Raw genomic sequence first — 72,089 nt, 5'->3', positions numbered from 1 at the left:
GGGTCGCAGTGTGCCTGCATAATAGAGCCAGGGGAGGCTCTGGCTTGGGTCCAGGTCGCAACTTGCATGAACTCGGTCGCGACTTGACCCAATGAACCCAGCTCCCCTGCCCATTTCTCAATTCAAACCAACCAAAACATTCATCAATTCAATCCCAAAATCTCAACCAAACATTTCCACAATATAACCATAGATTTAAACAGCAAAACCTAAGCATTGAACCATTCAAAACCGCACCAAATAACCACTTCAACAATCAAAACTCTCAAACCTTAAACTATCCTTAAAACAGAGCAAAAACCAGAAACTAAGGCTGGAATCTTACCTTAAAAACAAGTTTGAATCCCCTTCAATGGCTGATCACTAGCCTAAACCCTCAAGCTTAATTCCATAGCTTGAATCCTCATTCTTGCTCCAAAAATCACAACCCGAGAGAGAGAGAGAGAGAGAAAGATGATCATGAGAGAAGAAGAAAGAAGCCATGTTTTTGTCTTAAGCCTTAACCTTCTACAGCCCTCTAAGTTTAAACATATCCCATGGTCAAAAGACCAAAATTCCCATAAGCCCATTTAATTCCTATACAACCACCCAAGGGCAAAACAATCATTTCTCGCTTATCCTGCTAATCATAATTAACGTCCTCCAATTCCCGTTATTCCCAATATTCTCAAATAATAATTAAATCATACCCCATTACTCGTTCATTCCCAGTAATATACTAAACATTAAATTACCTCCAGGCTCACCCCGAGCCCGCTAAATTACCCCATTATGACCAAACTGCCAACTTGCGTTCTAGGATCGTCTTATGCCGAATAGCTCGAACATATCCACATTATAATGTGGTCTCATCCATAAATCACCAACATGCACATAAATATATAGATATGCTCTTAACAGATTAAAATTACGAATATTCCCTTTTAATGAGGATTGGACCCACATGCATGCTATTATCATCATATATTCCACATAATCATACATTTAATCACATAATTGTGTAATAAATCAATTATGGCCCTCCTGGCCCCCTAATCCAGACATTAAACTACATTAGGGAATTTGGGACATTACAACTATCCCCTCCTTATAGAAGTTTCGTCCTTGAAATTTACCTGAACAGTTCGGGATACTGACTCTGCATATCTGACTCCAGCTCCTAGGTCGTTTCCTCGACCTTCCTGTTCCTCCATAATACCTTAACAAAGGGTATAATTTTATTCCTCAGGACCTTGTTCTTTCTGTCTATTATTTGAATTGGTTGTTCCTCATAGGAGAGATCTGCCTCAAGCTCCAGATCTTCGTAACTCAAGACATGAGTCACATTTGATACATACCTTCGAAGAGCTGAAACATGAAATACGTTATGCACGGCTGACAATGCCGATGGTAAGGCCAACCTGTAGGCCACTTGACCAATCCTCTCCAAGATCTCAAATGGACTTACAAATCTAGGGCTCAGCTTTCCCTTCTTCCCAAATCTTCTCACCCTTTTCCATGGCAAAACTCTAAGTAAAACATAGTCTCCCACCTGGAATTCTACATTTTTGTGTTGAGATATGCATAACTTTTCTGTCTACCTTGAGAAGCGAGCATCCAAGCTCTAATCTTCTCAATGGCCTCATTTCCTACCATACAACATCTCATAAGGTGCCACCCAATGGTCGACTGATAGCTGTTGTTGTAGGAAAACTCTATCAAAGGTAGATACTTACTCTAGGATCCACCAAAGTCCAGCACACATGCTCACAGCATGTCTTCTAATATCTGAATTATCCTCTCAAATTGTCCATCTGTTTGAGGATGATAAGCAGTACTGAACTTTAACTGTGTTCCCATGGTCTTCTGCAAACTTCCCCATAACTTGGAAGTAAAAGTGGGGTCCCGATCTGACACGATCAATCTCGATGCTCCATGGAGGCGCACGATCTCTCTCACATAGAGATCTGTGTAATGGTCAACTGTATAAGTAGTCCTCACTGGTAGAAAGTGAGCTCACTTGATATATCGATCCACAATAACCCATACTGATTCATGTTGACCAACAGTCTTGTGTAACCCCACCATGAAATCCATCGTCATGTCTTCCCATTTCCACTATGGGATGAATAGAGGCTACAATAACCCTAATGGCCTCTGATGCTCAGCCTTGACCTATTGACATGTCAAGCACTTAGTCACATACTCTACTACATCCCTCTTCATCCCAGGCCACCAATACAACGATCTCACATCCTGATACATCTTCGTCGTGCCTGGATGCAAAGAGTATGGTGTAGTATGAGATTCATCCAAAATCTTCCATCTCATAGCAGTGTCAATGGAACACATATCCGACCCTTGTATCTCAAAAAGCCTATCTCAGACATTGTATAATCTCTGGAAACTCCACCTAAAACATCCTCCCTGATCTTGATCAGTTGTGGATCACCTAACTAACCTTCCTTAATTCTATCCAATAGCGTAGACTGTAGTGTAATGTTGGCCAACTCACCCACCAATAACGTTATACCAGCTCTGGTCATATCCTCTGCTAATTCTCTGGATATTAGCTATAATACCCCAAAATCCTTAATGAGGTTTAATGGTTGGATTAGGAGGCTGGGAGGGCCATAATTGATTTATTATGCAATTAAATTATTATATGCATGATTATGTGAGTTATATTATTATATGATGATAAATGCATGCATGTGGGTCTATTTTTCATTATAAGGGTATTTTGGCCCGTTGAGGGCATATTTGTATATTTTCATGCATGTTGGTGATTTATGGATGAGGCCACATTATTATGTGGATATGTTCGAGCTATTCGACATGAGATGATCTTAGAATGTAAGTTAGTGGTTTTGTCATAACGGGGTTACTTATCGGGCTCGGGGTAATTTGATGCTTAGTACATTACCGAGAGTTAAAGGGTAATGGGATATGATTTAATTATTAATATTTGAGAATAATGGGAATTGGAGGACGTTAATTATGATTAACGGGATTGGATGGGAAAGGACGATTTTGCCCTTGGTGGCTGTTAAGAAAATAATTAGGTATAGGGGGACATTTTGGTATTTTGAACAAGGGATATATTCAAATTTGGATGGCTGTAGAAGAATTAGAAAGCAAAAAACAGAGCCCTTTTCCTCTCCCACGATCATCTCTCCCTCTTTCCTTTCCTTTGAATTTTTGAAGCTCAATTTGAGGATTGAATCTTGGAAATCAAGGTTGGAGCTTAGGACTTTATGTTCAACCATTGAAGGGGATGCAAACCTGAGTTTAAGGTAAGGATTTAGCCGTGACAATTTTGGATTTTGCTCTATTTTGAGTTAGTTTTTGAGCTTGAGTTTTGATTATAGAAGTGGCTATTTGAGGTGGTTTTTAATGATTCAAAGCTTGGGTTTTGATGTCTAAGACATGTAGAACTGGCTTTTGGGTTCATTTGTGGGTTTGGTTGAAGTTTGGGGTCAGTTTTTGAGGTTTGAAACTTGGAGAACACGAAGAGAAAAACTCAAAGTTTGGGAACTTTGGTTCTGGAGCTACAACGCCTAGTATAAGGTGCTATAGTGCTGGACATGGGTTTCCAGCTCTATCTGTAGCGCTTGGAAGGCAGTGCTGTAGCGCTGTCCTAATTTCCAGGCCATGCTTTTGGGTACTTTTAGGGTTTTGGCCCGAGGGCTCGAGGGACGATTCCACCACCCTGTTTTGTGGAATTGGAGGTCCCGAGAGCACGAGATCGGTCCCGGGATTAGGTTTTGGAATTCAAACTTATTGAGTTATTTTATTAATGGAATTCCATATTTGGTTATAACTAGGTGACCGCTAAGGGACTAAAGGACCGATCGTTCTCAAGGGTCATTCTTTTATTATTTCACGCTCGAAGCAGAGGTAAGAAAGCTGCACCCAGTATATGACATGCATGGTTATTGATGAGGCATGTTGAGCGCTCTATATGTGGACATTGATTGCATTGTAAATGCTTAGAAATCTTGCTTATCTGTGAATGGTACTAACTTATTAGTCAGAAAAGACAATGGTGTCATTATTGGTTGTGAAGTTGTGACTTATTAGTCAAGTTCGACAGTAGTACTGAGCACTGGTCGTATGGAATTGACCTATGAGTCAAGAATGGTATTAGCGTGTTTATCGCAAGCCAAAAAGATTAGATCTAATCGACTAAAACATTATCATCATAAGTATGAAATGTTTGACCGACCTTAAGTTCGATGAAAACAAAAGCGCTTGTCTAGTCTAAAGGCTAGTTACTTAGAGCCAGAGCCAAAAGGCTCAGGTGATCGTAATGTCACATGGCTTAGGGTGCGGAGCCCAAGTTCATAACTTATTAGTTATTTATATGATACAAGTTCATGACTCCATAGTCACTTATATGGTTTAAGTTCGTGACTCCATAGTCACTTATATGATTTAAGTTCGTGACTCCATAGTCGTTTATATGGTTTAAGTTTGTGACTCCATAGTCACTTATCTGATTGGGCTACAGGCCCCAATATGAATATCATAATCATTTATTGATATTGAATAAATGCAGTAATAAGTTTTCTTGCTGAACCTTTGCACGAAAGTGCTATGTGGTGCAGGTAAAGGGAAAGAAAAGCTCACTCAGCCTTGAGTGGAGAGCTTAGGTGGTGATGTGTACATATGCGGCCGCTTGACCACCATGGCCAAGGTGTTTCTCAGAGGAACTAGGGGTTAACCGTACATTTTGCTGCTTAGGTCGGCAGGTTGTAATTTTTACACTGTAATGACCATTTTGGATTGTAATACCTTGTAAACGCTTTTATGGGCCCATATACAATTTTATGTTTTAAATAAAATATATCCATTCCTTTTTAATAGAAAATTTTCACCTTAGCCTATTAATAACACCTAGATGCAAGTTTATAACCTAATGACTCGTTTAGAGAGTTAAGCATTGTTTAAAGTTCACAATAACGGTCTTGGAGTAACCAGGGCGTTACATCAACCTCACATTGTAAATCTATCCCAGACCCTTCTAGCTTAACGCATCTGCTACCACGTTGCCCTTTCCTGGATGATACAATATCTCACAATCATAATCTTTTACTTACTTCAGTCAACGCCTTTGTCTCATGTTCAGGTCTTTCTGTGTGAAGAAGTATTTCAGGCTCTTGTGGTCAGTATAAATCTCACACTTATCCCCATAAAGGTAATGCTTCCATACCTTTAATACAAAGACCACAACCGCCAACTCTAAATCATGAGTGGGATATCTCTGTTCATACTCCTTCAGCTGACGTGAGGCATAAGCAATCACCTTTCCTGACTGCATCAAAACACAACCCAAACCCTGATGCGAGGCATCACAGTATATCACAAACTTCTCCTGATCTGTTGGAAGACTCAGAATTGGAGTTGTAATCAATCTTTACTTCAATTCCTGGAAGTTGTTCTCACACATGTCTGGCCACACAAACTTCTGATTCTTGTGTGTCAACTCAGTCAATGAAGTGGCAATCTTTAAGAACCCTTCCATGAAATGTCTATAATAACCTGCCGATCCAAGGAAACTTCTAACTTCATAAGCATTCTTTGGCCTTGGCCAATCTCTGACCGCCTCAATCTTGGTTGGATCCACTTTAATCCCCTCCTTACTAACAATGTGCCCAAGGAAAGTTACTTGAGAAAACCAGAATTCACATTTCTTGAATTTTGCAAACAATCTCAGATGATGCTCATGTTCTAACTCTGACTGAGAATAAACCAGGACATCAATAATGAAGACGATCACAAATCGGCCCAAATAATCCTTGAACACTCTGTTCATTAAATCCATAAAAGAAGTAGGGTCATTAGTCAATCCAAAAGACATGACTAAGAACTCATAATGCCCATATCTAGTGCGACAAGTAGTCTATGGTATATCTCCCTCCTTGACCCTCAACTGATGATAACCAGATCGAATGTCTATCTTTGAGAATACCCTTTTACCTTGCAACTGGTCAAATAGAACATCTATCTTTGGCAGAGATACTTGTTCTTGATTGTTAAGTTATTCAGCTCTCTGTAATCAATACACATTCTCAAAGAACCATCCTTCTTCTTCACAAAGAGAACTGGTGCGACCCAAGGTGAGAAACTAGGTCTGATAAGACCTAAATCTAATTGTTCCTGCAAATTTACTTTCAATTCTTTTAATTTTGCCTGGGCCATTTTGCAAGGTGCTCTAGACCCTAGCTCTGTCCCTGGTGCCAATTCTATCACAAATTCAATCTCTCTGTGTGGTGGCAACCCTGGTAAATCCTCTGGAAACACATCCAGAAACTCATAAACTAATCTGGTCTCCTCTAGTCCCACTAGCATGCCATGAGTGCTATCAATCACATTGGCTAAGAATCCTATAAAACCTCCTTGCAATAGATCTCTAGCCATCAGAACATATATCATAGGTATACGAGGTCCATGCACAGTGACAACAAATACAAAAGGTTCCTTACCTTCAGGCTCAAAGGTTACCATCTTCCTTCTACCATCTATGGTTTCCCTATACTTCATTAACCAATCCATACCCAAATTCATATCAAAGTCAGTCATAACAATCTCTATCAAATCAACTGACAATTCTCTGCCCTCTACTATCACCGACAAAGATCTAACCCATCTCCTAGATACTACTAACTCCCTAGTGGGTAATAAGGTCCTGAACCCCACAGCATAATAATCACATGGTCTACACAGTCTATCAACAATTCTACTATCAACAAAAGAATGTCTAGCACCAGAATCAATCAAAACAGTATAAGGGGTTCAGGCACTAAGAAGCTGACTTGTAATTACTGAGGGTGAAGCCTCAGCTTCTACCTAAGTCAATGCAAACACTCGAGATGGGGCAGAGCTATCCGCCTTCCTGGGTTCTTCATTTCTTGCTTTTGGGTAATCTTTCTTGAAATGTCCCACTGCTCCACATAAGAAGCAATCCTTTGCCCTACAGTCTCCAATATGACGCATCTTGCACCTAGGGCACTTAGGATAAGTTCTCTAGACCTCACTGCAACCCTGGCATCCCATTGAAATACCACGTGGTCATCTATCAGGACTTGGAGTTGGGAAGGTATCAGGAGCCTTCCTCTTCTGATCACTGGGGCCTCCGCCCCTACCTGAACCCATAGATGGAGGTGTTGTCCTCCTAAACTCTCTTCTGGCTGCATTGTTCTACGAGATCTTTTTCTCTGCTCTCTCAGCTGTGAGCGCCTTCTCAACCACATGTGCATAAGTAGTAAGTCCAACCACAGTGGTGATACGAACATCCCGGGCTATTCTAGGTTGTAGCCCCTAGAGAAACCTCTCCCTTCTAGTCCCATCAATGGGAACCAACTGTTATATTATTTTATAATAAAATGTAATATTATATTATATTATAATGTTTTAGATTAAATAAATGTGACAAAGAGTGTCACAAATTGTAACATATAATAAAGATTTACAATATTTAGATATATGAGATATATCCAAATATGTAACATTTTTGGTGTTACAAATTTGTAACTTCCAAATATTACCCTTTATTGTGTAAATTTGGTGTTACACAATATTGAGATGAATTTCATAAAAGCCACATGTGAAATGGCTGTAAGAGATATGATTTTAACCCTAATAATGTGTTTTGGGGGTTACAAAATCATTTGGGAGGGTTTGGAATCGTTTGTAAAAAACAACACATTTTCAAGTGCTGAAACTGGACTGTGGTCGTGGCCTGGGGGACAGAGAGCAGTGGCTGCGGCAACTGATGTCCCTGGCCGCGGCCACAGGTGCATTTCAGGCCATTTTTTCAGTTTTTTCCAAATGTTTTGAACGATTCCAAAATCCCAAATAACTCCCAAATCTCAATATTAATTCCATATTAATCCAATTAAACATTGGTAACAGCCATGGGGGTTGGTGGAATTTGAAATTCAAAGAGTGTCTCTAAACTCTATAAATAAGAGCTTATAGCTCACTTGAAAGACACCATTTTCTATCCATTAGAGCACTTGGCTGGAAACCCCTTGAGGCTTGATAATTACATAAAGCATTTCCTTTAATCTGAGAGAGATCCCTTACTGCTTGAGTTAGGGGGAAATAAGCTTTTGGACAAAGATTTTAAACCTTGTTCAAGTTGGTGATCCCCAACCCTCTTCACTTAGGTTGTGTAAGTGAGATTTTACTTGTGTTTTTGTTCTTACATTTTATTCTATTGCTTTTCTTCTTATTCTCTTGTTCTATTTACTTGTAACTTTTGTTTAGAGTTGTAATCTTCTCTTTTGTTTCAAACACATTTACTTTACTTGTAATCTTTTGCTTAGAGTTGTATTTTTTACTATTCTATTCTTCTTCTCTTCTTCTTCTTCTTTTTGTTTATTTGTACTTTCAATTATAGAGTTGTAACCTTATATAATCAATCTATATTTATTTGTAATATATTGCCTAGAGTTGTAATATGCTTACCTATTTCCATTGAGGCAATACATATTTTTCCTAACATTCAAAAGCTTATCCCTTTGTTTGTTTCAATGGAAGGTGAGACCATCAAGATAATTAATCCAGATCTAGTGAGGTTGGATAGGTTTGATGGGTCTAATTTCACTAGGTGGCGACAAGGTGAGATTCCTTTTGACCACTCTCAAAATCGCCTACACTCTAGAACCTCTCCCAACGCTATCCAACAAGGACACTCCCGAGGAGGTGGAGAAAAGAACGAAGAGGGGGGAGGACAATCTCCTTTGTAGGGGTCATATCCTCAATGCCCTCTTCGATAGGCTCTATGACCTCTACACAGAGACCAAATCGGCCAAGGAGATATGGATGCACTTGAGACAAAGTTCAAGGCGGAAGAGGAAGGTACCAAAATTTTTTTGATATCTCCATACTTTGATTTCAAATTTCTTGGTGATAAACCTATTCTTCCTCAAATACATGAATTGAAAATAATTGTTAACAAATTGAAAGCGTTAAAGATTGAGCTTCCCGAGGCCTTTCAAGTTGGTGCTATAGTGGCTATAGGAAAAGAATTCTTCATAAAAATGAGGATTATTCTTTGGAAGAAATCCAAAAGCATATTTGAATCGAAGAGGAATCGATATGTAGAGATAAACTTATGGAGGGGTCTAATGGAGAAACTTCCAAAGCAAATGCAGTGTCACAAGAAAAACATCCCAAAAACAAAGGGAAAAAGGGTAACGAGAAACATTTAGGTCCAAAAACCAACCCAAAAAAGTTTAAGGGTGAGAAAGGTCCTTGCTTTGTGTGTGGGAAAAAGGGTCACTATGCTAGAGAGTGTAGGCATAGAAAAGACCAACAAGGACCTAAGGTGAATGCAACTCAAGAGGAAAACATAGTTGCTACCCTTAGTGAGGTGAATGCGATCCAAGGCAAGGTAAAAGGGTGGTGGTATGATACATGTGCCACCGTCCATGTCACCTATGACAAATCATTGTTCAAGACCTTTGAAGAGCCAAAGGGCAACCATGAGATTCAAATTGGCAATGAGGGCACATCCAAGGTACTTGGCAAAAGTACAATTGAAGTCTTTTTCACCTCCGGTAAGAAAGTTACATTAGTGAATGGACTTTATGTTCCCGAAATGACTAGAAACTTGGTAAGTGGTGATTTTCTTGGCAAGCCCGGCATTAATGCTGTTTTTGAGCCTGGTAAACTTATACTTACCAAATCAAATGTATTTTTGGTAAAGGGGTACTCTTGTAAGGGTATGGTTAAATTGTGCACCAATGATATAACTTTCAATGTTATCAATAAAAATGCTAATTCCGCCTATATTGTTGAGTATGATTCTTTATTTTTATGGCATCTTAGACTATCGCATATAGGTTTTTCAACCATGAAAAGAGTATTAAAATGTCGCATGATTGCATGCAATATTAAAAACTATGGTAAATGTGAAACATGTGTTAAGGCAAAAATGATTAGGAAACCATTTCCTAATGTAGAAAGATCATCTAATTTACTAGATTTAATCCATAGTGATCTTTGTGAATTAAATGGTGTTTTAACTAGAGGTGGTAAAAGGTATTTTCTTACTTTTATAGATGATTTTAGTAGATATACCTATGAGTTTCTTTTAAAGCATAAACATGAAACTTTGATGCTTTTAAATTGTATAAATTAGAAGTTGAAAATCAACTAAATAAAAAGAATAAGGTGCTATGAAGTGATAGAGGAGGATAGTACTTCTTTAATGAATTCAATACATTTTGTGAAGAAAATGGTATAATTCATGAGTGCACTGCACCTTATACACCACAACACAATGGTGTTGCCGAAAGGAAAAATAGGACTTATCTAGAGATGATAAATTTTATGTTGGTGTTTCTTAAGTTGAAATTCAACTTATGGGGTGAAGCGCTTTTAACCACTTGTCACATTCTTAATCGAATACCGATGAAGAAAAATGAGATATCTCCATATGAGTTATGAAAAAGGAAGAAAATCCAACATAGGGTACTTCAAAGTGTGGGGGTGCCTTGCATATTGCAAGAAAAACGAACCTAATAGAACAAAGTTAGGTTCAAGAGCCATAAATAGTGCTTTTGTTGGTTATGCCAACAATAGTAAAGCTTATAGGCTATTAGAATTAGAGTCTAATATTGTGATTGAATCTAGAGAAGTTGAATTTTTTGAGAATATGTTATGTGACAACAATTCTCAAGCATCAACATCTCTAAAGGGAAATTTGTTATATGAGAACAATTCTCAAGCTTCTACATCCAAAGTTGATTCTCAAGAGGAGAATTCTCAAAAGGATGTAAAGCAACCCTTTGAACCTAGAAGAAGTCAAAGGCTTAAAAATCATAAAAGTCTAGTAGTGGATGAGATAAATTCTCAACGAATTTCATTCTACATGGTAGAAGGAAATAGAGAGGAAGTCATTAGGAAAATTCCTATTGTACTTTTCATTGAGGATGATCCTAAGACTTATAGAGAAGCTATGCAATCGAGAGATAGTGCATTTTGGAATGAAGCCATCAATGATGAGATGGATTCCATTCTTTCCAACAACACTTGGGAATTGGTAGATCTCCCACCGGGGTCTAAGCCAATTGGGTGTAAGTGGGTATTTAGGAGAAAATACCACACTGACGGCACTATCAAAACCTTTAAAGCTAGATTAGTATCCAAAGGGTTTAGGCAAAAGGAGGGTATCGATTATTTCGATACCTATGCGCCTGTTGCAAGAAAAACTTCTATAAGAATTTTGTTCGCTTTAGCTTCTATACACAACTTGTATGTTCATCAAATGGATGTCAAATCGACATTCCTTAATGGTGACCTCAATGAGGAGTTCTATATGGGACAACCCGAAGGGTGTGTCCTACCAAAATATGAACATAAAGTATGTAGACTTGCAAAATCCTTATATGGATTGAAACAAGCTCCTAAGCAATGGCATGAGAAATTTGATCAAGCCATCGTGTCTAATGGGTTTAGACATAACAATGGAGACAAGTGTTTGTATTCCAAAACTTGTAAGGGATATGTGATCATTGCTTGCTTATATGTGGATGACATGCTTATTCTAAGAAATAGCATGAAAGGGATAGAGGAAACGAAGAGGTTTCTATCATCAACCTTCAAGAAGAAAGATCTTGGAGAATGTAGAGTCCAAGAACTTTACTTAGCTAGTTAGATAGTAGTATTATAATATTTATAGTATTATCTTTATGACTGTGGATTTTTGGTTCAGACCGGGAATTATTTGAACACTCATAGTAGTACTTGAAGATTTTCTAAGTTTAACCTATAGTTTAAGAATATTAATGTTAACCTAAGGTTTGATTAATATGGCTGATATTAAGGATAATATTTATTATACTATAAGGTTTAGATGAGAACCAATAGGATTTTAAGCACATGTTATGTATGGGTGATTAAAGGTTTAAGTATTTTGAGGATTAAATTTAATAAGGGTAAAGTTTGAATGCTCTAAGGTCAGTCAGCAGCTTTGAATACGTTTGAGGGCTTAGTCAAGCCTGTTTACTCATTTTGAATTAAGCTAAAAATGTGTAATTTTGTGTTTAAATAATCAGCGTATGCCGATATATCGCAGCTATAGGGGGCGATATATCGCAGCACGTAGATACGGAAAACACGAAACGATGCACGCTTGCCTCAGGCATAATGGTCCAGGCGATATATCGCCTATAGGGGGCGATATATCGCCTCCTTCAGCATATTTTGAATGCTTTTGAATTCTTTTTCCATTCAACCATTCAACCTTTTGATAAGTCCAGCACCTTTTTGAATGAGTCTTCAGCCTCTTCTGAACGATTATTCAAATTATTTTCACCTAAAAAGCCATTATTTTTATTCAAGTTAAATTAAGATCCTTTCATTCCTAAACTCTATAAATAGGACCTAGTACCCATCCATTATTCATCTTTTGCTCTAAGTTCAGAGGCTGCAAGTTGCTAGGTGAGTGTGAGAGTGTAAACACTTGGGTGGGGAAATCATAAGCTTGATCATCATAAGCTTACCAAACACTTGGGAAAGTAAGGATTTATAGTATTTCTGTTCGAGGTTTAGATTGGTCTTACAAGTCTTCAAGGTAACCCAAACTCTAGTTCGTTTCTGTACTTTTTCTTCAAAATTTCTCATAGTCTTTTACCTATCCTAACCTTATTCTTATTTTGGTTAGGAAATCTAAGAACTCATACATAAGTTTTTGGTAAGTATTTTCTCAATGGTTTAGTCCTTCCATTCCTTTCAATTCTCTTCTTCTCTATACTCACTCTTTTTCAAATGGTTCTTAGGAGTGTTCCAAAGTCCCACCTCTCTCCTCTTATCCCGGTATTTTGGTAAGGAAAATAGGATAGAATTCATATGTTATATGTTTTATATGTGTTATCTTATGTTTTTATGATATGAAATGTGTTATGATATGTATGTATGTAGGCTTGGGCATATGACCCATATGACTAACAAGACCCCAAATAGATTATGGGCATATGACCTACTTAGCTAGTAGGACCCCACTAATCTAATGGGCATATGACTTGTTTAGTCTTTTATTTATGGTTTATGTGTAATTTTTCCGCACCTATTTATGTAATTTCTTTTCATTTCAATTAAGATATTTTTTTTTTAAAACAATGGGATCCCATATCCTGCTTTGAGTTTATGTAAGTTTTAACATTGATCTTTTTCACTTGTAAGTTCTATTAAAGATTAGGGTCTATGTATAGTTTTCGTTAATGGTCCAAAGTTTAGAGTGGTTGCACTACTACAAAACTGTACTTAGATGACACACATGAGATGACGGTTTTAGTAGACATGTCTTCTCATGTTAAAAATAAACATATGATGACTGACTCTCTAGAACCATCGTGCCGTGCACAACAAAACTTACATTTGACAACATTTCTTAGAAGAATGTCGTCACTTGTTTATTTTTAGCATAATTAGACAGTTCTACTCAGAACGTTGTCTCATGTGCGTCGTCTTATTATTTTTATTTTTTAAGGCTTATTAGGATTTTTCCCCCGAACTATTACCAATCCAAATCGTGCCCCCCGAATTTTTTAACTTGTTAAAAATTCCCCCTGAATTATTCACGATACTAAAATGTGGGACTTCCGTCCAATTTCGCTAATGGAATGGTGATGTGGCAGTTTGGTGGCCGATGTGGTATTGCCACGTCAATGCTTCGTTTATAATATAAATAATAAATAGGATTCTTGCCCCCCGAACTATTACCATTACCAAATTGTGCCCCCTGATTTTTAAAAATTTAAAATTAAACAATCTTTTGAATATTAAAAAAATGAAAAAATCATTAAAAAAATTTTAAAAAAATTGATGGTGACAAAAAATTGGCTTGGGTGTCGGGCATGCGTCAGAATGAGGGTAGTGATATCGTCGACAGACTGGGCTTATATGGGTCCCTTGCGACATTCAGCTTTGGTGTCGCCTTAAGTTTTTATTTTGTATGATTTAATTTAATTTAAATGGTTTTTTAGTTTAATGCTTTTTATATTTTCTTATTAATTTTCAAAATATTGTTTAAATTTTAAATTTTAGAATTCGAGGGGCATAATTTGGCAACAGTCATAGTTTGGGGGGTAAAATTCTATATATTTTTTAAATTATACACGTAGAAATCCACATCAGCACTCCAGTGTTGTCATATCACTATTCGGTTAGCAAAAGTAGATGGAAGTCCCACATTTCAATAACATGAATAGTTCAGGGGGAATTTTTAACAGGCCAAAAAATTCAGGAGGCACGATTTGGTAGTGGTAATAGTCCGGGGGAAAAAAATCCTAATATGCCTTTTTTAAAGGGTCTTAATATTATTGGATCACATATATATTTTAATATTTATAAAAAATATTGTCTAGACATATTTATTAATACTTTAATTAGTTGTTAAATTTTTATATATAATATTATACTTTTAATTAATTATATTATATTAATAATACTTAAAACTTAAATCAAATAAAAACATTATATGTCTAATATTAAGATATGTTACTCATGCATGTTTCTTATTTTTTTTAAACTAAAAAAAATTTATATAAAAAAAATTTAATATTGTAAAAAGAAGATTATTCCTTAAAAAAGAGAAATTTTTTTTTACATGTTTAATAAGTGACATAATTTTTTTTTTGAAAGTAATGAGGGACATAAATTAATTGTGTATTACACGTTTAATAAGTCTAATAAAATAATGAAACTTTAGCCAAAAAAAAAAAAAAAAGAAATTGAAATACACAGCCACTTAGCCCCAAATGAAATTAACAAAACAAGAAAAATCCCTAATTGTGTATTACACGTTTAATTCTCTAGTCTCTACCAGTTGGCTTCTCTGGATCTCACTTAAACTCAGCCTCTCAATCGTTTTCCTCTCACGCTCACTCGCTCGATCTATTCTCTCTCACACTCAGTCCCCTCGATCTGTTCTCCCACTCAGCCTCTGCAAGAACTCAGCCTCTACAAGAACTCAGATCTCGTCTTTCTCTCCATAACGTCGAGCTTCTCTCCTTCACACTCAGCCTCGACAAGAACCAAGCGACCCCGCCAATGCAAGAACCAGGCCACCATGGGCCAAACTAGGCAGACCTCCAATTGTTTATGAGGTAATTTTTTTTTTAGATTCAATTTAATATGGAGAAAATACATTAAATATAGTCAATATATTTTTTTTGTGTTGGAATTATTTTTAATTAAGAGAATACACTCTGGTTCTTGTTGAAGTGCTGGTTCTTGTTGATCGAGCGGGTGTACTTAAAAGATTGAAGTGCTGGTTGTTGTTGAATTTTAAAGAACTTGTTTGAAGAGTTTTTGTTTTTAATTCTTTTATGTGCATACCAGCTGCTTGTTTCATTGGTTTTCCTGAGTTGGAGTGCATAAATATTTATTATTGGTGTTAAGGTGTCATTATAGGATCTTGATATTGTGTAGGAATTATTTTTGGGTGTTCATGGTGTCATTACAGCTAAGAGTTGTCTTGACAACACCAAGATTGATTTTTGTTTCTTCTTTGTTTGTTTAGATTGTTTTGGAACTGTTCATTTTCTGTGCGTAATTTGGGTATGAGATTGTGAAGTAGATATTTATTTCTTTTTTGGGTTTGTTCAATTTGGTTCAATTACTTTGGTTTGATGTGTTTTGTGTTTTGAGTTTTGAGGATTTAACATATAATTCAATAATAAAATGATAAGAATATGTGTTTTTGATCATCACATTGGTTGTTGCATGATGTATTAGTTAATTAATAGATTTATTCTTATGTGTTCTTATGCTATATTTGCTTCTGTTATGCAAATTCTTCTACCACAATGCTTATAGATGATTTCTTGCATATGGGTTAGTTAATATCTTGTTTTGAAGGAGGTATATGACCGTGTTAATAAATTGATGAAAGAACTCTGTTTTTAGTTATTTATTCAAGTGCTATTCATTAATTATTTCAATTATTTTGTTAGTCTCTCAATTAAAAATCAGCAAGTATGTACACATATTACTATAATAAGTGTCACCTAGTACTTTGTATCATTAGGGCCAATGAAAACAGATCAGGATCACAATTCGTTTATTGGAATCAAATCATTGATTGAGCCTACTCTTCGTGAACTACAATCAAAGATGAGAGAAGGTTGATTTTTTTTTTCAACACATAATTATATGTACTTATTTTCTCTGTTTTATGAACTTTTCGATGATTAAAAAACTTCTGAGTATTGACAAGAAAATCATGAAGCTCACATTTTTTTGTGTATTTTGTACTGTGCAGCTGAGAATGATCCCCATGATGGCAAGAGAAAGTGTGAGGCTTTGTGGCCTATATTCAAAATAGCACATCAGAAGAGCCGTTACATTTTTGACCTTTACCATCAACGAAAGGAAATATCTAAGGAGTTGTTTGAGTTCTGTCTAGACCAAGGTTACGCTGATCATAATATTATTGCAAAATGGAAGAATTTTCGTTTACAGTACACTTTATTTGAACATGATACTGTTTGCACTTGCTAAGATCGTTATTTGTATTCAAAAAATGGCTGTTAATCTTAGGGTAGACTACATATATATATTTATATGAAAAAACAGTGTAGAGTAGAATACTTTATAAGACTAACTAAGAATATAAGCCTGAACATATGTGTGTATGGGATTGGGTTTTGTCCCATTATGTGATGCATTCCGTTCATCCCTGTATGTCGAATCAATGGTTGGTTATTAATTATTGGAAGCCTGCATATCACACCATGTCTAGAGTATATTAAATCTTAGTCTAACACATAAAACAAAATATGTAGTATATTACGAGATGCATTCCCTTTTTTACAAAAAAAAAAGGATAATTTTTACTTCTGCATATATAAAAATATCAGTGATAACTATAGTATTGTTTCCCCTCTTTGCTTTTGTGTTTGATCGTAGACAAAGTCCTTGTCTTTGCAAGGAAAAGGGGCATAAGTAGTGTAGAGAAAGAGGCATTAGGACGAGTTTAGTTTCTTTCTAATGTGTAATTGTGTGGAGATAATAACAACACTAAACGATAAATTTTTCCTATAACTTAAAACTTGATATCTTTCTTTTTGTATCATCAAAACTAAACTGCCCACATTTCCTTTTTATTTTTGCTTTAAATGCAGGCAGGCTTTTCAAGCTCTTCTCTTTTCTTTTCTCTTTTCGGATTATTTAGCTTCCATAATGTAATGGTTTTTGTTGAATTGCAGCCTGGTTATGAACGCCTCTACTGCTTGAGGTGCATGCAGCCCCGAGATCATAACTTTGCTACCACATGTGTGTGTCGAGTGCCGAAACATCTGAGAGAGGAGAAGGTTATAGAGTGTGTACATTGTGGTTGTAGGGGCTGCACTAGTGGAGACTGATTGGCTTCCACTTCTTCTGAGTGTTAACTATATATGCTAGGATAGTCTATTATGGTTAAATAACTGAAAATTGAATCTGTTTTGCTAATGCAACATCATCATGCTTCATACTCATTGAATGGTGCCAATGACAGTGAGAAAACAAAGGCGTTGTTGACAAGTACTGCACATGTACATTTGGAGTAATCAGAAATCATCTTCAACTACCTCAGAAAGTGTACAACTTATATGTTATGGTAGAATTTCTTGTATTTTTTGCTGTGTTTAAAGTCTACTCCTTAAAAGAATCAATGTTCCTAGCCAGAATAAGAAACATTATCTTGTTTTATGTAACTACAATGCTCTCTCCTCCATTTATATTAGAAAAGCTATAGAGAATTAAATTGGAGGATTTCTTAGAGTAAAGCTTCTGGATACACACTGCATCTGCATGGATTGTTTGTTTGTCTAGAAAATGCAAAAAGGTAAAAGCTTTGTAATAAGCTTGATTTTGATTTTTTTTTTTGGAAATTTCAGATGGATTTCAAGTCTGGGCTCTCTTACCTTTGATGGTATTTATTAGAACTGACTGAAAGTTGTATTGATTAAAACTTGTATAAGCGTTTGATATTTGACATTTGGTGTTTGGTGTTTTGGTTTGTGAATTGAAAGCATGAATCTGTTTTGGTGTTTGGTATTTTCGGTGCTTGATGATTTGCATTTTTAATGGATATAAGTGGATGACCAATCTGAACTTTGAAATCATTTTTTTGGTTATAAAAAGCTATGATTCCTCTCTTTCCCTTATTAATTTAAGCAAGAACTTCTGATCTGTTTCAACTACTTCATTGATGATTGGCCTTTTTTATTTATTTGGGCAAAAGATAACTAGCTTTTTAGTGTGCACTTTTGTTGTGTTAGTTGATTATGTCTCATTAATTATGTACTGCATACTCAATGTCAAAACATATTTGGAAATATATTAGCAAATTCACAATGTATGGTTATCAAACTAAGCTACTACACATCGATATTGTATATGTATACATCATTTTTATCATTTGGTTTAACTTGAGTTTTTTTTAATCATTTTTCTTATTATTGAATTTTTTCCTTGTAGCTTGATTTTTTTTTCTCCCTATGCAATATAATAGTATTGAATTTGATTAAGAAAAATAAAAGAAAAAAATAAAAACAACATAATATTCAAAGTTGTAAATTTTTGTCTTATTAATGATATATACGAAGATAGAATTTGATAAAATAAAATTGTTATAAGTTTCTCAATGAGACATTATCTTTTGTTGGGTGGATTAATTTGGTTTTTGAATTAATTTTTCTCATATATATAGAAAAAAATTATATCATATTCTACTCTACTTTTCAAACATGACTTAAAAGTATTGGTGTTGCTGCAAATAAGTTCTGGACAACCTATATGATTTACTGGTTCACTTTATTCAAAACTTTTCTAATAGAATTTCTTCACCATATCTGCTTGATGTTTCACGATATAGATTAGCTGTTAAAATATTTGTTTGAATAGATGGCAGGAATCTTTAAGCCATTTTAAGCACATTTTTTATCTGGGTAAGCAAGGAAAGCATAGAGATGTCAAGGTTTACTTAATTCCTAGAAACCATGACATTGGCTATGAAAGTAACCTCATTCATAGTCTAGAGGTAATCAAGCACCTTAATTCTATAAATTGTCGTGCATTTTCAAACTGTTATGATTATTTTGTTAATTATATTCCTTGTTCTACTTATAATCAGGAGTTTGGAAAGAGAAACTATTGATTTACAGCAGTAGAAGTGGAATTTACTGCCATTGATGCCCAAACTTTAGAAGGTAAAAGAGAACAAGCAACTTTTTTTTTTGTTTATCTATCATATAATTGTTGTTTGAACTATGAAATTTTGATGTGATAATAATGAATGTGATGTTAGCCAAGCAATTTTTTTTCCTGGACATGGAAGTTTAATATCAATTAACCCGTAAATTATTCCTTGTAGTTGGTATCTTTGCTATAATTGATCTTAATTTCTCATGGAATTTGCATTCCTTGTATAATGTAAAATGATTTATTATTGCTCTGATGGCATTTAGATGACTTTGTATTAGAGTGCAGATGACTGGATTCTTTAGTTAACAATAGTAAATCATCCACATCATATCATCAAAAGAATCAAGCTTTCTCGTCTTGGAATTTGTCAAGAATGTATCAATTGGTATAGATTGTTGACTTATGTTTATTTTGTGATATTAAGTTTGTGGTTACAATATAATTTACTCATTTATGTATTCTGCATGTTTTAGTTGTTTGATCTTATCCAAGGGTTTTATTGACCCATATTCCATTGTATCGACGTGATTGGACATATTGTGGGCCTAATCGCAAATCTCCAGTTATCAACCAGGTATTGATTTATCTGTTCTTTTTTCTTGATTTCCTATCAGTACATTTTTTTTTTCATTATTCATTACTTCATATCATAACCTTTATGTAGAGTGGTTGTGAATAATTGTTATGGTTTTACTTTTGTCAACATTTTTCACATGTATCTGATTGTTATTCTTTTTTGTTTCTGATTCCAGCGAGTGACGCACACGGCTGATAGAGAAATAATGTTTGATTATATTATTGCTTTTCTACAAAATGTGCACCTGAAATATTACTTTGAGTTGGTGACCTCGTAGATGCTTTCGGATTGATCTTTGTTTCAAATAAATAGGTACCAGAATTACATTTCTGAGGAGTCATTAGATTTCTTACTAGAGTTGATCAAACCTGTACAATACAGACTTTAGGCAGAGATTGACACATTATAGACACGCAGGCAACTATCTTGACCTCATGTGCAACTATGGTCTCAACTTGCAATGAAAAAGCATGAGATAATTTATTGATTTTAGACATTTTATATTGTGTCCATGAAAAGTTTAAGTTCAAGTTGAGCAATCACTAACATGTACTTCTTTTCAGGTACTTATCTTGTCTGGTCATGATCATGATCAATGCACTATAACTCATAAGTCAACATCCGGACCTGTAATGGAGGTATGCATCCACTTTATTTGGTTTATGTAACTCTTATCAAGGCATGATATATCGATAACAATAGTCTGCAACACACTGTAGGAACTGTAAGTTGGCAGGAGGGAAACCTGTACCCATCTTTCATGTTGTTGTCTGCTACTAATGTTCTACTTTCAAACACTTCAAGTCCTGATGAAGAAATATCAACTCAGTTGTGCTTTCTTCAAGCAATTGTTTATCTATCATATACTAATTGTAGTTTTTAGATAACACTTACATAGTTATTGTAAGTGTATATTTTGATATTGTAATTTTTAGATTTGGAACATACTGAGTTCTATTGATTTTGTCTGCTTATTGATTCTGTCTTAACTATGTTTTAATTATATAGGAAATTATGAATGAATTAGTGGTTGAAAATAGAGAAATGAAAAAATTCTCATATTCTACATAGGACGTCGGTCTCCACAAAACTGTCGTCTTATGTATTGCAGGAGACGATGCCTGCACATAAATTGTCATCTCATGTATTGCAGGAGGATGACGCTTGAATAGGAACTGTTGTCTCATTTATTTCAGTGGATGACACTTGCACAGAAACTGTCGTCTCATGTACCACAAAAGACAACGTTTGTATAGGAACTATTGTCTCATGTACGACATGAGATGACACTTTTATTTAAACCGTCGTTTCATGCTTTACATGGCATGACATTGCATGGGACGACTGTATTAGAACCGACGTACGAGATTCCATACGACGGTTTAAAACCATCGTCCTATGTCAATTTTGTAGTAGTGTTGGGCCATTACAGAGAAGTTGATACCATACTTGGTATCAAAGTAAAGAAACATAGTGGGAGTTTTGCGTTAGCGAAAGCCCACTATGTTGAGAAAGATTGAATAAATTTAACCATCTCAAGGTTAAAGATGCCAATACTCCATTCGTTCATAGTGTAAAACTAGAAAAGAATGAAGGAAGAACGGTGGCTCAATTGGAGTACGCTAGTGCTATAGGGAGCCTAATGTACACTGCCCAATGTACTAGACCTGATATAACATTTGCGGTAAGTAAACTTTGTAGGTTTACAAGTAATCCAAGTGTGGATCACTGGAAGGCTATTGGAAGAGTCCTAGGTTATCTCAAGAAAACAAAAGAACTAAGCCTTCACTACACCAAATTTCCTTCAATTTTAGAAGGATATACAGATGCAAGTTGGATAGCCAATCTTGGGGACAACTTGTCCACAACTGGTTGGTTATTTACACTTGGTAGAGGTGCAATTTCTTAGGGTTCCAAAAAACAAACCTGTATATCTCATTCCACTATGGAAGCAGAGTTTATAGCTCTAGTTGCTACCGGCAAAGAGGCCGAATGGTTAAGGGATCTGTTGATAGAGATTCCCCTAATCAAAGAGAATATATCTACTATATCGATACATTGTGATAGCCAAGGGACATTGATGAGAGCATAAAGGGGAGTGTATAGTGGGAAGTCTAGACAATTAGTCTAAGACATGGATATATAAGAGAATTGATTCAAAGAGGAGTCATCTCAATATCCTATGTGAGAACAAGTGAAAATCTGACGGATCCTTTCACTAAGCCAATAACAAGGGATTCAGTGGCTGCATCATCTCGAGGGATGGGACTTAAACTCCCTAAATAGATTGACGATTGATGGTAACCTATCTTAACACTAGTTATTTAACTAATGTTACGTTCAATAGGTAACAACAATTTAATCAACTGAATATTAGTTGTACTCAAAACAAGTCCCATCTGAGATATTGAGTACTTGTGAGTTACCCAGTTGAGGGTTAAAACCGAAAGATTTTTTAGTAGAATTAAGTCTTGTGAAGACAAGTATTTTTGGTAACAAAATACTGTAAGAATTCTACCTATATGGACCTAGGGGTGGTGCTGCCTCTCATGAGAATTGGGAGTATTCTCAAGAACGTCCATGAATAGAAAGTGCACATGGCCATTAACGGTGCAAAGCAAGACATAGAGGTCTCAAGTGAACATCGCAAAGGTGTGTGTGTTATCATCGATTTGTTATCATGAAAAGATGGTTCAATTCCTAGTGCAACCAAATTTTGTGATAATTACACTATAGTAAAGTTCAAGTTAAAAACACTTTGCTTTATGCACTAATGCAATGACTCCTATAAGAGAGAGTTCTTATTTAATCAAGTGGGGGATATGTTATATTTTAAATATAATGATCGATTAAATAAGTGTTATAATAGTTAACTATTTAATCTACTGGGGGAACGTTATATTATTTTGTAATATAATGTAATATTATATTATAATATAATGTTTTAGATTAAATAAATGTGACAAAGAGTGTCACATATTGTAACATATAATAGAGAGTTACAATATTTAGATATATAAGATATATCCAAATATGTAACATATTTGGTGTTACAAATTTGTAACTTCCAAATATTACCCTTTATTGTGTAAATTTGGTGTTACACAATATTGAGATGAATTTCATAAAAGCCACATGTGAAATGGCTGTTAGAGATATGATTTTAACCCCAATAATGTGTTTTGGGGTTACAAAATCATTTGGGAGGGTTTGGAACCGTTTGGAAAAACAACACATTTTCAAGTGCTGAAACTGAGTTGTGGATGCGACCTGGGGGACAGAGAGCAGTGGTCGCAGCCACTGATGTCCCTAGCTGCGGCCACAGGTGCATTTCAGGCCATTTCAGTTTTTTCCAAATGCGTTGAACGGTCCCAAAATCCCAAATAACTCTCAAATCTCAATTTTAATTCCATATTAATCCAATTAAACATGGGTAACAGCCATGGGGGTTGGTGGAATTTGAAATTTAAAGAGTGTCTCTAAACTCTATAAATAGGAGCCTATAGCTCACTTGAAAGACACAACATTTTTTATCCATTAGAGCACTTGGGTAGAAACACCTTGAGGCTTGATAATTCCAGAAAGCATCTCCTTTAATCTAATAGAGATCCCTTAGTGCTTGAGTTAGGGGGGAACAAGTTTTTTGACAAAGGTTTTAAACATTGTTCAAGTTGGTGATCCCCAACCCCTTCACTTAGGTTGTGTAAGTGAGAGTTTACTTGTGTTTCTGTTCTTGCATTTTATTCTATTGCTTTTCTTCTTATTCTCTTGTTCTATTTACTTGTAACTTTTGTTTAGAGTTGTAATCTTCTCTTTTGTTTCAAAGACCTTTACTTTACTTGTAATCTTTTGCTTAGAGTTGTATTTTTCACTATTCTATTCTTCTTCTCTTCTTCTTCTTCTTCTTCTTTTTGTTTATTTGTACTTTCAATTATAGAGTTGTAACCTTATTTAATCAATATATATTTATTTGTAATATATTGCCTAGAGTTGTAATATTCTTACCTATTTCCATTGAAGAAATACATATTTTTCCTAACATTAAATCCATGGCAAACTTTGCCAATCTGTCAAACTTCAGAGCATATTCAGTCATTGAAAAACTCCCCTGAAGTAATTTGTTGAACTCTTCAGCTTTTTGCAGCCCTGATGGCATCGTTGTAGTACTTTATATTAAACAGAGTCTGAAACTCTTCCCAACTCAGGACATTGACATTTCTGGTCTGGGATATCACTTCCCACCAAATTCGGGCATCCTCTCGAAACATGTATGTGGCAAAAGCCACCCTTTCATTACCACACACCCTCATAAAGTCCAGGATGGTGGTAACCATGCTCATCCACTGCTCAACCTTAGCTGGATCTGGACTGCCCTAAAAAACTGGAGGTTGCTGTTTCCTGTACCTTTCATAAAGAGTTTCACTCCAGCCTCCGGCAGTTACTCAACTGATGACACTGCTACATATGGTGCCTCTGGTAGAATGTTCCCTGCAGGAACCTGTTGTTGTCTCAAGAGGCAGATTTCTTCTTCCTGCCTCATAACTCTAGCTTGTAAATCAGCAAACAGCTGCTGCCAATTATCAGGAGCTGGCTGAGGGATCTGACTCTGGTCATTCTCCTGACCCTGTCTGTTATTCTGGCCTTGATCTTCCTGGCCATCTGATGAATCTGTCTACCTTGGAATCATATTATCAACTTAAACCTTGCTGCAATAGTCAATGCAGCCAGTTAGGTAGTGATAACTAAACCTATTGTCGCCTCACAGTCCAAGATCAAGCATATATTCATCCATGTTCCACAATTATATCAATAAACATGTTAATTCATGATTATAATATTTAACATTTAGCATTTAGCAATTAACAATTGAAAATGCAAATAAGCACGTTCTAGCAATATCTGTACTAATAAGCACATTCTTTCTTATCATGCAGCAGTCAAGGCCCACCCTTATTAATGTATCTCATGTAGACAGGTAAAGCATTTTTATTCTATTTAAGCAGTTAAACATATAACCACATAAATAGTTACCAAACCATGAGTCGAGCTTGTCTTCAGTGGAAGGTGTACATGCCCAACCAGTTTACAGGAACCCTAAACATTTGCACCCTCTGATACCAAGTTGTAAAGCCCTGGTTACTCCAAGACCGCTACTGTGGACTTTAAACAGTGCTTAACTTGCTAAACAAGTCATTTGGTTATAAACTTGCATCTAGGTGTCATTAATAGGCTAACGTGAAAATCTTGATTAAAAGAAATTGATATATTTTAATTAAAACATTAAACTATACATGGGCCCATAAAAGTGTTTACAAAGTTATTTACAATCCAAAATGGTCATTATAGTATAAAAACTAGAACCCGCCGACCTAAGCGGCTAAAATAGGGTTAACCCCTAATTCCTTTGACAAACACCTTGGCCGTGGTGGTCAAGCGGCCGCATATGTACACATCACCACCTAAGCTCTCCACTCAAGGATGGGTGAGCTTTTCTTTCCCTTTACCTGCACCACATAGCACCCGTGAGCCTAGGCTCTGTAAGAAAACTTATTAATGCATGTGTGTAATATCAATAAATGATTCTGGTAATCATTTTGGGGCTTGCAGCCCTAATCAGATAGTGAGTCACACTTTGGGGCTCCGCACCCCAATCAGATAGATGATTAATAAGTCTTTCTCTGGAGATCTGCTCCCTGAATAGATGACTATTAAGTCTATTTTTGGGAATCTGCTCCCTAAGCCATGTGACGTTCCGTCACTTGAGCCTTTTCGCCCTGGTTCTACGTAACTAGCCATTAGACTAGACAAGCGCTTTTAGTTTTCTTAAAACTTGGAGTTGGTTAAGCATTTCATGCTTATATTGATTAGATCTAATCATTTCGGCATGTGTTAAACAAATAAACATCGTTCTTGACTCTTAAGCCAATACCATACGACTAGTGCTCAGTATCACCGCTAAACTTGAATAATAAGTCACAGCTTCAAGATCAATACTAGAAACCATTGTCGTTCCCTGACTAATAAGTTCGTGCCATACAAAGATAAGCAAAGCTACTATACATTTACTATGAAATCAATGTCAATATATATAGAGCACTCAACATGCTTCATCAATAACCATGCATGTCACATACTGGGTGCAGTTTTCTTACCTCTGGTTTGAGCATGAAATAATAAAAGAATGACCTTTGAGATCGATCGGTCCTTAAGTCCCTTAGCGGTCACCTAGTCATAACCAATATGAAATCCCATCAATAGAAAATAATAATAAAAGGTTCATGGTCTAAAACCTCGCTCTCGGGACCTCGAATCGTACTAAAACGGTTAGTAGATTTGATCCTGAGGCTTAGGAAATGAAACCCCCAGCCTAAACCCTTGAAAAACCCCTCTTGGCACAAAAGGAAGGGGCGGGTCGTGACATGGCCTAATGAGTCGCGGTGCGCCCCAAAGACAGAGAGCATCTGTCTGGGGTACTAGGGGCGGGCCATGACTTAGCCTAGTGGGTCGCGGTGTGCCTGCTTAACAAAGCCCAGGGGAGGCTCTAGCTTGGGTCCAGGTCGCAACTTGCATGAACTCAGTCGCGACTTGACCCAGCGAACCCAGCTCGCCTGCCCATTTCCCAATTGAAACCAGCCAAAACCTTCATCAATTCAATCCCAAAATCTCAACCAAACATTACCACAACATAACCATATATTTAAACAGCAAAACCCAAACTTTGAACAATTCAAAACCACAACAAATAACCACTTCAACAATCAAAACTCTCAAACCCTAAACTATCCTTAAAACAAAGCCAAAACCAGAAACTAAGGATGGAATCTTACCGTAAACACAGGTTTGAATCCTCTTCAATGGCCGATCACTAGCCTAAACCCTCAAGCTTAATTCCCTAGCTTGAATCCTCAATCTTGCTCCAAAAATAACAACCCGAGAGAGAGAGAGAAAGATGATCGTGAGAGAAGAAGAAAAAAGCACTATTTTTTTCTTAAGCCTTAACCTTATACAACCCTCTACGTTTAAACATATCCCACGATCAAAAGACCAAAATGCCCCTAAGCCCAATTAATTGCTATACAGCCACCCAAGGGCAAAACAATCATTTCCCGCTTATCCTGCCAATCATAATTAACGTCCTCCAATTCCCATTATTCGCAATATTCTCAAATAATAATTAAATCATAACCCATTACCCGTTCATTTGAAGTAATGTACTAAACATCAAATTACCTCCAGGCTCACCTCGAGCCCGGTAAATTAGCCCGTTATGACCAAACTGACAACTTGCGTTCTAGGATCGTCTCATGTCGAATAGCTCGAAAATATTCACATTATAATATAGTCTCATCCATAAATCACCAACATGCACATAAATATACAAATATTCTCTTAACATATCAAAATTACGAAAATGCCCTTCTAATGAGGATTGGACCCACATGCTTGCTATTATCATCATATATTCCACATAATTATGCATTTAATCACATAATTGCGTAATAAATCAATTATGGTCCTACTGGTCCCCTAATCCAGGCATTAAACTACATTAGGGAATTTGGGACATTACAGAAAATATCTGTAAGTATTTATTTTGTTAGTTATTTTTTATGTAATTGTTATTAATTTTTTAAGACTAAAATTTAACTTTGTTGTAGGTTAAGAACACTGTCAATTATGATGCTCAATTCAGGGAAACTGATAGAACTATGAAGGATATTATATCAAAATAGAGAAATATACATGGTGAACTTGTTACTTTCAACAAAACGTTGGAGAAGTTGTGCAGATGTTATGTGTTATTTCAAGTACTACTTTTTGGTATTTTATACCATTTTGTTTTCATTAGTAAAACTAATTTTAAATTTGACATTATTATATATATATATATATATGTTTTTCCAAGAGGACATACATAGAGAAATTGAGCAAGAAGACAATGATTTTATGCACGATGATGCTCATGGTGATATTGGATTTGTTCATTCTTCAAATGAAGTACCAGGTTACTTTAGGTTTTTTTGCTTAAATAAATTTTAATGTTACTTTATGCCATCTTAGAAATTTTATGTGTGTTTATTGTTTACAGGTTATTAAAGAAGATGTTGATTTTCATGATGACATTGTTGATACTATTCATTATGGTTTTAATGCAGCTATGAAGCATCTAGGTGTGTTTTTCATTGTTTTTTACCTTGTTCAGTACTTAATGGTGTGTTTAAAATTTATTTGGTGTATGTTTTGGTGGTATATTGCAGATTTCGAAGGAGGTTGAATTTCATACTCGTATCATTAGTGTGTCTCCTGGTTTGAAGAAGATGCTTTATGAGGCGCAATCATATTCTATGAAAAATTCCAAGGAGAATGTAGAGATTAAAAAGACTTGGATTTGGTGTTATATGAGGAGAAAGATGATGGGGAAGATGTACAAAAAAGGGAGCATAAGTCATCAGCTATTGTTAAGTTACCTTTTCTTATAGAATTTGGTTCACCTAAACTTAAACTAGCTGGCAAAAGGAAGATCGATGAAGTTAGAATTGTTAAAGGAGTCATTCATTTTGATAAGGAACTTGGGAAGAATACTACTACTGGTGATACTATTCAGTACTCAAAGTGGTTTTACCATGGTTTGAAACCCAAAACCAAGTGAGTGTAGTTTATTTTAATATTGGTATTTTAGTTGATACAATCTAATTTTATTGTTAATTCATTTTTATTGTTCCATTCGTTCTGTTGTAGATACAAGTATGTAAAGGATGCAAAAAATATTGACTTTGATTTTGGTATTACACGAATCAATGAAAAAATATAGTTTATAAGCTCCAGAATTATGGCCAATTTTGGTCAGATGAAGTAAGATTATAACATAACTTGGTACTTTTGTTTTTGTGTAGTCCAATTACTAGGTTGCCTAGCTAGTCGATTTATATAATTATTTTGTTTCCATTATAATTGTTTTTCATTTCAACAATTTTTTTGCGGCATATCGATGTCTCATTATATTATCTTAGGAAGAAGATAAAACACTTGTAAAATCAAAATTAGGGTAACTACTACAGATAGTTTATTCTTTGAGACTACTAGATCTAAACCTATGAGCATTATTGTGCTTAGTGGTGGTGATATATTTGTTGTGGGTCTCCAAAATGTTATGGCTGAATACATGTTAGACACATTAATGTGTTGTAGTACACCATGATCTTTTTGTGACCATGTATTGATGACTACTCGTGTGAAAGAAGTAGTCCACTACATTCTTGTTCATTTCAATATCAAGGAGTGCAGTTTGATCATATAAAATTTCCTCAAGGCTACGAAGCACAAGAATCTTTCTATGAAAACTATTGATGCTTTTCCTGTTTTAATTCCTTTGTTTTTGGAAAACATTGGCTTTTATGATGCTAGGAAAGATTTAAACTTCAATGAAGGTGCATATTCTGTCCCAAGGTCAGATCCTTTGTCTGTTAAAGTTGTTGAAGGTGTTCCTCAACAAGGTGATTGGTAAGTAGTTGTTTATTTTTGTCATGTGTTAGTTTTTGGTCATTTTAAATCATTATTGTTCATATTGTTTTCTATTTAATGTATGCAATGATTGTGGCGCATTTGTGATTACTTTTGGTGATCACATTATTCATGAGACCATTAGCAATTTCTATACTCAACTTAACATTGTCATTTATCGTGATGAACTTGTTGTTTTCCTTTACAAGCATGTTATGAAGAAATAAGCGGGTTACCAAACTGATGATGAAAAACATACAAGATTGAAGAAGAAGAATAAGTAAAAGAAGATGTAGTTTTTGATGAAAAGTTGGATTTTGACAAGTATTTTTTTCGACAATTTGTTTTTGTTGTCAGTAAATTAGTATGTTAACTTCGAATAATTTCAATTACATGTATATATTAAGAATGTAGTTTTCATATGATTCTCTCTAGATTATCCGTCTTCACAGGTTCCAGGTTACATTTTATAGCAAAAAAATTGCAAAATATTGATAAATGATTATATTAGGTTACTTTTTCCAAAAATTAAATAATCGGGTTAATTAAATGTGAAAACGAAGTAGAGAAACTTATTAGAGGTTACTTTTTCATCATCAATCTATTAACATATTCTATTAGAAAAAAAAAAACCGAGTACAAATTACATCAATATTCTAATAAACTAAGTCTTCAAGGGTTCCAGACTTCTCTCTTGCAAACCATATTACTTTTTAAAAACTTAAAATGGGTAAACTCCTAGCTAGCTAATATAATATTTTTGTACCCGATTACTTAAATAAGATATGAAAATCCAAATATCAACTGTCAGGTTACTTTTTTTCTTTATCAGGCTACTTATTTCAAAAATTCAATAATGCTCTACATATTGGATGGATAAGTCAAATAACGTACCAAGTTACTCAATATGATTAAAAATTGGAAATAAGAAAGTTACATGTTACTTTTCCAGTATAACTCCTTTTTAAAAAAAAAAAAAAAAAGTTTGAAAGATACTAAACATATTGTTTTAAAAAAAAGGTCAATTGCCAAGTTACATCAATATGTTAATTAAAATGCATCAATTCAAGTGTAGCAAATCAAGTTATTCATTAAGCAAAAACAAAAGAAAAAAAATATACAATTCCAACTGTAGGTGACTTTTTTAGTTTGGCTACTCTATTGATCATTACATGTACATGTTAAAAATTATTTATTAATCTCTTTCGACAAAATGATGTATAGAATCTATTAGGAATATGTAATATGTTGTCCAAAGTAACTTTGGTCATGTAATATGAATGTATAAATTGATTTGTTCCTAAGTAAATCTAAAGGACTCATTTTTATGCTTTCATTTCTTTAGGTGGCTTCTCCATTCAGGATTTATGCAAGTTCTCCTATTATGTCCTCGTTTTCCATAATTTCTGCACTTCATAATAACTTTTGGCTCTCCACATGATGTTATCCTTTTCTTTTTTGGCCTTCCGGGTGGAATTCTAGCTTTTGGAGGTAGCACAAGGATGTCCAAATTTTCAAGTAAATGCCATTCAGATTCATTTGGAAGTTGATTTATTGTTTATGCATATGTAGCTCTCATTGTTTTAGTTTGGTAGTAGTTGGAACAAAAGTCATAACATCTCAGCCTTGTCTTTTGCAATGACTACTAAGGCATGTGAACATGGTACTTCATCTTGATCAAATCGTTTACACGACAAGTCTTCTTATGAATGTTCACAGTAAATGTTCCATTTTCTTCAATTACTTCATAATGGGTGGTGGTGCAGGGTCTAACTTGTAAACAATATATTGAAACAGTTTTCTTAAAAAGGTAACCTGATCTAAAAAATTCAATTGATAAAAGTGCTAGGGTACTTTATCTTTATTTTGAAAAATAGATTAAACATTTTAACAAGAACCTGCTACCTCAAATTTTGTGTAACTCAAATAGTTTTCTCTGAGAACAACTTCTGTTTTTGATGATATGTCTATGAATGTACAATTTTCTTAATTTCCATTAGTCCACACCCATTGTTGTACCAAACTTCTTATGCATTCCAACATTAAGGTTATTAGAAATTTCCTTGTTGCATTGATAGACTCAGCTATATTCGAGGTCATCAAAATATATCTTCTTTTTGATGAGTGGGATTTTGTGTTTGGTAAATATGTATTGCCTCAATGGAAATAGGTAAGAATATTACAACTCTAGGCACTATATTACAAATAAATATAGATTGATTAAATAAGGTTACCACTCTATAACTGAAAGTACAAATAAACAAAAAGAAGAAGAAGAAGAAGAAGAAGAAGAAGAAGAAGAAGAAGAAGAGAAGAAGAATAGAATAGTAAAAAATACAACTCTAAGCAAAATATTACAAATAAAGTAAAGGTGTTTGAAACAAAAGAGAAGATTACAACTCTAAACAAAAGTTACAAGTAAATAGAACAAGAGAATAAGAAGAAAAGCAATAGAATAAAATGCAAGAACAGAAACACAAGTAAACTCTCACTTACACAACCTAAGTGAAGGGGTTGGGGATCACCAACTTGAACAAGGTTTAAAACCTTTGTCAAAAAACTTGTTTCCCCCTAACTCAAGCACTAAGGGATCTCTCTCAGATTAAAAGAAATGCTTTCTAGAATTATCAAGCCTTAAGGTGTTTCTAGCCAAGTGCTCTAATGGATAGAAATGTTGTATCTTTCAAGTGAGCTATAGAGTTTAGAGACACCCTTTGAATTTAAAATTCCACCAACCCCCATGGATTTTACCAATGTTTAATTGGATTAATATGGAATTAAAAATGAGATTTGGGAGTTATTTGGGTTTTTTTAGCCGTTAAACAAAGATTGAAAAATTGGTTAGATTTACACCTGTGGCCGCGGCCAGGGACATCAGTGGCCGCGGCCACTGCTCTATGTCCCACAGGCCGCGACCACTGACCAATTTCAGCACTTGAAAATGTGCTATTTTTCCAAACGGTTCCAAACCCTCCCAAATGATTTTGTAACCCCCAAAACACATTATTGGGGTTAAAATCATATCTTTATTAGCCATTTCACATATGACTTTATGGAATTCATCTCAATATTGTGTAACACAAAATTTACACAATAAAGGGTAATATTTGGAAGTTACAAATTTGTAACACCAAAAATGTTACATATTTGGATATATCTGATATATCTAAATATTGTAACTCTCTCTCATATGTTACAATATGTGACACTCTTTGTCACATTTATTTAATCTAAAACATTATATTATAATATAATATAATATTATAAAATAATACAACATTCCCCCACTAGATTAAATAGTTATCTATTGTAACACTTATTTAATCAATCATTATATTTTAAAATATAACATATCCCCCACTTGATAAAATAAGAATTCTCTCTTATAAGAGTCATTGCATTAGTGCATAAAGCAAAGTGTTTTTCAACTTGTACTTTACTATAGTGTAATTATCACAAAATTTGTCGAAAATTTGGTTGCACTGGGAATTGAACCATCTTTTCATGTTAACAAATCGGTGATAACACACACACCTTTGCGATGTTCACTTGAGACCTCTATGTCTCGTTTTGCACTGTTAATGGCCATGTGCACTTTCCATTCATGGACGTTCTTGAGAATACTCCCAATTCTCATGAGAGGCGGCACCACCCCTAGGTCCATATAGGTAGAATTCTTATAGTATTTTGTTACCAAAAATACTTGTCTTCACAAGACTTAATTCTATTAAAAAACCTTTCGGTTTTAACCCTCAACTTAGTAACTCACAAGTACTCAATATCTCAGATGGGACTTGTTTTGAGTACAACTAATATTCACTTAATTGACTTGTCGTTACCTATTGAACCTAACATTAGTTAAATAACTAGTGTTAAGATAGGTTACCATCAATCATCAATCTCTTTAGGGAGTTTAAGTCCCATCCCTCAAGATGATGCTGCCACTAAATCTCCGTTAGTGGCTTAGTGAAAGGATCCGCCAGATTTTCACTTGTTCTCACATAGGATATTGAGATGACTCCTCTTTGAATCAATTCTCTTACATATCCATGTATTAGACTAATATGTCTAGACTTCCCATTATACACTCTGCTGTATGCTCTAGCCAATGTCGCTGGGCTATAAATTTATATCGATATAGTAGATACATTCTCTTTGATTAGGGAAATCTCTATCAACAGATCCCTTAACCATTCGGCCTCTTTGCCAGTAGCAGCTAGAGCTATAAACTCTACTTCCATAGTGGAATGAGATATACAGGTTTGTTTTTTGGAACCCCAAGAAATTGCACCTTCACTAAGTGTAAATACTCAACTAGTTGTGGAAAAGTTGTCCCCAAGATTGGATATCCAATTTTCATCTCTATATCCTTCTAAGATTGAAGGATATTTGGAGTAGTGAAGGCTTAGTCCTTTGGTTTTCTTGAGATAACCTAGGATTCTTCCAATAGCCTTACCGTGATCCACACTTGGATTACGTGTAAACGTACTAAGTTTACTTACCGTAAATGCTATATCAGGTCTAGTACATTGGGCAGCGTACATTAGACTCCCTATATCACTAGCGTGCTCCAATTGAGCCACCGCTCTTCCTTCATTCTTCTCTAGTTTTACACTATGATCGAATGGAGTATTGGAATCTTTAACCTTGAGATGGTTAAATTTGTTCAATACTTTCTCAACATAGTGGGCTTTCCCTAACGCAAAACCCCCACTATGTTTCTTTACTTTGATACCTAGTATGGTATCAACTTCTCCAAGATCTTTCTTCTTGAAGGTTGATGATAGAAACCTCTTCGTTTCTTCTATCCCTTTCATGCTATTACTTAGAATAAGCATGTCATCCACATATAAGCAAACAATGATCACATATCCCTTACAAGTTTTGGAATACAAACACTTGTCTCCATTATTATGTCTAAACCCATTAGACATGATGGCTTGACCAAATTTCTCATGCCATTTCTTAGGAGCTTGTTTCAATCCATATAAGGATTTTACAAGTCTACATACTTTATGTTCATATTTTGGTAGGACAAACCCTTTGGGTTGTTCCATATAGACCTCCTCATTGAGGTCACCATTAAGGAATGTCGTTTTGACATCCATTTGATGAACATACAAGTTGTGTATAGAAGCTAAAGCGAACAAAATTCTTATAGACGTTGTTCTTGCAACAGGTGCATAGGTATCGAAATAATCGATACCCTCCTTTTGCCTATACCCTTTAGCTACTAATCTAGCTTTAAAGGTTTGGATAGTGCCATCAGTGTGGTATTTTCTCCTAAATACCCACTTACACCCAATTGGCTTAGACCTCGGTGGGAGATCTACCAATTCCCAAGTGTTGTTGGAAAGAATGGAATCCATCTCATCATTGATGGCTTCTTTCCAAAATGCACTATCTCTCGATTGCTTAGCTTCTCTACAAGTCTTAGGATCATCCTCAACGAGAAGTACAATAGGAATTTTCCTAATGACTTCTTCTCTATTTCCTCCTACCATGTAGAATGAAATTCATTGAGAATTTATCTCATCCACTACTAGACTCTTATGATTTTTAAGCCTTTGACTTCTTCTAAGTTCAAAGGATTGCTTTACATCCTTTTGAGAATTCACCTCTCGAGAATCAACTTTGGATGTACAAGCTTAAGAATTGTTCTCATATTACAAATTCTCCTTTAGAGATGTTGAAGCTTGAGAATTGTTGTCACATAACATATTCTCAAAAAATTCAACTTCTCTAGATTCGATCACAATATTAGCCTCTAATTCTTATAGCCTATAAGCTTTACTATTGTTGGCATAACAAACAAAAGCACACTTTATGGCTCTTGAACCAAACTTTGTTCTATTAGGTTCGTTTTTCTTGCAATATGCAAGACACCCCCACACTTTGAAGTACCATATCTTGGGTTTTCTTCCTTTCCATAACTCATATGGAGATATCTTATTTTTCTTCATCTGATTTAGAATGTGACAAGCGGTTAATAACGCTTCACCCCATAAGTTGAAATTCAACTTAGAAAACACAAACATAGAATTTATCATCTCTAGATAAGTCCTATTTCTTCTTTCGGCAACACTATTGTGTTGTGGTGTATAAGGTGTAGTGCACTCATGAATGATACCATTTTCTTCAGAAAATGTATTGAATTCATTAGAGAAGTACTCTCCTCCTCTATCACTTCTTAGCACCTTAATCTTTTTATTTAGTTGATTTTCAACTTCTAATTTATACAATTTAAAAGCATCAAAAGTTTCTTCTTTATGTTTTAAAAGAAACACATAGGTATATGTAGAGTCCCATAATATTTACTTAGCTAGCTTGATAGTAGTAGTAGTAGTTAGTATTAGTTTGTAGTATGTTAGATTCCGTGGATTTTGGTTCAAGTCGGGACTTAGTTGGAAACTCATAGCAATAGTTATGAATTTTATAAGTTTAACCTATAGTTTAAGAATATTAATTATAACATAAGCTTTGATTAATATTGATGGTCCTAAGTCTATTATTTATTATAACCTAAGGTTTAGATAGAGCCAATAAGAATATGACACTTGTCATAAGCATGATTATTAACGGATTAGTATTTTAATGATAAAATAAGAAAATATAAGATTTAGTCTCAATGGAAATAGGTAAGAATATTACAACTCTAGGAAATATATTAAAAATAAATATAGATTGATTAAATAAGGTTACAACTCTATAACTGAAAGTACAAATAAACAAAAAGAAGAAGAAGAAGAGAAGAAGAATAGAATAGTAAAAAATACAACTCTAAGCAAAAGATTACAAGTAAAGTAAATGTGTTTGAAACAAAAGAGAAGATTACAACTCTAAACAAAAGTTACAAGTAAATAGAACAAGAGAATAAGAAGAAAAGCAATAGAATAAAATGCAAGAACAAAAACACAAGTAAACTCTCACTTACACAACCTAAGTGAAGAGGGTTGGGGATCACCAACTTGAACAAGGTTTAAAACTTTTGTCCAAAAGCTTATTTCCCCCTAACTCAAGCACTAAGGGATCTCTCTCAGATTAAAGGAAATGCTTTATGGAATTATCAAGCCTCAAGGTGTTTCTAGCCAAGTGATTTAATGGATAGAAATGTTGTATCTTTCAAGTGAGCTATAGGCTCCTATTTATAGAGTTTAGAGACACCCTTTGAATTTCAAATTCCACCAACCCCCCATGGCTTTTACCAATGTTTAATTGGATTAATATGGAATTAAAAATGAGATTTGGGAGTTATTTGTGTTTTTTTTTAGCCGTTCAACAAAGATTGAAAAACTAAAAAATTGGTCAGATTTACACATGTGGCCGCGACAACTGCTCTCTGTCCCACAGGCTGCGGCCACGACCACTGACCAATTTCAGCACTTGAAAATGTGCTGTTTTTCCAAACGGTTCCAAACCCTCCCTAATGATTTTGTAACCCCCGAAACACATTATTGGGGTTGAAATCATATCTCTAACAACCATTTCACATATGGCTTTATGAAATTCATCTCAATATTGTGTAACACCAAATTTACACAATAAAGGGTAATATTTGGAAGTTACAAATTTGTAACACCAAATATGTTACATATTTGGATATATCTGATATATCTAAATATTGTAACTCTCTATCATATGTTACAATATGTGACACTCTTTGTCACATTTATTTAATCTAAAACATTATATTATAATATAACACAATATTACATTATATTATAAATAATATAACATCTTGTCAATGTATGGTAACCTGCTCTTTGCAAGTAAGGTCTTATGCAAACATCTATCGTGTCTAGAACAACCATGTAGTGCTCAAACTTAATTAAAGTATATGCTTTTGTTGCTTTCACAAAGTTTATAGTCAAATCATCTTCATGGATATTAAGCTTTACTTTAATGTTATTGAGGAAATGGAAAATGCATTCTCCATGGAATGCATTAGGGTAGACTATTTGTAAAACATTTTCAATGTTTTGATGCTTGTCATATATGATTACTAGATCTTCAAAAGCATTTGTAATATAAGGATTGACTGTTTGTAACAAGTTACTTTATTAGTGCATTAATTCATAAAGGAAAGGTAACCAGCTACCTTTACGTTCTCCATATGTTTTTTTTGAGCTTTGTGAAGAACCATTCCCAAGCTCCATCATTCTCTAAATCACAAACACTGAATGCTAATGGAAAGATATGAATGCTTGCATCCTTTTTTGATGATGTGAACAAGGTACCTCCATATGAAGATTTCATGAAGGTTCCATCAAATACAATAACTAGTCTACAATGTGGCTATCATATAACTATTATGTACACCACCATATAAAAAATAATTATTTATAATTTCTCAACATACAAAAGTAGATAAGACTCTATGAGTAGGAGTTAAAGTGACACCCCTATTCTAAAATTTTCCTATATATAAATGCAAAATTCATTGTATAAAATCTACCAAAATTAATCTTCAACCATATTTTTTTATAAGACATGTATATCTTGTTATTATTATAATTAATATATATTTTCCTTTTTTATTATAAAAAGCTAAAATTAAATATGTGTGCTAAATATTCGATTTATTATTATTTTACTATTAGATTCAAAATAAAAAACATAATAAATTAATTGAAATCATATTAATTGTATTAAAATATGAGATTTTTACATAAAATACTTGATTTTGCTAGAACAATTACATTTTTATGGTATAACAATTTTTTTTTCTTTTCATTTCACTTTTATGATTTCGGGTAAATTTTTATAGTTTTGTCATCTTTTTTCTTTGTGTTGTATTCAAGTTGTTTCTTTTATATATTTTTTGGGTTGATGTTTAGTTGTTCTGATGTATATATTTTTTTGTTATTTTTTTTTTTAGTTTATTTTGAGTTGATGCAATGAGTTGTTTTCTAATTGATTTTTAGTTGTTTAATCTGAGACTATATTTTCATAATTATGAAATTTTGAAAATTTTATTTTTGAAAACTTGAGGTCATATATTTGAAAAAAAAAATAGGAACAATTAAAAAGTAACAAAAGCTATGTCTTATCTAAAAAATTATATTTTTAAAAATTGTATTTTTGAAAACTTAAGGTCGTATATTTAAAAAAAAAAATAGGAATAATAAAAACTATGTCTTATCTAGACATCCTGCTTTGATTAATCAGTGTGAGAATAGTTTAATGGTTGTGGGAAAAAGAGAATGGGATCTGGAGCTTTAATTTGTCTTACTTGAAGAGATGGACAAAGAGTTAATATTGAAGTTACCTTTGAGTAGTTGTACTGTCGGAGATCACTGGTATTGGAGAAAGGAAAATTCAAGGCATTATACTTTAAAGTGCTCATAATTTCCTTTAGGAAATGAATGGGAGGTGGGTTGCACCAGACAATTCTGGGTTTTAGAGAAGATTATGGTAACTAAAGATACCACCAAAGGCTAAAAACTTACTTTGGAGAGCTTCTACTGGGTGCTTACCAACAAGAGTTCAGTTGTGTTTGAAATATGTGGAAGTGGACATTATTTTTCCATTGAGCCTTCGAGCCTCTGAGATAGTTATACATAGCTTGGTGGAATGTTCATTTGCTCACAGATGTTGGAATAGAGTGAGGCTGGGAGTGCAACAAGGAGTATAAACTATGTTTGCTTCTAGGGTGCAATCCAATTTTTAGCACTGTTCAAAACAGGTGCGCGAAGAGGTAGGGATGATTTGTTGGGCTCTCTAGATGAATAGAGGGTCCAAAAAGGTATTTACCCTTTATTTAACACTAAATCATTTAAAGTCTGTTTAAATTTTTGAGATACAATACAATCAAAACAACCACACCAAATGAGTGGAAAAATACTATTTAAAATCATTAACATTACTGTTGTTTCACTTTTAGGTGTAGTTCTTAATAATCCACCAAGGCAAGAGTAATCTCGAACTACTATTTTATTAGATTGTGTAATCAGTTATCTATTGTAACCTAAACTTTGTCATATCTCAAAATATTCTATAATATAAATATGAAAGTGTACTTTACAAAAAAAATAAGGATATTTGCAGCGAAACTACCCAAACTTTTGTAAGTGCTACAAATAAATACCAAAGATTTTTTTTTTTTGGCACCAAAACTATTTAAGCCTATTAAAAATGTGTTCCATTACTACTCATTGCCTAGCGATGTTAAGTTCGCTGTCTAAAAAGAAAAGCTTGAGTATTTATATGTTACACTTACAAAATTTTGAGTATTTATTTGTCACACTTACAAAAGCTTCAGTAATTTCGTCGCCAATATCCGTTGATATATAGTTTTATTTGAAAAAATAGAGATTAAATATGGTAAAAAAAAGAGAGTTATATTTGTTGGGAATATTTATTCTTTGCAAATCAACAATTAATAATAGAAATTATACAATATTCCAAACCCTAGATGTTAATCAAGATCCAAATTCAAAGTATGAATGCAATTCTTGATAATCAAAGAGACATGTTCATGATATGAATGTTAATCTTGAAATAAAGAATTAAATGATTAAATGATGATAAGATGAACTTAGAAAATTTTAATCATCAATACTAACAATGAAACACATAATAGAAAGACAAAATACAAGATTAGGGTTAGAAAGATAAAACCTTTGTATTTAGAGCTACTTGAATCTTCAAACTTAGGGAACTTCTAAGGTTTATACACAATAAGAATATTGTTGTCCAAAATCTCTATTCCAAGCCTTCCCTTATTGCTTGAAGCTTCAACTTAGTAGAATGACATTTGGGATTTAACAAGTCTTTAAAACTCATGCAAGTCAAGCAAAGCTTGATGAGTTTCTTGTAGAAAACTTCGGTCTTTAGAAAGCTAGAGAGAGAGAGTTGGAAAGTGTGATTAAAGCTTCTCAACTCTAATAACCCATTTTTATAATGTAGACATCATCATTAGTATAACCAATAGGATTAGAGCATTTAAAACACATCATTTGGAGCATTTTACGTAAACTGTACGACCCTAAAAGACCACCCAGACAATGTATCACCTGTCAGGCGATATGTCGCCTACAAGTAGGCGATGCATCGCTTGCTGGGCTTTTGAAGCTCTTCGCATTTTGGCGATGCTACGCCACATAGAATGTTCCTAAAATTGCTCCAAATGCTACCAAACTTTTTAGAAATGTTTGGATACCTCATTATATCACTTTAGACCCATAAATGTCACTTTTAGATGTCTTATACACATTCTCATGTTTCCACTTCTCTTTAAGTGAAAACCGTTAAGTATTTTGCACCTCAACGTGTAAACATCTTAACCGTTATATTTAACCAATTCAAAGTTTCCTCACTTGGTTAAATATTATCCTTTATTCTTAGCTTAACAATTTTTGTGCATAAAATAAACTATCTTTTGATTTGAACTTTACCTTAGTGAAAGTATTACAATGCCTTATCGAAGTCATTAGTGCCTTAAAGATTGAAACAAGTACTCCTTAATGATAAAACTGGTAACAGCTCACACACATCCACTTGACCATTCATTTTCCCACTTTTCTCGCTTAGCACTAACATGGCCATGTGCTCATCCATTTCATGAACTTTCTGGGGAGAAACTCCAACTCCCATGAGAGGTGACACCACCTCTAAGTTCACATAGTTGAAGTTCTTACAACATCTTATCTACCTTTTGAGATGCTTGTTGCACACAACTGAGCTTCATTAAAAGCTCTAGGCTTAACCCTTACTCGGTAGTAACCAATACTAACCATCCTTGGATGAAACTTATGACTTTGTTAGTGTTGAAACTATTCACCCAATAACTTTTTCTTACCCATTGAACTATTTCCCTTGATGTTCACAAGTTTGGATTTGGATTGCCATCATTGGTGAATATATTATTCTAGGAGTTTTCGTCCCATCCCTTTTGAAGTGGAACTTACTACCCTCTTTGCAAGAGATTTTGTAAATGGATTCGCTAAGTTCTCAAATGTCTTAATATATGAGAATGATATGATTCTTCCTCAAATAAATTGTCTCACATACTCATGTCTTAGACTTACATATCTAGAATTCCCATTGTATATGTCATTATAAGCTATATCTGATGTGGCTTGACTATCACAAAATATCGAGATCGTTGATATCTCATACGCGAAGATTGAGATATCCAACAAGAGATCTCTTAGCCACTCAGCCTCTTTGTCGGTTGCGGCTAGAGCTATAAACTCGACCTCCGTGGTTGAGTGAGAAATACATGTTTGTTTCTTAGAATCCCAAGCAACTACTCCTCCTTCGAGCATAGACACCCAACCACTTGTGCAGAGATTATCTCCAATACTCGATATCCAACTCACATCGGAATATCCTTCTAGTATCTTTAGGAACTTTGAATATTTAAGGCCTAGATGCTTGGTCCTTTTAAGGTACCCTAGAACTCTCTCAATCATTTTCCAATGTTCCATGCTTGGATTGCTATTAAACATACTTAGTTTACTAATCGCATGTGCAATATCTGCTTTTGTACAGTGAGCGGCGTACATGAGACTTCCTAATGCACTTGCATACTCAAGTTGAGCCACCGCTCTACCATTATTCTTTTCAATTTTTGTAATCCCCTGACTAATCCTAAGACCTCATACATTAAAATCTACTAAGACATAGCTATTATTTTGGAAGACATGCATAAAATAATAGAACTTTATTATAAAAATCCAAAATACGGGATCCCATTGTTATTACATAAAAACATAAAGAAAACATAAACCTTTAATAATTTGTTCAAATACTAAATGCAGAAAATATATACATAAATTGAAAAGACTCAAAAATATAAACTTCATCCTCGATATTCCAGCAATCCATCCATTCAGTCCATCCCTAATACACATGTTAAAGCTTCCATGAATCCATTCTGCCATCCAAGCTTATTTTCCTACACCATCTAAAATAAAAAAGAATGAGCCTAATGCCCAGCAAGCAAAATCTACTAAAACATAACATAAATCAAAAGACTAAAAACATATACTATAAAACATATAACGTAAAAATGTATATCATATAAACATATGACTACAATATTAATGGTCATTAACTCAATACCGTAGTATGTGATAAAACCATCTAGGTCCTCTGTCTACTAATCGAGTTAGGTTAGATCACAAAGTAGTATATGATAAACCATCTAGGTCCTCTATCTACTAATCGAGGTAGGTTTAATCATAACTCTAATCTATGATAATGATAAAAAATTTGGGATTCTAAGCAACTACATTCCCCAAGTGACTAAAACATAAAACATATACATACATATATACATAAACATAGAATATAAACATATCATAGCACATATAATCTAACCTATTTTTCTTACAAAAAACTGGGATATTGGAGACAAGAACAGGATGGAAAACTCCTAAAATAAAAAAGTAAGATCCATAAGTTTCTAAAGAAATGAAGATGAAGAGAAGATCTAAACCATCAAGATAGTAACTTACCGAAAACCTTAAGTTTCAAGAAACTCAAACACCTAATCAAAAGCCATAATAACAATTAGGATCTGGAAGGAAATCAATGGAAATAAAAGACCTATAATGAACTAAACCTGAGGATAAGAATACCTTGTTAACTGTTGTTTCAAGTTTGGATTCCACAAAATTTCAAAAATACCCTAAAAGAGTCGATCTATCACCCCTCCCCCCTAGGTGATATATCGCCCACCCCTATATCCCGAGCCTTTGTGGTTTCATTTGTGTGAAGTCGACGTGTTTTCCGTATCAACCTTAGGCAACATATGGGCCCCTATAGCTATGATATATCGGCATACATTGATATTTTAAGCACATTTTTGCATACTTTCAGCACACTTGAAGTTTATTAAAACAACCTTGACTGAGTAAAATGTGATCCTAACAGCTACTGGAAGGTTCTAGACCTTCTAGATCAATCCTTTATTAATTTATTCATCTAAAATCCTTAAATCGTTAATAAACATGCATGTGACAAGTGTCACGCTCTTAATTATTCTATCTAAATCTTAGGTTATAATAAATATCATTTATAGGACTAGCTATATTAATCAAACCTTATGTTACAATTAATAGTTCTAAACTATGGGTTAAACTTGTAAAATCCATAACTATCTCTACGAGTTTCCAACTAAATCCCGGTTTGAACCAATAACCACGAAAACTAAAATACTATGCTACTACTAACTACTACTACTACTACTACTATCTAGCTATGTAAAATTCTGAGACACTACAATTCTCCCCTACTGAAAAGAATTTCATCCCCGAAATTTACTTACCAAACAATTCTGGATACCATGCTCGGGTGTCTCCCTCCAACTCCCATGTTGCCTCCCATTCTGAACTATTATTCCATAGGAACTTGACTATTGGAATACACTTAGACCATAATTCCTTCTTCCCCTTCTCTAGGATGCTAACCAGTCATTCCTCGTAACTCAGGTCTTTTTGAAGTGCTAACGTATCGTACTTGAGAACGTGGGATGGTTCTGACACATATCTATGCATCATCGAGATGTGAAACATATTGTGGCTATATGCTATATGCTACTGTTCCCACCTTGTCCAATATCTCAAAAGGATTTATAAACTGAGGACTAAGTTTTCCTTTCTTCCCAAACCGCTTCACTCCTTTCATAGGAGATAATCTTAAAAAGACTTGATCTCTAACTTTGAATTCCACATCTCGCCGCTTGGCATCCGCATAACTCTTTTGTCAACTCTGAGCAGTGAGCATACGCTTTCTAATCAGCTCCACTATGTCTTGAGCCTCTCTAACAGCCTCGGGTCGAAGAAGTTGTCTTTCTCCTACCTCATCCCAATGTAACGGCGATCGACACTTCCTTCCATAAAGCAACTCATAGGATGACATACCGATCGTTACCTGGTAGCTACTATTGTAGGAGAACTCTATAAGTGACAAATACTTACTCCACGATCCTCCGAAGTCTAGCACACAAGCGCACAACATATCTTCTAAAATTTGTGTGGTACACTCAGACTGATCGTCGATCTGAGGATGAAATGTTGTAATAAGACTTAGCTTAGTACCCAAGGCTTGTTGCAAGCTTCCCCAAAATCTCGATGTAAACACCGATCCTTTATCGGATATTATGGTCATAGGGATTCCATGTAGTCGTACAATTTCTCGAACATAAATGTCTGCGTACTGGTCAGCAGTGTACGTAGTCTTGACAGACAAGAAGTGAGCTGAATTGATGAGTCTATCTACCACAATCCAAGTTAAATCATGTTGCTTATTTGTTCGTGGTAATCCTGTCACGAAGTCCATGGCTATGTCTTCCCACTTCCATTCCAGAATACTAAGCAGTTGCAGTAAGCATACAGGTTGTCGATGTTCCGCCTTCTCTTGCTGGCATACTAGGCATTAGGACACATATTCTGCTAGGTCTTTCTTCATTCCCAGCCACCAATATAGTGCCTTAAGGTCATGAGTCATCTTGGTCGACCCCCGGGTGAACTGAGTATGGGGTAGTGTGTGCCTCTTCTAAAATCTTCATCTTAATTACATGGTCGTTGGGCACGCACACCCGTCCTTTATATCTCAAGAACCCCTGTCCTGATATAGAGAAATCTGTAGTCTTGCCTTCTTTGACTGCAACCATATGCGGTACTAACGTTTCATCATTCCCTTGCCTAATCTGTATATGTAAACTTGACAGGATGGACAAGTTAGCCAATTGACCCCTAATTATTTCTATCCCAGCATTAATCAGCTCTTGTTGTAGCGACTTTTCAAGTTTGGAATATGCTGCTAGATTTTCGTAACTCTTCCAACTTAACACATCTGCAACTACATTCTCTTTTCCTTGGTGGTATAGGATTTCATAGTCATAATCCTTTACTAGTTCTAACCACCTGCGCTGCCTCATGTTGAGCTCCTTTTGCATGAAGAAATATTTTAAGCTCTTGTGATCCGTATAATTCTAACACCGTTCTCCATAAAGATAGTGGCGCCAGATTTTCAATGCGAAGGCCACTGCTGCCAACTCCATATTGTGTGTTGGATAACATTGCTCATATTCCTTTAGCTGTCTTGAGGCATAGGCAATCACTTTGTCATTCTGCATCAACACACAACCCAAACCTTGCTTCGACACATAAAAATATACTACAAACTTTTCATTGGGTATTGGTACACAAAGTACTGGTGCTGAGCATAATTTATCCTTGAGCAACTGGAAGCTCTCTTGACATCTATCCGTCCAGTTGAACTTTTGTTGTTTCTGGGTTAAGTTGGTAAGTGGAGTGGCTATCTTAGAAATGCCTTCTACAAATATCTGATAATAGCTTGCTAGCCCGAGAAAACTTCTAACTTCTAACACATTCTTATGTCTTGGCCAATCCTTCAAAACCTCTCCCTTAGTTGGGTCTATTGCGACTCCATCCTTGGATACTATATGGCCGAGGAACGCTACTTGCGATAGCCAAAATTCACATTTCTTGAACTTGACATAAAGTTGATGCTCATTTAGTCGCAGCATGGTCAATCTGAAATGTTCCTCGTGCACGACTTCGTCCTAGGAGTATAACAAAATATCGTCAATGAACACTACAACGAATTTGTCCAAGTAATCCTTGAAGACCTGATTCATTAAATCCATAAATGTGGCTAGAGCGTTGTTAAGACCAAAAGACATAACTGGAAACTCGTAATGTCCATATCGAGTTCTAAAAGTTGTCTTTGGTATATCCTCTTCCCTTACCTTGAGTTGGTGATAACCGGACCGTAGATCAATCTTTAAAAATACGTTCGCTCCTCGGAGTTGATTAAATAAGTTGTTGATCCGAGGTAGCGGGTACTTTTTCTTAATTGTCACCTTGTTCAGCTCGTGGTAATCGATACACATCCGCATGCTTCCATCCTTCTTCTTCACAAATAGAACAGGTGCTCCCCATGGTGAGTGGCTTGGTCTGATGAAACCTAAATCTAAGAGTTCTTGTAACTGCGTTTTCAACTCCTTAAGTTCGGTAGGTGCCATCTGGTATTGTGCCTTTGAGATAGGCTCGGTTCCCAGTACTACTTCGATTGTGAAGTCAATTTCTCGAGTAGGCGGTAACCCTGGTAAGTCGTCAAGAAATATCTCTGGAAATTCCTTTATAATGCGGACGTCTCCAACCTTCAATGGTGTTTCTTGTGCCACATCCATGACGCTTGCTAAGAATGTGTGACATCCTTTCTCTATTATCCTCTGAGCTTTGAGAGATGAGATAAGCGGTGTCCGTAGTCCTGAAACCTTTCCCATAAAACATAGTTTCTAATCGTCAAGAGTTTCACACGTCACTTGCTTGCGTCTACAGTCGATGGTTTCTCCATGCCTTACTAGCCAGTCCATGCCCAGTATTACGTCGAAGTCCTTGATCTCTAGCTCTATTAGGTATCCTACGAGTGTGTTGCTTCCGAAACAAGCAATACTGAATCATATATTATTGAGGATAGGAAGTTGGCCTATGACCACTTTGTTACTAGCTTCAACTTCTCCCTAGGTCAAGGCAAAGACTCTGGCTGGAACCATCTTGTTGTCCTACTTTTCTTCTGTTTTGAGCTGCGGACATTCATTTTTCTGATGAACTTCCTAGCCACAATTGAAACAACCCTTGGTGTTTGCATGACACTCCTCAGGATGTCTTTTCTGGCATTTGGAGTACTGAGGGTATTCCACATATAGCGACCTATTATTACTGTTATTAGATTGTGCTCTTTTTTCACCATCGGCTTGCTTATTATCAGGATGCTTTCTTTTTTGCCCATTATTGTTGTGCTGGTGGTTGTTGTTGTTTCTACCATTTTGTGTCTGATTTTGCTGCTTGGGTTCAGACTTGCTTTCCTCCTCCTTAATAACATTTTCTTGGAGACTTTCCTCCTCTATAGTTGTTTCTAGGACATCAGCATAAAAAGTGGTTCCAGGATTTGCAAGCTTGACTCCTAACTCAATCTTGGATCTGAGTCCCCTGGTGAACTTGGTAACCCTCAGGAAATCAGTTGGGACCAACTCTGGTGCAAACTTGGCTAAACGATCAAATTGTTGAGCGTACTTGACTATTGTTAAATTGCCCTGCTTCAGACTGGCAAACTTGTAGAGTCCCAGAATATTTACTTAGCTAGCTAGATAATAGTAGTAGTTAGTATTAGTTTGTAGTATGTTAGTTACCGTGGATTTTGGTTCAAGTCGGGACTTAGTTGGAAACTCATAGCAACAGTTGTAGATTTTATACGTTTAACCTATATTTTAAGAGTATTAATTATAACATAAGGTTTGATTAATATTACTGGACATAGATATATATTTATTATAACCTAAGGTTTAGATAGAGCCAATAAGAGCATGACACTTGTCATAACCATGATTATTAAAGAATTAAGTATTTTGATGAATAATTTTAATAAAAGAAATATCTAGAAGCTCTAGAACCTTCCAAAAAACTGTTAGGATCATATTATGACATAGTCAAAGTTGTTTTATCAATTCAAAATATGCTGAAAAAGTGCAAATACGTGTTTGATATATCAACGTATGCCGATATATCGCAGCTATAGGGGCCGATATATCGCCTACGGAAGATACGAAAAACACGTCGACTTTGCACGAATGATTGAACGATTTTCGGGAATAAAGGGGGAGGCGATATATAGCCTATAGGGGGCGATATATCGACTCCAAGATGGTTTTTTGAAAGTTTGATTTTTAATTTTGAAAATTACCCTTAACCACTTAGACCTGCCCTTGAACAATTTTGACCGAGTTCGGGGCGACAGTTGAACGAAAATTCAAATATTTTTCATTTTATAATCATTTATTTATTTAAATTAAAAGGGGTTAGTTTCACTCCTTGAACTCTATAAATAGGACCTAGTACTCAGCCATTTTCTTCATTCTTCAAGAAATTGATCAGAGCATCCAAGGTGCTAGTATTACTATAGAGAGATACACTTGGGTTTTGGGATAAAAGCTTTATCATTCCAAGCTTTTCTAAACACTTGGGAAGTGAGATAAAGTGTGATTTTAGTATTGTGGTTTAGATCAATCCATAAGATCATTCAAGGTTTTCTTATTCCTAAGTTCAGTTCTATATGGTTCTTTAGTTTTCTTTTATTTAGATCCTAACTCTTGTTATTGATTCTTGATTAGGTATTTAAGTTCTTGATACTTAAGGTCCTTCTTGGTAAGTTTCTTCTTGATGGTTTAGTTCTCATATTTATTTTTTCTTTAGATTCGCACCATTTTTACTGTTGGTTTTTAGGAGTGTTCTAATTCTGTTCTTATTCCCAAATATCCCGGCTTTTGGTAAGGAAAATAGGCTAGATATATGTGTTTATATGTTTATGTTATGATATGTTTTATGCTATGATATGATATATGTTATGTTATATGTTTTATAGTCCTTGGGCATATGACTTGTTTAGATAACAAGCCCCACAAATTTATGGGCATATGACTTTTTTAGATAACAAGCCCCAAAAATTTATGGGCATATGACTTGCTTAGCTAGCAAGCCCCAAGAAGTATGATGGCCATTGTAGTCCTATATGATATATGTTTTTGATAGTCATATGTTTTTATAGTATATGATATAGTCTTATGCTTATAAATTATAATGTATGTTTTAATAGATTTTCCTCGCTGGGCATTAGTCCTTTATTTTTAGTGTGATGCAGGAAAATGATATGGAAGGCAGAAGGATTCTTGGTAGCTTGGCTTGTGTGTTAAGGATGAATGGATTCAATGGACTGCGTGTTGATCGAGGACAACGTTATTTATTTTGTCTTTTAAATTATGTTTTGATGTAATTCTGCTATTAGTATTTAATGTTATGCTTTATGTTTTATTAAACAATGGGTACCCATACCATATTTTACATCTTATTTTGTAACTTGCACAATATTTATTTTGGGGTTTTAATAAATTTATGATTATTTTCTTATGTATGTTTTCTCAAAAATAGTAGCTATGTCTAGTAGTTTTAATGGTCCAAGGTCTTAGAAATAGTTGGGTCATTACAAAACTCTTCCACCCTTGTAGTGATAACAGCCTAGTTGTAATACTTTCTATGAAACAGGTCCACAAATCTCGTCCAAGTCATGGTGGCGACATCATGAGTTTGTTATACCAAATCCCACCAAATTCTAGCCTCCTTTTGCAGTAAAAAGAAAACGTAGGATATGCAATCCGCGTTACCGAGGTTCATTTGTGCTAAAATAAACTCTACATTCCCGAGCCATTATTCTGCCTCAAAGAGGTCGGTTGTCCCTTCAAAGTTTGGAGTTTGCTGCTTACAGAAACACTCATAGATTGGCTCTATGTACTGAGCTGGAAAAGGTGAAAATTTTGCCATCGTCCACCCCCCATATGGATATCGTACTTGCTGGGGTGCTTGAGCTGCTAGTTGAGGCTGAGGCTGCAGCTGAGGTTGCGCCTGCGGCTGAGGCTGTGGCTGCGGCTGTTGTCATTGTTTTTGTTGTAGTTCTTGTACTTGTTGTCATAATCGGATAATGTCAATGGTGTTGTCCGCCGGAGGTGGTGCATTTCTATTTGCAGCGGAATTGGTAAAACGCACCCTTTCTTCGGGTTGGAGGGGCTTTGTGAGTCTCGTTGGCAGTGCTGGGGGCATTGCCATTTGTGCGTGTAGATCTTCGTAGTGACATCTTCAGCAAAGTTCTAACAGTTGAGAAAACACGTTAGAACTTACCCTAATAGCTTCTAAGACAAAACTTAGTCTAAGCAAACATAACTTGGACCTATGAGTTTTGATTTCTTGTGAATTTTTTTTGTAAGTCATCTTTATAAATTAGGGTGTGTTTCTATACTTAGAACAATAAGCCATCTTTATTTTTTTCTAGGTGTGTCTCTAACCACCCTATATGACTAAATTCTCAGGTTCGAAACTCGTCGTTGTTCCAAAGTTAACCATATTGAGGGAGAGCTGGGATCAGTAAAATCGTTCCCACTACTATGGCCCCATAAACTCTCAATATAGAACTTGGTCCATTGATTTGTATCCACTCTCACTGAACTCAGTCATTATTTATTGAATTTATTCTAAATTTATTATGATTGTAGGAAAAAAAATCAAACTCATACATGCCATTCAAAAACAACAACTTTATTCATTTGGAGAAATATTTTCACTAATTACTATTATAAATTCAAAATAAATAAAGAAACTATACTAATAATAACTAGGGTAAATCTCTAAAAATCAATATCTTCTACATCTGACCCTTCATCTAACATATCTTCATCTATTTCTTCATAATCATCATTACTATGAGCCTCGAAACTACCTCGGGGAATATTCATTAAGATGCTATGCTTTTATTCATTAGTGAATTGAAACTCAAACTTAGAGGTAAACCTAAGTATAAGAAAATAATATCTCATGGCTACTGGTAAGTCATCTTCATCATCCATAGTCTCCCATAATTCTTCTAATTTTGAAACTATAGTAGGAAAATCCTTAAAAATCCAAATTACTAAGACATATTGTTCCATGGCTCTCATCATGATTTGCCTAGCGATTTGAAGGTGAACTATCTCCTTGTGAAATAAGGTCAATCTTTGAGTGATTCTTTCTAGCACTCCCATTGTATCCCTTGGTTCTCTAATCCTTTACAATGCATTAATGGTTCAGATATCATGATAGGTCAAGGCTCCATTCATTTTGACTAAAAACATAATGACTAAAACATTAGCTATTAACATAAACACTTACATTGGCAGTTAGATCTAGAGATTTTGCGTTTGTATCATGGAGAACTTCATGCTTATGAACCATGGGCTATGATACCAACTGTAATGCCCTGACTAATCCTAAGACTTGCCCTATATGGTCGTGGCGTGCCTCCCAGACACAGGCCTCCTAAAGCCCTGGGTTCAAGCTGAGTTGCGACCCCTCAAGAACAAGGTCGTGACTTGGTCCCTCGAAGCCAAAATCTTCACACTTTTCAGCAGCTAATTTCAATCCAAACTAACCCAAACTCACCCTAAAACCATAATTCAATTACCAAAATAGTTCTAATATATTCCCAGCAACAAAACCCAACAAAAATCTAGTCTTAAAACTCCTCAAAACACCAAGCCAATTCTTCAAGCTTAAAGGTTCAAGAGCACTCTAAAACAACCAAATAAACTGAGAATTTCAATGCCAAAATCATAGTCTAGAGCTTACCTCAACTGATGATCGATCCCACAAGCTGCAGCAGAACTTACTCCCCAAGTTTTAGGCTTCAATTGTCTGATTTCTAGCCAAAAATTCCCTTAGTTCTTCAATGGTTAACTTAGTGAAGTTTTGTTTTGAGAGAAAGAGAGTGAAGGAGAGAAAAAGGGTCGGTTAATGGCACTTCTAAATGTTTTGTTTTTAGTTTCCTATGCTTAAGTGACTTAAGCTAATCCCGAGGCTCGGGGTACCAAAAACGTCCCCGAGGGAAAAATGGTCAAATTCCCCAATATTTCCTCCTAAACTCAATAACTACAAATATATCTCCAATTATTCATTTCCATCACCTGATAACCCAATTAAATACCTAATACCTAAAATACCCCTCGACTCACCCCAAGTCGGGTATTGGGTCCCGTTGTGACTTTCCCGCTAACTTGCTCCCTACGATCCCCTCGTGCCAAGTAACTCAAATAAACCCACATAATAATGTGGTCTCGCACATATATCACATAAATATACAATTATGTCGACAACGGGCCAAATTACCAAGATTTCCCTTCTAATAAGAAACGGGCCCACATGCATATTTATATCTTTAAACATGCACAACTAGTCATATAATCACATAATCCACATAATTATAATTAAATATAACAAATAAGCACATAAGTCCATATATTGCCATCATGGCCCCCTAATCAAGGCTCTAAGCCTTATTAGGTAATTTTGGGACGTTACAACTATCCACTCTTTATAGAAAGTTCGTACTCGAAATTTTTCCTGAACAACTCGAGATACTGAGTTTGCATATCCACCACCAGCTCCCAAGTCACCTCCTCGGCCTTGCTGTTCCTCCATAGTTCCTTAACTAAAGGTATAGTCTTGTTCCTCAGGACCTTGTCCTTCCTGTCTAGAATATGAACTAGTTGTTCTTCATAGGATAAGTCTACCTCCGGTTCCAAATCCTCATAACTCAGTACGCGAGTTCCATCTGACACATACTTCCTCAACATGGAAATATGGAATACATTATGCACACTAGATAGTGTAGGGGGTAAGGCCAACCTGTAGGCCACCTGCCTGATCCTCTCCAAGATCTCAAAATGGTCCCACAAACCTAGGGCTCGGCTTGCCCTTCTTGCCGAACCTCTTCACCCCTCTCAGAGGTGAAACCCTAAGGAAGACATAGTCTCCCACCTGGAACTCTATGTTCCTCCGCCTCGGGTCTGAATAGCTCTTCGGTATACTCTTAGATGCGAGCATCCGAGCCCGAGCTCTAATCTTCTTGATGGTCCTCTAAACTGCATCAAGACCTAAATACTTCCTCTCACCCATCTCATCCCAGTGAATGGGCGATCTTCACTTCCTACCATACAACATCTCATAAGGTGCCACCCCAATGGTAGATTGGTAGCTGTTGTTATAAGAAAATTCTATCAGAGGCACATATTTACTCCAGGACCCTTCAAAGTCCAACACACATGCTCTCAGCATGACCTCCAATATAAGTTGTGTTGAACTTCAACTGTGTACTCATTGCCCTCTGCAAACTTCCCCAAAACTTGGAAGTAAAGATAGGGTCCCTATCAGACATGATAGACCTCGGAGTCCCATGAAGGCAAACTATCACTTTCACATAGAGATCTGCATATTGGTCAATTGTGTAATTAATCCTCACTAGTAGAAAATGAGCTGATTTCATATATCGATCCACAATGACCCAAATAGAATCATGCTGGCCCACTGTCCTAGGAAATCCTACCACGAAATCCATCGTGATATCCTCCTACTTCCATTCTGGGATATCCAGAGGCTGTAACAGCCCTGTCGGCCTCTGATGCTCAGCCTTGACCTGCTGACAAGTCAGGCACCTTGCCACATATTCAGTCACATCCCTTTTCATCCCAGGACACCAATATAAATCTTTCAGATCTTGGTACATTTTTGTGGTGCCTGGATGTAGAGAATAAGGGGTAGTATGAGATTCATCCAGAATCTCTCGTCTAATCCAAGTGTCCATCAGAACGCAAATCTGATCCTTGTATCTCAATAAGCCCATATTTGACACCGTATGGTCCTTAGCTATTCCAGCTAGGACATCTGCTTTAACCTGCCCCAACTATGGGTCATCTAACTGCTTCTCCTTGATTCTCTCCAAGAGAGTAGACTGTAAAGTGATGTTGGCTAACTGGTCCACTACTAACTCAATCCCTGCTCTGGTCATGTCATCAGCCAATCTCTTCGATATCTATCTGGCACTATATAGCTGTCCCTGACCCTTCTGGCTTAAGGCATCTGCTACCACATTGGCTTTCCCAGGGTGATAGAGGATCTCACAATCACAATCCTTTACCAGGTCTAACCAATGTCTCTGCCTCATATTCAGATCATTCTGGGTGAAGTATTTTAAACTCTTGTGGTCAGTGTATATCTCACGCTTCTCACCATACAAGTTGTGTCGTCACACCTTCAGTGCAAAAACTACCACTACAAGCTCTAAGTCATGTGTGGAGTATCTCTGCTCATATTCTTTCAACTGGCGTGATGCATAGGCAATCACTTTCCCTGTCTGCATAAGTACACAACCCAGACCCTGCCTCGAAGCGTCACAATAAACTACAAACTTATCTCGATCTGTAGGAAGACTCAAAACCAAAGCGGTGATCAAACTCTTCTTGAGCTTCTGAAAGCTGTCTTCGCACTTGTCTGACCAAACAAACTTCTGATTCTTGCGGGTTAACTCTGTCAGTGATGAAGCAACCTTGGCGAATCCTTTCACAAAGCGTCTATAATACCATGCCAATCCCAAGAAACTTATGATCTCTAAAGCATTCTTTGGTCTTGCCCAATCTCTGACTGCCTCAACCTTCATTTGATCCACCTTAATTGCATCCTTACTTACTATGGGACCCAAGAAAGTCACCTGTGGCAAACAAAACTCGTATTTCTTGAACTTTGCATATAGCCTGTGTTCTCTCAACCTCTGTAGTACCAATCTGAGGTGATGCTCGTGCTCTGTGTCTGTCTAAGAGTATATCAATATACCGTCAATAAAGACGATCACAAACTGGTCCAGGTAGTCCTCGAACACTCTGTTCATCAAATCCATAAATTCTGAGGCATTAGTCTCTCAAATGACATCACCAAAAACTCTTAATGCCCGTACCTAGTGTGAAAAGTTGTCTTCGGTATATCCTCCTCTTTGATCCTCAGCTGGTGATAACCAGTTCAAAGATCTATCTTAGAGAATATTGTTTTACCCTGCAACTGATCAAACAAATCATCAATCCTTGGCAGAGGATATCTTCTCTTGATAGTCAACTTGTTCAGTTCTTTGTAATCGATACACATTCTTAGAGAACCGTCCTTTTTCTTCACAAAGAGGACCGGTGTGCCCCATGGCTAGAAACTGGGCCTGATAAAACCCAAGTCCAGTAACTCATGTAGTTGAACCTTTAGTTCCTTCAGCTCAGCTGGAGCCATCCTGTAAGATGCCCTAGACACTAGCTCTGTACCTTGGCACCAATTCAATTACAAACTCAATCTCCATGTGTGGGGGTAACCCTGGAAGATCCTCTGGAAACACGTCCAGAAACTCACAGACTAATCGGGTCTGTTCTGGTCCCAGTGGCACGACCTGAGTGGTATCCATCACGCTAGCTAAGAAACCTATGCATTCCCCCTACAATAGGTCCCTAGCTCTAAGTGCTGATATAATATGTATACGCAGTCCATGCACAGTACCAACGAAAAAAAAGGGTCCATACTTCTCCAACCAATCCATACCCAGAATTATGTTAAAATTAGTCATCTTAAGCTCTACCAAGTCAACTGATAACTCCTTGCCATCCACTGTAACTGGTAGTGATCTAATCCTCTCCTGGAAACCATTAACTCCCCAGCATGCAACATTGTATCGAATCCCACAAGATAAAAGTCACATGGTCTACACAATCTATCTATTACCCTACAAGCAACAAAAGAATGCGTAGCACCCGAATCAATAAAAACAGTATAGAAGGTTCCAGCACTAGAAAGCTGACCTGTAACTACTGAGGGACTAGCCTCGGCCTCTGCCTGGATCAAGGTGAACACCTCAGTTGGCGTCAGGCTATCCACCTTCTTTGGTTCCTCCTTTCTGGCTCTCAGGCAGTCTTTCTTCAAGTGCCCCGTACTACCACAAACAAAGCAGGCCTTCGCCCAACATTCCCCAATATGGCGCCTCCTATACCTAGCACACTCTGTTAATTCCCTCCATGTCTCACCGCCACCCTGACAACCCGTCTAAATGCCCCGTTGCCTCCTATCTGGCCCTGAAGCTGAAACTGTGTCTGGAGTCTTCCTCTTCTGATCACTGGGGTCTCCGCCCTACTAAAACCTGAGTTTGGAGGTCCTGGCCTCTTAGAATCCCTTATGGCTGCATTGTCACGCCAGATCTTGTTCTCTATGCTCTCAGCTATAAGTGTCTTCTCCACAGCCTGTGCATAGGCAGTCACTCCTGGCACAGAAGTAATATGAACGTCCCAGGCTATCATAGGCTGTAGCCCCTGAAGAAATCTCTCTCTTCTGGTCCCATCTGTGGGCACCAGATCCTCGGCAAGCTTTCCCAACCTCTCGAACTTCATGGCGTAATCAGTCACTGTCATGTTACCCTAAAGTAATTTGTTGAACTCTTCAACCTTCACAGCTTTAACTGCATCATTGTAGTACTTCTCATTGAACAGATTTCTGAACTCTTCCCATTCCATGGTGGTAACTTCTCTGGTATGGGATACCACCTCTCACCATATTCGGGCCTCCTCCCGAAACATGTAGGTGGCGCAGGCCACTCTCTCATTACCACCTACCCTCATAAAATCCAGGATAGTGGTTATCATGGTCATCCACTATTCAGCCTTCAGTGGATCCAAGCTGCCCTCAAAGACTGGAGGGTGTTGCTTCCTGAACCTCTCCTATAGGGGTTCCCACCATCCTGGGGCTGTACCACTACTGGTACCTCTGGTTGTATTACTACCGGTACCGCGGCCTGTAGGTTCCCTGCGAGAACCTGTTGCTGTCTCAATAGGAGTATCTCTTCTTCCTGCCTCTCTAATCTAGCTCGCAAGTCTGCAAGCACCTGTTGCTAGTTTTCTGGAGCTGACGGTGGGGCCTGGCCCTGGTCATTCCCTTCACTGGCCTATAACTCTTGGCCAGGCAATCTCTCTGACCTTCGAGGATTCATACTATTACCCAATCCACCCTACATAGATCAAATCAGCTGTTAGGTAAGTAACAACTATACCTCTTGCCGCCTTATGGTCCAAGACCAACAGATAACAAAAAAATGCAATGCTAATAAGCATTCCATCACTCAATATATTCATTCATATTGCTAATAAGCACTTCCTGATATCCATCAGCAATTAACAATGCAAATAAACATATCCATGCATTTTAACAAGTCTAACATAGCTAATAAGCATGTTCTTTCATTCTCAGTCAGTGTTAACAGTGCTAATAAGAATTTCCTAACCTCATACAGATAATAACGCTCATAAGTGGGTCCCTTGCATTCACAAGCAATGATGATGCTAATAAGCATGTTCTTTATCATTCATACAGCAGTCAAGGGCCAGGACCTATCAGATTATCTCATGCTTCCTAAACAAGCACGCACATAAGACATTCATATCATATTTAAGCATTTAAACATATAAACACATAATAGTTACCGAACCCTGAGTCAAGCTTGTCTTTAGTGGCAAGTGTACATGCCCGGCCAGTCTTCAGGAACCCTTAAACCTTGGAAGCTCTAATACCAAGTTATAATGTCCTTCTAATCTAGGACCATTACATTGTGTACTTTGAATTGTGTAAGACTTGCTAACCAAGTCATTTGGTTCAAAATGTGTAACTAAGGTTAGTGTCAAGGGTTAGGGTTACAATTTTTAGTCAAAAGAACTATTGACTATTATTTAAAAAGTTTCATACTGACATGGGATCCCAAAATATTACAACTAAACTTTTAAAAAGGTAAATATTCATCAAAAATTACATTCAGCCAGCCTAAGCGGAAAAAACAGGGCTATAATCGTAGTTCCTCTGAGATATCCTTAGTCGTGGTTGTCGAGCAGCCGTATATGTACACGCCTCCACCGAAGCTCTCCAACTCATGGCTGATCAAGCTTTCCTTTTCCCTTACCTGCACAACAAACAACCCGTGAGCCAAGGTTCAGCAAGAAAACTCAACGTGTGAATAAACAAAGAATATAAACTTCCATATACCCATCCAACATGGCCAGCGATATCAACCTACAAATATCGTCATTCAGTTACAAACAAGTGGTCATTGGACCTATTTGGGGTCGCTGCCCTAAACAATTGACCATAGAGTCAATCCCAAGGCCTTATGCCAAAACTACATGACCATAGAGTCACCTGGGGCCTTTTCCCTTAGCCTTGAGTAACTAGCCATAGAGCTAGTCCAGCGTACCTAGCGCTTTAATATTTTATCAACCATAGGGTCGGCCAACGTAATAATATGTTGCTGGTTCAGGCTTAAGCTTTCAGCCAGCGCGGAGCGCGCTATTTCAGTCCCTAACTAATGAGTCAAGCCTTGATCAAGGAATACAGACCATAATACAGAAATAGATATGGAGATGCATATCCCAACACATAAGCGCGCATGCATGTTAATCACATAACACCATCGAATAACCATTCTCACGATACTAATCATACTTATTTAACGGGGCCTCATGCCCTAACCACAGAATTCACACATAGTCATAAAGCACTTAAGAAGATATCAACCAACATGTGAAGCGAAAGCTTAAATATAAATGTCCTTGGGGCCTAATCCCTAGTCAAGATAATTGATAATAGTCAGGCCAAGCCCTAATCATATATAACACGTATTGGGTGCAATTTTCTTACCTCAGGTCCAAGTAAGCGTAAATAAAAAGGACCCTCGAGCACGATCCTAATTTCGAGCCCCTAGCAATACCCTAGTCACAACCATAAAATAGGATTCCATCAATAACAAGCAAATAAAGGCTTCCAGACCGCATCCTAGCCTCCGGGGCCTCGAGTTTCACTAAAATGGGTAGTAGATCGATCCCGAGTCCTAAGGAAAAGGTTCCCTTTTTAAAAAGCTTCCCAAGGCCAAAAATGCCCAAGCTGGCCGCGACCTGGCCCTGAAGGTCGCGGCGCGCCCTACAGCAAGCCTCCTCCTCTCTGTCAAGAGGCACGGGCTGTGAATTGACCTATAGGGTCGCAGCGCACCTCCCGGACAGAGGCCTCCTAAAGCCTTGGGTTCAAGCTAAGTCGCGGTCCCTCAAGAACAAGGTCGCGACTTGGCCCTTCGAACCCATAATTTTCATACTTTTCAGCAGCTAATTTCAATCCAAACTCATCCAGATTCACCCCAAAACCATAATTCAATTACCAAAATAGTTCTAGCATTTTCCCAGAAACAAAACCCAACAAAAATCTAGTCTTAAAACTCCTCAAAACACTAAGCCAATTCTTCAAGCTTAAAGGTTCAAGAACACTCTAAAACAGCCAAACAAACTCAGAATTTCAATGCCAAAATCATAGTCTAGAGCTTACCTTAACTGATGATCGATCCCACAAGCTGCAGCAAAACTTATTCCCCAAGTCTTAGGCTTCAATTGTCTGATTTCTAGCCAAAAATTCCCTTAGTTCTCCAATGGTTAACTTAGTGAAGTTTTGTTTTGAGAGAAAGAGAGTGAAGGAGAGAAAAAGGGCCGGTTAGTGGCAGCTTCTGTAATGCCCTGACTAATTCTAAGTCTCGAACCATTAAAAACTACTAAGACATAGCTACTATTTTGGAATACATACATACATACATAAAATATTAAAACTTTATTACAAATCCAAAATAAGGTACGGGATCCCATTGTTTAATACATAAAAACATAAAGAAAACAAAATCTTTAATTAATTTTCTAAAACTATATGCAGAAAATAAATACATAAATTAAAGACTTAAAATAACTTCATCCTCGATCTTCCAGCAGTCCATCCCTAATACACATGCCAAGCTGCCATGAATCTGTTCCGCCTTCCAAGTTTATTTTCCTGCACCATCTAAAATAAAAAAGAGAACCAATTCCTAGCAAGGAAAATCTACTAAAAACATATATCATAAATCATAAGACTATATCATAAAACACATACTATAAAACATATGACGTAAAAACGTATATCATATAGGACTACAATATTAATGGCCATTAACTCATTATCGTAGCATTGGATAAAACCATCTATGTCCTCAATCTAATAATCGAGGTAGGTTAGATCACAAAATAGTATATGATAACCCATCTAGGTCCTAAGTCTACTAATCAAGGTAGGGTAAATCATAACTCTAAACCACAATAATGATAAAAATCTTGGGGTTTGCTATCTAAGCAACTATAAGCTCCAAGCGACAAAAAACATATTCATACATATATACATAGTACATAACATATCATAGCATATAAACATATCATAACATATATAATCTAACCTATTTTCCTTACAAAAAATCGGGATTTTGGAGACAAGAATGGGATGGAAAACTCCTAAAAGCAACAATAAGAACCCTGAGTTTCTATTAAAATGGAGATGAAAAAGAGATCTAAACCATCAATATAGAAACTTACTAAAGAACCTTAAGTGTTAAGAACTTAAACACCTAACTAAAAGCCATAATAATAAGTTAGAATCTGAAAGAAAATAAAAAAAACTATGATGAACTAAATTTGAGAATAAGAATACCTTGATAGACTAGAACTTCGATCTACACCTCAATACTGAAATTTCACTCTATCTTACTTCCCAAGTGTTTATAAAGCTTAGACTGAAAAGCTTTTAGTTACCAAACCCTAGTGTTTTCTCTCTAGAATAAACTTAGCTGCTTGGAGCCTCTGAAGAATGCTTGAATAATGAATGAAATGGCTGAGTGCTAGGTCCTATTTATAGAGTTCAAGGAGTGAAACTAACCCTTTTTAAAATGAATAAATAAATGAATAATAAGTGAATAAATTTGAATTTTCGTTTCAACAGATGCCCAGAACTCGGTCAAAAACGTTCAAGAGCAAGTCCAAGTAGTTGAGGGTTGTTTCTAGCTCAGATTCCACAAAGTTTCAAAAATCAACCCAAGGGACGATATATCGCCCTACCCTAGGCGATATATCGCCTATACCTATGCCCAGAGCCTCTATGGTTTCGTTCGTGCGAATTCGACGTGTTTTCCGTATCTTCAGTAGGCGATGTATCAACCCTATTGCTGCGTTATATCGGCGTACGATGATATTTTAAACACATTTTTGCACACTTTCAGCATATTTGAAGTTTGTTAAAAAAAACTTTGACTGAGTAAAACGTAATCATAACAGTTGCTGGAAAGTCCAAAGCTTCTAGATCTATCTTTTATTAATTTATTCATCTAAAATGCTTAAATCCTCAAGAAACATGCTTGTGACAAGTGTCACATTCTTATTAGTTCTATCTAAACCTTAGGTTATAATAAATAATATTTCTAGGACCCGCTATATTAATCAAACCTTATGTTATAATTAATATTTCTAAACTATAGGTTAACTTATAAAATCCATAACTATTTCTATGAGTTTCCAACTAAATCCCAGCTTGAACCAATAATCACGAAAACTAATATACTACAAGCTACTACTAGCTACTACTAGCTACTACTCCAACTATCGAGCTAAGTAAAATTCTGAGATGCTACAGCTTCTAAATGTTTTGTCTTTAGTTTCCTAAGCTTAAGTGACTTAAGCTAATCCCGAGGCTCGGGGTACCAAAAACATCCGTTAGGGAAAAATGGTCAAATTCCCCAATATTCCCTCCTAAACTCATTAACTTCAAATATATCTCCAATTGTTCATTTCCATCACCCGATAACCCAATTAAATACCTCATACCTAAAATACCCCTCGACTTACCCCAAGTCGGGTATTGGGTCCCGTTGTGACTTTCCCGTTAACTTGCTCCATAGGATCGCCTAGTGCCGAGTAACTCAAATAAACCCACATAATAATGTGGTCTCACACATATATCACATAAATATACAATTATGCCCGCAATGGGCCAAATTACTAAGATTGCCCTTCTAATAAGAAACTGGCCCACATGCATATTTAATATCTTTAAACATGCACAACTAGTCATATAATCACATAATCCATATAATTACAGTTAAATATAACAAATAAGCACATAACTCCATATATTGCCATCCTGGCCCCCTAATCGAGGCCCTAAGCCTTATTAGGTAATTTTGGGACATTACATATTCTATCTAAACCTTAGGATATAATAAATATCATTTCTAGGATCAGCTATATTAATCAAACCTTATGTTAAAATTAATATATCTAAATTATAGGTTAAACTTGTACAATCCATAACTGTCTCTATGGGTTTCCAACTAAATCACGGCTTGAACCGATAACCACGAAAACTAAAATACTAAGCTACTACTACTAATACTATCTAGCTAAGTAAAATTCTGAGACACTACAAGTTTTATGATTGAATCAAATCATTTATTTGCCTCTTTGATTTTGAGATGACTAAACTTGTCAAACAGTTTCTACACATAGTGTTCTTGACTTAAGGCATAAGCCCCACTATTTCTTCTCACTTTTATACCCAAGATGGCGTTAACCTCTCCAAGGTCTTTCATCTTGAAAGTGGAAGATAGAAACCTCTTTGTTTCTATTCTGCATTTCATCTCATTACACAAAATCAACATATCATCAACATATAGACACACCAAGGTGAGATAGTCATCACAAGTCTTAGAGTATAAACACTTTTTTCGCATTATTGTGTCTAAACCCATCAGAAATTTGGCTTTATCAAATTTCTCATGCCATTTTTTCGGTGCTTGTTTTAAACCATATAATGATTTAACAAGCCTACACACTTTATGTTCATTTCCCCTTAGAACAAAACCCCTCGGTTGTTGCATATAAATATCATCATCGAGATCTCCATTTAGGAATGTCGTTTCGATATCCATTTGATGAACATAAAGGTTATATATTGATGATAAGATAAATAGTGCTCTTATAGTGGTTGTCCTAGAAACTAGTGCATACATGCCAAAATAATCGATTCCTTCTTTTTGTTTAAAACCTTTGGCTACTAATCTTGCCTTGAAGGTTTGTAATGTGCCATCGGTGTGATATTTCCTCCAAAATACCCACTTGCACCCAATTAGTTTTGAACCTTGTGGAAGGTCTACCAATTACCATGTGTGGTTTGAAATAATTGAATCCATCCCATCATTTATTGCCTCCTTCCAAAAGCGGAGTCTCTTGAAGACATTGCTTCTTGGAATGTCTTGGGCTCATCCTCAACATGAAGAGCCATAGGAAATTTCCATGTGACTTCGTCAAGGTTTCCCTCTACTAGGTAGAGTGTCTCCACTTAAGAACATGTCTCATTTGATTTCAATTCTTTAAGCCTTTGGCTTCTCTGAGGCAATGTAGGTTGCGCAACATCCTTTGGACCTTTCTCTTTAAGAGATTCTTCAACACTTGTGGGTTCTTGAGAATTTCTATCACAATATAAAATATTCTCAAAGAACTCAACTTCTCTTTGTTCAATTATCACATTAGACTCCAACTCTAATAGCCTATAGGCCTTGCTATTTGAGGCACAGCCAACAAATGCACACTTTACAACCCTTGGATCCAATTTAGTCCTTTTAGGCTCTGTGCTCTTGCAATAAGTAAGGAACCCCACACTTTAAGATAGCCTAGGTTAGGCTTCTTTCCTCTCCATAACTCATATGGAAATACATTGTTCTTTTTCATAGAAATTCGATTCAGTATACGACACGCAGCAAGCAAATCTTCACCCACAAATTATAACACAATTTAGCATGTAAAATCACAGAGTTAATCATCTCAAGATAAGTCGTATTTTTTCTTTCAGCTATTCCATTTTGTTGTGGAGTGTATGGTGAAGTGCATTCATGTATAATGCCATATTGTTCACAAAAAACATTGAAATCATTTGAATCGTATTCACCACCTCCAGAACTTCTAAGAGTCTTTATTTTCCTTTCCAATTGATTTTCTACTTAAGCTTTATAGATTTTAAATGCATCAAATGCCTCATCCTTATTCTTAAGGAAATATACATAAGTATATCTAGAGCAATCTGTTGGCCTTAAACTTTTAAATCAGAGGTATGCAACAAAATGGTTTTTAAGAACTTATTAATACCAACCAGGTTCATACATATATAGATATATTAAATCACATACAAATAGATTAGAGATTACATCTTGAAGCTTATCAAGTATCCATGAATCTTTTTGTATAAACAAATGATCTTCCAATCCAGATTCTGAAAGCTCACACCTTGATCTTCCAGACCAATCCTCAAACACACAAGGATGTGTGTGGGCACATAGGATTCAAAATGTTGATTTAGGACTCTCTAGATGTACTCAACACATGAGATCTAGAGAGGTTTGATAGAGAGAAGATGTATTGAATAGTTTTTCAGGTTTAGAAAAACTATTGCTTTCTATTCAGAGAGAGAGTCTGACAGTCTATGAAAACCACTTCTTGAAAAGTATCACTTATTTTCAGGTTTATAAAGATAATTAACTAATTTAATTATTCTATATTTTATTTAAAATAAAACTGATCAGTTATAACCTATTCAATTATTTAATTTAAATCATATTAAAAAAAGAATAATTAAATATATGTAATTAAATAAAAAAATTATTTGAAATTCAAAATTCAAATCCCAGGGATAGGAAATCCATGTGTGTGGCGCCACAGTCACTGTGCAATACAGTGAGTGGCGTGAGCCACATTAGGGTTTTCCCTAATTTACTCATTTGTTTATTTAATTAATATTTGAGACAATATATTTATTCCAAAAAAATATCAGTTAATTTAAAATTAAATTTATCTTAAAATATCAATTTTAAATAATAATTAATATCTTATTCTAAATAAGATATTTATTAATCTATTTTCTTATATTAATCCAAACATGATTAATATTTATTTTAGCTTATAGTTTTTCAAAATAAAAACTATATAGTTAAATAATTAATTAATTCATAATTATTCAATTACCCATAATTATCATATAATTATTTCCTTGCCCTGAAAAATTAATTCATTTGTAATTAAGTCATTCTCTCTACAAATCTTTCTTTTGATATCCTTAACCTTGACAGTGTATGACATATGTGATCTGGGGACCATGGACCTATAATATGAAACTCCAATAAACCAAATTATTAATTAAACTCTTTAATCCAATTATCTTATTTATTAATTCCATGATTACTCCACTATAAATATGAAATTGCACTCTAAGTATTTATAGAATTATATTTACAGAGTTTTCTCTTGTAGTCCATTGATATAATCAATAAATGTAGTTTTGTCCTCCATTTATTAGTTCATTAATTAGAGCTGGTCAAGATTACTATATTAACTTTCTAATTACATCTTGGTCCTTAAGTACCTTAATTCACTAGCGAATAATTAATCTATAATCAAAGTATAGATTTGAGCTCAATAACTATTCAATTCCAGAATTAACCCTTAAGAGAACCAATATTCGATATGTTAGGAAAGTATGGATTCCATTATTGTAAATCATGTTCCCAAACATTCATGATATTGAATCTCCAAATCAATAGTCATTAGCCTCATTATACTAAGAAACCTTAAAGAGTATATCAAAAGATCCAATAAACATAAACAGAAGTTCATGAATACACAAAATTTAGACTAATCTACAAATGATCATCTATCATGATAGGAATTAAATCTGTATGTCAAACGATAAGTTTATAAAGATAATTAATTCCCATCTGTCATGTCATATATAATCTCTGTTATATACAACACCTCTACTAAGATGTCTATCCACATTAGTAATCCGAACTAGATCACTTGCATCCCATATGCTTAGTAAACCGCACTGGTAATTATTCATTAATTATTCCTTTCATTAATATGTTACTGACTATTTTATTAATTATATATGATCATAATTCTCTAGTACTAATACAATATCATATTCTCATGAATGAATAAGGTATTTTCTTGATAGTATTATATAATTAATTCAAACAATAATTATAACATTAAAACATAATAAAATTTTACTTTTATTTAAATCAATAAAATGTCTTTACATGCTTTTAGGGCATTAATCCTAACAATCTCTCACTTGCCCTCAAAGAAATTAAGGCATCTCCCTTAATCTCATGCTACAAACATGACCCATAAATGACTTTGAAGGAAGTGTCTCGGTAAATGGGTCTACCAGGTTTTGTTCCGATGTTATCTTCATAACAATCACATCACCTCTGTGCACAATCTCTCTTACCAGATGGTATTTCCTTTCTATATGTTTTCATCTCTTGTGGCTTCTAGGTTCCTTAGAATTAGCTACTGCTCCACTGTTGTCACAATATAGGATTAGTGGCCTATCCATATCTAGAACTACTTCCATATCAGTGTAGAACTTCCTCAACCAAACCGCTTCCTTAGCTTCTTCTCAAGTAGCTATATACTCGACTTCCATGGTTGAAACTGGAATACTGGATTGTTTAATACTTTTCCAGACTATAGCTCATCCACCATGTGTGAAAACTGACCCAGACATTGACTTATGACTATCTTTGTCTGATTGGAAATTAGAATCAGTGTACCTAGTAGGGTTTAACTCACCCCTGAATATACAAGCATATAATCTTTCATTCTCCTAAGATACTTGAGAATGTGCTTTACTGCAATCCAGTGTTCCAAACCTGGATTTGATTGATAATGACTCACGATCCCTTCTGCATAGCATATGTCAAGCCTAGTACACAACATAGCATACATAAGACTCCCAACCGCTGAAGCATAGGGATACTTTCTCATGTCCTCTTCCACCTGAGGTGTCTTTGGACATTGTTCTTTCAAAAGAGTAATCCATGTCTGGTCAGTAACTGACCTTCCTTGGAATTCTCCATAAAGAAACTTTCAAGCACCTTATCTATATAATTAGCTTGAGAAAGTTCCAAGGCCTTGTTCTTCCTGTCCCTTAGGATTTGGATTCCCAAAACATAGCTCACCTTGCCCAAATATTTCATTTGGAACTTTTCGGCTAACCACTTCTTTACGTTTGATAATGTCTCTACATCGTTGCCAATGAGGAGAATGTCATCCACGTAAAGAACTAAGAAAACCACCACTTTTTCTTTGATATATTTATATACACATGATTCGTCAACATTCTGTTCGAAGCCATATATTTTAATTGTTTCATCAAATGTGATATTCCAAGATCTAGATGCTTGCTTTAATCCATAAATGGATCTCAGCAACTTACACACCTTTTGATCTTCCCCATTCTTGATGAACCTTGATGTCCATCTGCCACATCTCATAATCATACGCGACAACTATGGATAAGAGAATGCAAATTGATTTCAGCACGGCCACATGAGAAAATATTTCTTCATAATCAACACCTTCTCTCTGAGTGTAACCTTTGGCTACTAGCCTTGCTTTGAAAGTCTCCACTTTCCCATCTACACCTCTTTTCTTCTTGTATATCCATTTGCACCTAATGGACCTGTCATCTTCATGTGGGTCTATATGTTCCTAGACAGAATTGGAATACATGGATGCCATTTCTTGGTTCATGGATCCTTGCCATTTCTCCTCTTCAGGATCATCCATAGCCTCTTTAAAGGTTAATGGATTGTTTTTGTTTGTATAAAAAATAAGGACATGTGCCTCATGTTCGTAGTGAACAGGTTCTCTCACAATCCGCCCACTATGAGGTTGCATTGGGGTTTCCTTTTCAGGAATAATACTTTCCTCGATTTTTCATTTATCATTTAATGATGACAATGAAAAAGATGGAATCTTATAACCTATGAGTTCCTCCAAAAATACTTTCCTATGAGGTTTATAGTTATTCATATAGTCATGTTCAAGGAAGGTTGCATTTGTTGAAACAAATAACTTTTGGTCACTGGGACTATAGAAGTAACCGCCTCTTGTTTCTGGAGTGTAGCCCACAAAACTGCACACTTCATACCTTGAATCAAGGTTTCCTGATTTAGGTCTAAGAACATGAGCAAGACAACTAAAAATGCAGAAATGGTACAAACTAAGTTTGTTTCTGTTTACCGAGTTTTTCGAAAACTAGAAATATATTAAGAAATAAGAGCTGGAAAGAAAGGATAAAAGATTAACTGTAGCGTCTTGGAATTTTACTTAGCTAGATAGTAGTAGTAGTAGTAGTAGAAGTAGCAGTAGTAGTAGTAGTAGTAGTAGTAGTAGTAGTAGTAGTAGTAGTAGTAGTAGTAGTAGTAGTAGTAGTAGTAGCTAGTAGTAGCTTGTAGTATTTTAGTTTTCATGGATATTGGTCCAAGTCGAGATTTAGTTAGAAACTCGTAGAAATAGTTATAGATTTTGTAAGTTTAACCTATAGTTTAGAAATATTAATTTTCACATAAGTTTTGATTAATATAGCTGGTCCAAGAAATATTATTTGTTATAACCTAAGGTTTAAATAGAATAATTAAGAGTGTGACACTTGTCACAAGCATGTTTATTAAGGATTTAAGCATTTTAGATGAATAAATTAATGAAAGATAGATCTAGATGCTCTAGAACCTTCCATCAGCTGTTAGGATTAGGTTTTACTCAGTCAAAGTTAATTTAACAAACTTCAAATATACTGAAAGTGTGCAAAAACATGTTTACAATATCAGAGTATGCCAATATATCCCAGCCATAGGGGTCGATATGTCGCCTACGGAAGATACGGAAAACACGTCGACTTTGCACGATTAAAACCACGAAAGCTCGGGGCATAGGTAGGGGCGATATATTGCCTAGGGTAGGCTATATATTGGCTCTTGGAGCCATTTTTGAAACTTTGTGGATTTAAATTAGAAACAGCCCTCAACTACTTGGACTTTCTCTTGAACGTTTTTTACTAAGTTTTGGGCATTTGTTGAACCGAAAATTCAAATATATTCATTTATTTATTCTTTTTAAAAGGGGCTACTTTCACTCCTTGAACTCTATAAATAGGACCTAGTACTCAACCATTTCATTCATTATTCAAGCATTCTTCAGAGGCTCCAAGTTGCTAAGTTTATTCTAGAGAGAAAAACACTAGGGTTTTGGGATAAAAGATTTTTCAATCTAGGCTTTTCTAAACACTTGGGAAGTAAGATAGAGTGTTATTTCGGTATCGAGGTGTAGATCAGAGTTCTAGTTTATTCAAGGTATTCTTATCCTCAGGTTTAATCCATCATAGTTCATTTATTTTCTTTCATTTCTTTCAGATCCTTACTTGATTTTATGGCTTCTTGGTTAGGTGTTTAAGTTTCTTGAAACTTATGGTTTTCAGTAAGTTTCTATCTTGATGGTTTAGATCTCTTTTCATCTCCATTTCTTTAGAAACTTATGATTCTTATTGTGTATTTTAGGAGTTTTCCAATCTCGTTCTTGTCCCTTCCAGGTTTTTGGTAAGGAAAATAGGTTAGATTATATGTGTTATGATATGTTTATATGCTATGATATGTTATGTGCTATGTATATATGTATGAATATGTTTTTAGTCGCTTAGGGCTTATAGTTGCTTAGATAGCAAACCCCAAGATTTTTATCATTATCGTGGATTAGAGTTATGATTTACCCTACCTCGATTAGTAGACTAGGGACTTAGATGGGTTATCATATACTATTTTTGTGATCTAACCTACCTCGATTAGTAGACTGAGGACCTAGATGGTTTTATCAAATGCTACGATAATGACTTAATGGCCATTAATATTGTAGTCATATATGATATAAGTTTTTACGTCATATGTTTTATAGTATATGTTTTATGAAATAGTCTTATGATTTACGATATATGTTTTTAGTAGATTTTCCTTGCTGAGTATTAGACTCATTCCTTTTACTTTAGATGGTGCAGGAAAATAAACTTGGAAGGCGGGATGGATTCATGGCAGCTTGGCATGTGTATTAGGGATGGAATGATTGAATGGACTGCTAAAAGATCGAGGATGAAGTTATTTTAAGTCTTTAAATTTATGTATATATTTTCCGCATATAGTTTTGGACAATTAATTAAAGATTATGTTTTTATTAAGTTTTTTTAACAATGGGATCCTATACCATATTTTGTATTTCGTACCGTATTTTGGATTTTTTATAAAGTTCTAATATTTTATGTATATATGTATTCCAAAATAGTAGCTATGTCTTAGTAGCTTTTAATGGTCTGAGGTCTTAGAATTAGTCGGGTCATTACATTAACAAACATAGTTTTTATGTGGTTGGGGAGTTAATGAGCCTTAGTCCACGAGTCTATTATATTATATTTAAGCGAGCTTTTGACAATGGAATTTTCTGGAAGTTTTAGTATAGTAATTGCTTACAAGAGAAAATTTGGGATCCCTGCTACAGTGCACAACTGGCTCTATTTATAGGCAGTCAAGTGCAGTGGGCTTGGGCCGAACTGATCCGGGCCCTGTAGGGATGTAATCATGGTTTGTTCTCTAATGGAGTCATAATACAAAGTATGTTATATAATAAAATGTAGTTAATCTGGGCCCACTGGGCTAGCTCAGGCGTGGCCAAGCCTTATAGCTGCCCATCATACATTAGCTTAGACTGGTCTGCGTGGGCCTCCAAGGAGATCTTGGGGATAGGATCTGCCAGAGTAGTCGCCGTACTGTTTCCTAGGAAAAGTGTACGTTCCGTGCATACCTTCTTTTGCAGGTTAGTTGAGGAGACCAACTTCCAAATTTCCCGGGGACATGTCAGCATCAGGGAATATCATATTTTCCCTATTCGGTTGTATGGTCCAGATACGTTTAATAATGTGTCGGTTTACTTACTCGGGTCCAGGTTCATTCACTAGGATTCAGGTTCCTTTACCAAGATAGACACTGTGACACTGAATATCTCCCCTAGACCCTTGATAAGGTGTAATGACCCAACTACTCTATGTTGATGCTCAAAATCCCATGCTTGTAAAAGATCCAGAGCAAGTGCTTAGGCCCCCATGCGCCTACGCCTTCGTTAGATCCTCAGGCCGTCACCGTCACGCAAGGCCATTGGGCGTGCCCAGGAGGTGAGCCACGCGAGGCCCTCATGCCTCTACGCCTCCGCGAGGCCTTCGGGCCATCACCCTCTTGCGAGGTCATTGGGCGTGCCCAGGAGCTGCGCCATGTGAGGCCCTCATGCGTGCCCAGGAGGTGAGGCACGCGAGGCCCTCATGCGCCTGCGCCTCCGCGAGGCCCTCGGGTCGTCACCCTCTTGCGAGGCCATTGGACGTGCCCAGGAGGTGAGCCAAGCGAGGCCCTCAGACCATCACCCTCTCGCGAGGCCATTGGGCGTGCCCAGGAGGCGAGCCACGCGAGGCCCTCATGTGCTTGCACCCCCGCGAGGCCCTCGGACCATCACTCTCTCACGAGGCCATCGTGCACGCCCAGGAGCTGCGCCACATGAGGCCCTCATGTGTGCCCAGGAGATGTGCCGCGTGAGGCCCTCATGCACTTGTGCCCCCGCGAGGCCCTCGGGCCATCACTCTCTCGCGAGGCCATCACTCTCTCGCGAGGCCATCGTTTGCGCCCAGGAGCTGCGCCACGCGAGGCCCTCATGCGTGCCTAGGAAATGTGTTGCGTGAGGCCCTCATGCGTGCCCAGGAGATGCGCCGCGCGAGGCCCTCGGGCCAGCATCTTCTTGGGAGGCCATCACACCATCGCCTCACACGCCTGGATCCGTTCCGCGAGGAGGCAAGCATAGCAAGGCCCCTCGCCCCTAGGAGCCTTGCAAGGCACGGCTAGTGCATGGGTCATTACCGCCTCGCACTTACGCCTCGCAAATGGGGGCTACATGGCATTTATCTCATGAAGTGAGATCAACGACTCACACATGGGTGCCAAGTCTTACCATAGATGTAGCAGGCTTCGTTGAAGAGGCCTCATCTCTCTCCCTAAGATTAGTGCCACCAACAGGGCACCATTTTTCCTATGGGTACAGAGCACACTGACAAACTAAAAGAAGTTAGAGTATAGACATAGTACCCACACCAGATAAGTAATGGTGGTACAAGCGAGGTACTTGTTGCTGTCCTCACCAGCCATCCCTCTGACACCCGTACCGGGCGAGTAATGGAGGCAGAATCAAGTACTAAAGCGGAGGTGTTCCCACCAACCCTGATCATGTACTGGATCAGACACCACTACCCCTGACACCACTCACCTGACATTGTACTTGCGTACTGCCTGGTCCCCTAGACCACATTGTATCAGGGGCCATTAGAGCCCACTAAAAAAGAAACTCCATTTCCACTTGGAAGGGGGTTGCTGGAAAAATCACGGTAGCACTACACCATAAGAAATAAAATTTTAGTTCATCATTTTTCTTCTGCAAGTGTTCTTTAAGTTTTCAATTTGATCTTCAAATTTTTTCTTTTGATAATCTCTACATTTCTGTTTTTCTAACTTAACTTGGTTGACGAGTTCTCACCGTCAATAGTTTGGCACCGTCTGTGGGAAGAATAGATTGCAAGTCACTGTTCTTCCGTCGATTCCGATAAGAAAAAATGTCGCGACGTTT

At 36.1% G+C, this 72,089-nt stretch overlaps 1 protein-coding gene across 18 annotated transcripts; it reads left to right on the top strand.

Moving 5' to 3' along the window:
• The first annotated feature begins 14,712 nt into the window (after positions 1–14,712).
• On the top strand, positions 14,713–20,785 carry LOC133830338 (protein BUD31 homolog 2-like). 18 transcript variants are annotated; one of them, XR_009892012.1, is made up of 12 exons: positions 14,735–15,101; positions 16,025–16,120; positions 16,259–16,408; positions 17,205–17,596; positions 17,729–17,824; positions 18,886–19,021; positions 19,115–19,190; positions 19,464–19,570; positions 19,659–19,759; positions 19,938–20,074; positions 20,326–20,400; positions 20,482–20,751. XR_009892012.1 is itself a non-coding variant. In XM_062260311.1 (3 exons), the coding sequence occupies exons 1-3, from the start codon at positions 16,030–16,032 to the stop codon at positions 17,213–17,215; spliced, it is 252 nt and encodes an 83-aa protein (XP_062116295.1). In that variant the 5' UTR covers positions 15,163–16,029; the 3' UTR covers positions 17,216–17,979. The 18 variants fall into 18 exon arrangements, 1 of the variants encoding a protein (XP_062116295.1); XR_009892009.1 differs by having other exon boundaries at positions 14,736–15,101; positions 17,724–17,824; XR_009892013.1 differs by lacking the exon at positions 17,729–17,824 and adding an exon at positions 17,877–17,911 and having other exon boundaries at positions 14,737–15,101.
• The last annotated feature ends 51,304 nt before the right edge of the window (positions 20,786–72,089 follow it).

This window comes from Humulus lupulus, chromosome 4 (genome assembly GCF_963169125.1).
Source record: "Humulus lupulus chromosome 4, drHumLupu1.1, whole genome shotgun sequence".
Lineage (NCBI taxonomy): Eukaryota > Viridiplantae > Streptophyta > Magnoliopsida > Rosales > Cannabaceae > Humulus > Humulus lupulus.
The sequence above is the reverse complement of the archived record's forward strand: the minus strand, read 5'-3'. Positions and strand labels throughout refer to the sequence as shown.

What these genes read in the sequence shown, in the direction of transcription:
- LOC133830338 (XM_062260311.1), top strand. Translation starts at nt 16,030, where the DNA reads ATGAAAACAGATCAGGATCACAATTCGTTTATTGGAATCAAATCATTG. An exon ending in ACAATCAAAGATGAGAGAAG is followed by an intron (nt 16,121 to 16,258) that starts GTTGATTTTTTT and finishes TGTACTGTGCAG; the next exon opens with CTGAGAATGATCCCCATGAT.